The following is a 72089-nucleotide window of genomic DNA, read 5'->3' as shown; positions in this document are numbered from 1 at the left end:
ATAATTATATTGTAGCTATTTTAGGATTTATATTTATTTTACAGGTAACTTTGTATTTATTTTAACCAGGTACAATAGCTATTAAATAGTTAAGAACTATTTAATAGCTAAAATAGTTAAAATAATTACAAAATTACCTGTAAAATAAATCCTAACCTAAGTTACAATTAAACCTAACACTACACTATCAATAAATTAATTAAATAAAATACCTGCAATTATCTACAATTAAACCTAACACTACACTATCAAGAAATAAATTAAATACAATTCCTACAAATAAATACAATGAAATAAACTAACTAAAGTACAAAAAATAAAAAAGAACTAAGTTACAAAAAATAAAAAAATATTTACAAACATTAGAAAAATATTACAACAATTTTAAACTAATTACACCTACTCTAAGCCCCCTAATAAAATAACAAAGCCCCCCAAAATAAAAAAATGCCCTACCCTATTCTAAATTAAAAAAGTTCAAAGCTCTTTTACCTTACCAGCCCTGAGCATGCCCCAAAGAATTCAGCTCTTTTGCCTGTAAAAAAAACATACAATCCCCCCCCAACATTACAACCCACCACCCACATACCCCTAATCTAACCCAAACCCCCCTTAAATAAACCTAACACTAAGCCCCTGAAGATCTTCCTACCTTATCTTCACCCTGCCAGGTTCACCGATTCATCCTCGGAAGTCTTGATCCAAGCCTCGGAAGTGTTGATCCAAGCCCAAGCGGGGGGCTGAAGAGTGACGTCCATTCTCGGGCTGAAGTCTGGATCCAAGCGGCGGCTGAAGAACTCCATCATCGGGCTAAAGTCGGAAGTCCATCATCGGGATGTGTTCTTCTATCAAGCCGCATCTTCAATCTTCTTTCTTCTGGAGCGGAGCGGAGCCATCTTCTTTCCAACCGACACGGATCCATCCTCTTCTAACGACGCCTACTAGTCGAATGACGGTTCCTTTAAATGACGTCATCCAAGATATTCTATCAGCCAATCGGAATTAAGGTAGGAAAATTCTGATTGGCTGATGGAATCAGCCAATCAGATTGAGCTTGCATTCTATTGGCTGATCGGAACAGCCAATAGAATGCGAGCTCAATCTGATTGGCTGATCGGATCAGCCAATCGGATTGAACTTGAATCTGATTGGCTGATTCCATCAGCCAATCAGAATTTTCCTACCTTAATTCCGATTGGCTGATAGAATCCTAGAAGCACTAAACCTTCAATCCTCAAACATGAGGAAGAATACTCTAGGTCCCGAGAGACTCGGAAGCAAAATGATTGACAGAGTGAAACGCCGCTGACCCAGTCAACCAACTTTAAGGCTCAATAAGGACTGAAACAATCCTTCCAGCCTCACGGAACCACGAGTCCTTGTTAGAATTCTTAGCTGAAACTTGTAACATAAAAACAAGAAACACAAATAGTAAAGTAAGCACTCAGCACCTCGACCGGAGTAACCAGGCCGAACAGGTGCCACGTGTCTGAACAGGCCATGAAACAGAAGATATGAACCCAAACAGGACCAGCCTGCAACAGGGCCATAACTGTCAAGCTGCCTAAAGCCTCCCTCAGAGGGGAAGAGAATAACAGACAAACATAGGACTAACATGTCCCTATAAAAACTTCCGCAGAAGTAACAGTGAGAATCGATCCCAGAGATAGTTCCCGAAGGAAACTTATAATCAAACTAAAAGTCATCCTAACCGAATAAAAGAAAATATAAGGCTGCCCGTAGGCAAACGTCGAAGAAGAAACAGGCATACCCGCAGGACCAGCCAGAACCCTGATCTTCCAACAAAAACTGGGAACGATCTCAACAACCAACAATCAGCAGTTTACGCTATCCCCACATGTCTAATGAGGTGAACCATTCAAAGTAGAATACTGCGGATTCCATATCCGTTAAGGATAGGTTCCTCCAATAACTCAAAAAACAAAGGCGCACTATTCTGTAACAAATGGCACAACACTCAGGGACAGCTACACCCACAGGGAACTGTTTAGGCCCACCCAAGGCTGGGAGACCCGGGACAATTGGGCACAAGCACAAACGCAAATAAACATCTGGGCTCTGCAGACACATAATCACCAAAAATATGTGAAAGCGAAAACGAGCTGCAACCTCCTGGGGAAGCAAGCCACCCTGAAAGGAGGGATAAACATAATCTGGGTTGCCCGCATGTGTAGTAGTAGGGAGCGGTAGGGAACTCGCCTCTCAGAGGACAGAACCCCCAGAGGCGGATGGCTCAGAGGACCCTTGATTCCCCGAGCCCGAGGAACAAGGCGCTCTAATACGGCATATCGAACAGAACTGATTGACCTGTATCAACGGGGCCAATTTGCATTCTTCACAAGTCGAAGAATCTGAATCTGAAATGTGAACAGTCTGAGCATCAGAATCCTCCATAACTGGATAGAGAATATATTAATATGGACTAAAGAAAAATCTAAACAGCACCTGACACCCACAATGGCTGGGGCACTCACCACCTCCTAGAACCAGACACTAGCAGACCCGAATTTTGCAGTCGCAACATGGTCAGGAATGCGGAAATGTAAGACCAGAACGTAAACTCGTCCAGTCAAGGTGAACCGTACAATCCAAAAGAAGCGCGCCCAACCAAAAGGTCACGTCACTTCCAAAGGCCCCTATGTTCTAAGCCAAGAGCCCAGTTTTACACTACACATAAGCAGATTGACTCACATAACAAACATGATTACCCCCCCCCCCCCCCTGTTCAATAACCCCCTCGGGAGATATTAACCCTCAATTCCAAGAACCAAAGAAGCCTCACCGAGGCCCTATACTTTATAATTAATAAGTCCCGCAGGATCGTACCTTACAGGAAACATTAATAAGATACAGTACATTCAGATGAAGTAACATGGAACGATCTTACCGGAATCTACGACATGGAACAGGAACACAGCCCTTCAAGTGTGACGAATAGTAGCAGCGCCTCCGCCATGGACTTGAGAGAAGAAAGCAGACGGCGAAGCGAAGTTCGACAACGCCGATTGCTTGTGGAGCTGTGAGTCGGGATGGTTTCACAGAAAGACTCTCCCTGCATCTCCAGACTCTAACTTTCATTCAGGCTCTCACTGAGAGGCTGACAGGGTTACTTAAAACTCCCATCCCATGTCAAAGAGTACTACCCTCCATAAGAGACAAAACCAACTTCTGACATTTCTCTGCCAACCTCCTGGGACAAAAGGCAAATAATGACTGGGGGATAAGGGGAGTGGGAGGAGTATTTAAGCCTTTGGCTGGGGTGTCTTTGCCTCCTCCTGGTGACCACGTTCTTATTTCCCAAAAGTAATGAATGCAGCTGTGGACTCTTTCCATTTATGAAGAAAATAATAATTATGTTCTAAATTTGTTTTATCCTATTCAGACATCTATCAGACGTTCAACATTACTAGTGTACAAGTAGGCACAGCAGCTGTTAATATGTGTTTATAATAACGGATTGGTATTTATGTCTAGAAGACAATAGGTTATAAATAAACGCTGTGTTTCCCTCTGTCTCTTTATTATGCAGTTAGAAGTACATTGAATGACACCTGTAAGGTAGTTCACTCAAACTCTGCTACCACCTAGTGTTGATTGCTAAGAATGATTGCCAATTGACAGAATCTAAAGTAAAGATTGTTTTGGTTTTTTGTTTATTTATATTTTTGTTGAGGACACAAAGGTGCATACACATACAATATAAAATACAAACACAAATATTCACATCATATTTGATAATATGAAGTATACTTGAAAGAACAGTCCTCATCATTTTCTCCCCCTAACTTATCAATGTAGGTCTCTCTTGGACCCTTAAAGGGACAGTCAACACCAGAATTTTTGTTGTTTAAAAAAATAGATAATCCCTTTATTACCCATTCCCCAGTTTTGCATAACCAACACAGTTATATTAATATACTTTCTCTTGTTAAGTGTATTCAGTCCACGGGTCATCCATTACTTATGGGATATATTCCCTTCCCAACAGGAAGTTGCAAGAGGATCACCCAAGCAGAGCTGCTATATAGCTCCTCCCCTCACATGTCATATCCAGTCATTCTCTTGCAACTGAAATAGTAGGAAGGTGTGAGAGGAGTGTGGAATTTTTATACTTAATTATTTCTTCAATCAAAAGTTTGTTATTTTAAATGGCACCGGAGTGTGCTGTTTTTTTCTCTCAGGCAGTATTTAGAAGAAGAATCTGCCTGCGTTTTCTATGATCTTAGCAGAAGTAACTAAGATCCACTGGCTGTTCTCGCACATTCTGAGGAGTGGGGTAACTTCAGAAAGGGAATAGCATGCGGGGTCCCCTGCAGATGAGGTATGTGCAGTAGAATATTTTTCTAAGGAATGGAATTGACTAAGAAAATACTGCTGATACCGATGTAATGTAAGTACAGCCTTAAATGCAGTAGCGACTGGTATCAGGCTGATGAATGTATGTACAATATGTAATTTTCTAAGGAATGGAATTAAATACTGTTAATACTGAAGTAATGTATGAGCCTTAACTGCAGTAGAAGCGACTGGTAGCAGGCTTATTAATAACACTATCTAACTTTTAAAGTGCATGTTTAAAACGTTTACTGGCATGTTATTCGTTTTTTGTGAGGTACTTTGGTGATAAATCTTTTGGGGCATGATTTTCCACATGGCTGTCGTTTATTTCTGCATAGAAACGGTTAACTGAGGTTTCCCACTGTTGTAATATGAGTGGGAGGGGCCTATTTTAGCGCTTTTTTGCGCAGTAAAAATTCAGTTACAGTCTTCCTGCTTCTTCCTCCTTGATCCAGGACGTCTCTAGAGAGCTCAGGGGTCTTCAAAATTCATTTTGAGGGAGGTAATCAGTCACAGCAGACCTGTGACAGTGTGTTTGACTGTGATAAAAACGTTAATTGTTAAATTGATTATCCGTTTTTGGGTATTAAGGGGTTAATCATCCATTTGCTAGTGGGTGCAATGCTTTGCTAACTTAATACATTTACTGTGAAAATTTGGTTGCTATAACTGATTTGGTTCATTGTTATTTCAACTGTGACGATTTTTTGTGCTTCTTAAAGGCGCAGTAGCATTTTTTATATTGCTTGTAAACTTATTTGAAAGGATTTTCCAAGCTTGCTAGTCTCATTGCTAGTCTGTTTAAACATATCTGACACAGATGAATCTGTTTGTTCACTATGTTTGAAGGCCAATGTGGAGCCCCATAGAAATATGTGTACTAAATGTATTGATGTCACTTTGAATAAAAGTCAATTTTTATCTGTAAAGAAATTATCACCAGACAACGAGGGGGAAGTTATGCCGACTAACTCTCCTCACGTGTCAGTACCTTCGCCTCCCGCTCAGGAGGCGCGTGATATTGTGGCGCCAAGTACATCAGAGAGGCCCATACAAATCACTTTGCAAGACATGGCTGCTGTTATGACAGAGGTATTATCTAAATTGCCAGAATTAAGAGGCAAGCGCGATAGCTCTGGGTTAAGGACAGAGCGCGCTGATGATGTGAGAGCCATGTCCGATACTGCGTCACAATTTGCAGAACATGAGGACGTAGAGCTTCATTCTGTGGGTGACGGATCTGATCCAGGGAGACCGGATTCAGAGATTTCTAATTTTAAATTTAAGCTTGAGAACCTCCGTGTATTGCTAGGGGAGGTATTAGCGGCTCTGAATGATTGTAACACGGTTGCAATTCCAGAGAAAGTATGTAGGTTGGATAGATACTTTGCGGTACCGGTGTGTACTGACGTTTTTCCTATACCTAAAAGGCTTACAGATTATTAGCAAGGAGTGGGATAGACCCGGTGTGCCCTTTTCCCCTCCTCCGATATTTAGAAAAATGTTTCCAATAGACGCCACCACACGAGACTTATGGCAGACGGTCCCTAAGGTGGAGGGAGCAGTTTCTACTTTAGCTAAACGTACCACTATCCCGGTGGAGGATAGTTGTGCTTTTTCGGATCCAATGGATAAAAAAATTAGAAGGTTACCTTAAGAAAATGTTTGTTCAACAAGGTTTTATCTTACAGCCCCTTGCATGCATTGCGCCTGTCACTGCTGCTGCGGCATTCTGGTTTGAGTCTCTGGAAGAGGCCATTCGCACAGCTCCATTAGATGAGATTATGGTCAAGCTTAAAGCACTTAAGCTAGCTAATGCATTTGTTTCTGATGCCGTTGTACATTTAACCAAACTAACGGCTAAGAACTCCGGATTCGCCATCCAGGCACGCAGAGCGCTATGGCTTAAATCCTGGTCAGCTGACGTGACTTCTAAATCTAAATTGCTTAATATTCCTTTCAAGGGGCAGACCTTATTCGGGCCCGGCTTGAAAGAAATTATTGCTGACATTACTGGAGGTAAGGGTCATACTCTTCCTCAGGACAGGGCCAAATCAAAGGCCAAACAGTCTAATTTTCATGCCTTTCGTAACTTCAAGGCAGGAGCAGCATCAACTTCCTCCGCTCCAAAACAGGAAGGAACTGTTGCTCGTTACAGACAGGGCTGGAAAGCTAACCAGCCCTGGAACAAGGGCAAGCAGGCCAGAAAGCCTACTTCTGCCCCTAAGACAGCATGAAGAGAGGGCCCCCTATCCGGAAATGGATCTAGTGGGGGGCAGACTTTCTCTCTTCGCCCAGGCTTGGGCAAGAGATGTCCAGGATCCCTGGGCGTTGGAGATCATATCTCAGGGATATCTTCTGGACTTCAAAGCTTCTGCTCCACAAGGGAGATTTCATCTTTCAAGGTTATCAGCAAACCAAATAAAGAAAGAGGCATTTCTACGCTGTGTACAAGACCTCTTAGTAATGGGGGTGATCCACCCAGTTCCGCAGACGGAACAAGGGCAAGGGTTTTACTCAAATCTGTTTGTGGTTCCCAAGAAAGAGGGAACCTTCAGACCAATCTTGGACCTAAAAATCTTAAACAAATTCCTAAGAGTTCCATCATTCAAAATGGAAACTATTCGAACCATCCTACCCATGATCCAAGAGGGTCAATACATGACCACAGTAGACTTAAAGGATGCCTACCTTCATATACCGATTCACAAAGATCATTATCGGTACCTAAGATTTGCCTTTCTAGACAGGCATTACCAGTTTGTAGCTCTTCCCTTCGGGTTAGCTACGGCCCCGAGAATTTTTACAAAGATTCTGGGCTCACTTCTAGCGGTGCTAAGACCGCGAGGCATAGCGGTGGCTCCGTACCTAGACGACATTCTGATACAAGCGTCAAGTTTTCAAATTGCCAAGTCTCATACAGAGATAGTTCTGGCATTTCTGAGGTCGCATGGGTGGAAGGTGAACGTGGAAAAGAGTTCTCTATCACCACTCACAAGAGTCTCCTTCCTAGGGACTCTGATAGATTCTGTAGAAATGAAAATTTACCTGACGGAGGCCAGGTTATCAAAACGTTTAAATGCTTGCTGTGCCCTTCATTCCATTCCACGCCCGTCAGTAGCTCAGTGCATGGAAGTAATCGGCTTAATGGTAGCGGCAATGGACATAGTACCATTTGCGCGCCTGCATCTCAGACCTCTGCAATTATGCATGCTAAGTCAGTGGAATGGGGATTACTCAGATTTGTCCCCTCTACTAAATCTGGATCAAGAGACCAGAGATTCTCTTCTCTGGTGGCTTTCTCGGGTCCATCTGTCCAAGGGGATGACCTTTCGCAGGCCAGATTGGACAATTGTAACAACAGATGCCAGCCTTCTAGGTTGGGGCGCAGTCTGGAACTCCCTGAAGGCTCAGGGACTATGGACTCAGGAGGAGAAACTCCTCCCAATAAATATTCTGGAGTTGAGAGCAATATTCAATGCTCTTCTAGCTTGGCCTCAGTTAGCAACACTGAGGTTCATCAGATTTCAGTCGGACAACATCACAACTGTGGCCTACATCAACCATCAAGGGGGAACCAGGAGTTCCCTAGCGATGTTGGAAGTCTCAAAGATAATTCGCTGGGCAGAGTCTCACTCTTGCCACCTGTCAGCGATCTACATCCCAGGCGTGGAGAACTGGGAGGCGGATTTTCTAAGTCGCCAGACTTTTCATCCGGGGGAGTGGGAACTTCATCCGGAGGTCTTCGCTCAACTGATTCATCGTTGGGGCAAACCAGAACTGGATCTCATGGCGTCTCGCCAGAACGCCAAGCTTCCTTGTTACGGATCCAGGTCCAGGGACCCAGGAGCGGCGCTTATAGATGCTCTGGCAGCCCCTTGGGTCTTCAACATGGCTTATGTGTTTCCACCATTTCCGATGCTACCTCGACTGATTGCCAAGATCAAACAGGAGAGAGCATCAGTGATTCTGATAGCGCCTGCGTGGCCACGCAGGACCTGGTATGCAGACCTAGTGGACATGTCGTCCTGTCCACCATGGTCTCTACCTCTGAGGCAGGACCTTCTAATACAAGGTCCTTTCAACCATCCAAATCTAATTTCTCTGAGGCTGACTGCATGGAGATTGAACGCTTGATCCTATCAAAGCGTGGCTTCTCGGAGTCAGTTATTGATACCTTAATACAGGCACGGAAGCCTGTTAACAGAAAGATTTACCATAAGATATGGCGTAAATATTTATATTGGTGCGAATCCAAGGTTTACTCATGGAGTAAGGTTAGGATTCCTAGGATATTGTCCTTTCTACAAGAGGGTTTAGAAAAGGGCTTATCTGCTAGTTCGTTAAAGGGACAGATTTCTGCTCTGTCTATTCTCTTACACAAACGTCTGGCAGAAGTTCCAGACGTCCAGGCTTTTTGTCAGGCTTTGGCTAGGATTAAGCCTGTGTTTAAGACGGTTGCTCCTCCGTGGAGCTTAAACTTGGTTCTTAAAGTTCTTCAAGGGGTTCCGTTTGAACCCCTTCATTCCATTGATATTAAGCTTTTATCTTGGAAAGTTCTGTTTTTGATGGCTATTTCCTCGGCTCGAAGAGTCTCTGAGTTATCGGCCTTACATTGTGATTCTCCTTATCTGATTTTCCATTCAGACAAGGTAGTTCTGCGTACTAAACCTGGGTTTTTACCTAAGGTAGTTTCTAACAGGAATATCAATCAGGAGATTGTTGTTCCATCATTATGTCCTAATCCTTCGTCAAAGAAGGAACGACTTTTGCATAATCTGGACGTAGTCCGTGCCCTGAAGTTCTATTTACAGGCAACTAAAGATTTTCGTCAAACTTCTTCCCTGTTTGTCGTGTACTCTGGACAGAGGAGAGGTCAAAAAGCTTCGGCAACCTCTCTCTCCTTTTGGCTTCGTAGCATAATACGTTTAGCCTATGAGACTGCTGGACAGCAGCCCCCTGAAAGAATTACAGCTCATTCCACTAGAGCTGTGGCTTCCACCTGGGCCTTTAAGAATGAGGCCTCTGTTGAACAGATTTGCAAGGCTGCAACTTGGTCTTCGCTTCACACTTTTTCAAAATTTTACAAATTTGACACTTTTGCTTCTTCGGAGGCTGTTTTTGGGAGAAAGGTTCTACAGGCAGTGGTTCCTTCCGTTTAAGTTCCTGCCTTGTCCCTCCCATCATCCGTGTACTTTGGCTTTGGTATTGGTATCCCATAAGTAATGGATGACCCGTGGACTGAATACACTTAACAAGAGAAAACATAATTTATGCTTACCTGATAAATTTATTTCTCTTGTAGTGTATTCTGTCCACGGCCCGCCCTGTCTTTTTAAGGCAGATCTAAATTTTAATTAAAACTCCAGTCACCACTGCACCCTATGGTTTCTCCTTCTTGTCTTGTTTCGGTCGAATGACTAGATATGACATGTGAGGGGAGGAGCTATATAGCAGCTCTACTTGGGTGATCCTCTTGCAACTTCCTGTTGGGAAGGGAATATATCCCATAAGTAATGGATGACCCGTGGACTGAATACACTACAAGAGAAATAAATTTATCAGGTAAGCATAAATTATGTTTTTTACCTCCGTGATTACCTTGTATCAAAGCCTCTGCAAACTGCCCCTTTATTTCAGTTCTTTTGACAGACTTGCATTTTAGCCAATCAGTTCTCACTCCTAGGTAACTTCACATGCGTGAGCTCAATGTTATCTATATGAAACAAATGAACTAACACCCTCTAGTAGTGAAAAACTGTCAAAATGCATTCAGATTAGAGGCGGCCTTCAAGGTCTAAGACAGTGTGACAGTGACAGTGTTGGGGGGCCTCCTCCCCCAACAATCCTGGTTTTCATTATAGCTGAACTAGAGCACAGGTGAAAAAATCAGCTGATGGATGAAAGCAGGTAGGTTACTGATCAGTTGATTACTTCACCTGTGCACTGATTCAGCTATTATGAAAACCAGGCCTATTGGGTTTACTTGAGGACCGCGGTTGGGAAACACTAGTCTAAGATATTAGCATATGAACCTCCTAGGTTTAGCTTTCAACTAAGAATACCAAGAGAAAAAAGCAAAAATGGTGATAAAAGTAAATTGGATAGTTGTTTAAAATGACATGCCCTATTTGAATCATGAAAGTTTATTTTGGACTTGACTGTCCCTTTAATGCTAAAATATTCAGTGAACCAGGGCTTAACATTAAAGAGAAAAGGGTAAACATTTACACATTGCATCTTAAGGAAATATCATGCTATGCTAGTTAGATTGCTTGTTTGAAAAATGTAGATGCGAAAGCCAAAACGGGGTGCTCAAGTAGCATATAGATCAGCATCATGTAACTAGGAGAATAAAAGATATGCTATCAATAGTAACAATTGCGACCCTAGTAGTTCCGCCACTGATAAGTAGGATCACAAGAAAGGGCAGACAATTCAAAGACTCTTCTAGCTGAACATATTGCCAAACAAAACCTTCCAAGTTTGATATCCACCGTATGCATGAGAGAATAAACCTTTGTTGTACTTAAAAGCACATTAAACACTTCTTGTTTTTCTGTAAAAAAAAATATGCTTATCCCACGGTCCCTAGAGAGGCCAAAATATAAATTCTGTAATCTGCAAATGTTGGTTTAGGCAAATTTCAACATTTTGAAAACTTAAGCTCCAGATTTAGCTTTTTGGCCTCTCATAAATTTGGGACAAAGCACAATTTTTACCTAAAAAAAACAAAAAAACAAGAATTGTTTAATGTCTCTTTAAGTTACAGTTGTGGTGTCTGGACCTTTACAGTCCATAGATATAATTATGATCTGTTGGTGCTTGTGTTATCTGGCGTACCCTTGTGGCCTTCTGGGTAAACCCTGATCATGAGGTTGGTCTGAAACAGACAGACATGTGAGATTAGGGGACCGATTTATCCAAGTGCTGCGGATATGATCATCGATAAATGCCGACACAAGGGTGAAATGCTTGTGCAATGCCGCCCCCTGCAGATTTGCAGCCAATCAGCCGCTAGCAGGGGGTGTCAATCAACCCGATCGTATACGATCGGGCTGATTGCTGTCCGCTGCCTCAGAGGTGGCGGAAGAGTTAAGGAGCTGCTGCTTCTTAACTCCTGTTTCCGGCGAGCCTGAAGGCTCGCGCAGAAGTAAGTGTATACAGCCCCATTTGGGCCGTGATAAATTGTCCCCTAGGTCTTGGAAGGTATCACAATTCGGAACTAACTTTTATATGAGTTCTTGAAAGGCATAATGTTATATAGAACATAAAGAGAAAAAAAAACTGCTAGACAATATCTGGATCATAAAAAAATAAATATCTTTATTAAAATTTGTGTGAGTGTTTAAATATTAACATAAATTAAACATGATTACTGAACATGGCTATTGGAAGGCTAATAAAAGAATAAATATCACAACACTTATAAAACATGACTCAAATTAAACACAATCATGATGATAAGACAAAGAAGTTATTGGAGAGCAAATCAACATAAGAATTAAATTGTCACTATTTCAGAGTCACATTAAAGCCAGGGACAATCTACATCTTAGTTATCTTAAACTCTTACCTTAAACGGCAAATAGTTTCTTGCACCCCTTTCTATATCATACAGCAGGAACGATAAAAAAGTTGTTTTAAAAATAATATTGTTTCTGGTCACTTTGAAATGGCTGCCAAGCTCCGCCCACTGATGACATCACAGTCAGGGCTGCATATGGCATCCAATCACAAAAGGCTTACTAGCTGGATTCAACAGACTGTTAAATAATATTCAGCAGAGTGCCTAGATGCAGCCCAGATCATGATGTCATCAGTGGGCAGAGCTTGGCAGCCATATCAAAGTCGCCAGAAACAATATTAATTTTAACCGTTCCTGCTGCATGATATAGAAAGAGGTGCAGGAGGCTATTTGCAGCTTAATCTATTGTAAGACTTTAAGATGACTAAGGTGTAGACTGTCCCTTTAACTGAATACAATCAGTATTGCATGTGTATCATATACAGTACATTTACAACATAAAGTGTGTTATTCTAATCTATTTCCATACACTCCAACATTTGCATAAAAAGCACACAAAGACATTAAGATAGGATTGTAGAGCGCATAACAACCTAGTTTACAAAACACACAAATTGATCACATTAATTACATATATTCAGATCAACTCTTTAAGAAAGAGGAAGCTACTGTCTGCATTTAGTTAACAGTATTATTTGTCATGAGTACATTTTCATGTCATAAGTACAAAATGCAATCAGTACAGTTGTTCAAAATATTGCTGTGGTTTACAAATAAAATATAATAATATTGCATATCTTAACTATAAAAGTATACAATAAAGTTTTTTTCCCCCTCTAATCTATATATGTCCATACATTCCACCATGTGCAGAAAACCCCTAAATGATGACATGTGTGAAGAAAGAATGATTTATAGGGTACGTTCTATTTCAGAACTTTGAAAACATAAATGGGTGACATTTTATATAACGAAAGAAACCTTAAACCTATATTTTCTTTGTGCATCAGAAATTAATCACTGAAAAAAGCAAAAGCTTTCCATACAAAAAATAGGAATTATCGACCAAATATATAATCAATTTCTATGTCCTAGCCCACATCCCTGGGTAATACAGTGAGAAACCCTGATCCTAGGATCAGTCAGATGGAACCCCTACAAGATCACATCCTGTGACATTACGGAACATGGCGGCCCCCACAGGAGTCTCTCTGAAGCAGAGAAAACTCACTACTGCCTGCAATAACAGACAGTGACTGAAGTCAAAGAAACACTGGTAAGTGAATCCAGGTACCAAGAGTTTGTCCAAACTGCATACAAATAACCAGAGACATCAGCAAAGGAAACTAGAGACGGTCTCCTAGCCCTGTCCACCTAATTGTTGGAAAGAACTAAGAGGAGGAAGGGGGGATGTCTGTCAGTTTCCTTTATTCAGGTAACCATCAGAGTGGTGGGTTCTGCCCATACCCCTTTAGAGGGATTTTCCAATGGTAAGTATTACCAGGGAGGGACAAGATATAAACATTTTAAAAGCATTCAGAACTGTAAGTTTGTTACAAAATGTTCACTGATTTGCAGTCCAGAATCACACCCCTTGCAAAGCTTATTTATTTTGTGTATTGTGTCCAAATAGGGATATATAAAAATGGACTAATCACATAATTCCCATGTTACTACCTCTCCCTGTCTCATTCCATCTCACTCCCTTTCTTCTCCTCCTCTCTGCCATCTGTGGGCTGTGGAACGATATTTCACGCACTAGCTACGCTCGACTTTTTGAGCGTGTCAGATACCTGCGTTTTACAAGTAAAAAGTTTTCCCTCGCGTGCTATTCCGACACATACAAAAAGCTGAAGATACAATATCGCGGTCGGTTTTACTGTATTTCCCCATAGAAGTCAATGAGCCCGAAAACTGGAAAAAAAGTCTAACACCCTACTCCCACGCAAACCCAATAGCATTTTCTCAAGTGCGCTAACCTGACATATATATAAATGTCTGCCCTTATAACTTTTTAATGAAATTTTTAATTTTTTATTAGATGGTATTATTATGAGTGTAACTGTACCTTTTAATGCATTTTTTTATGTGTTTTGTGCAACTTTTTATTCAAGCGCAACAGATAACTAGAGCTAACCTGATGCACGTCAAATTAACTTGCACTTTTACTTTCAACGGCTAATATGCGCACTACCTCCGACTCGCGCAAACACTCGCGATAAACCTGATAACACTTGCGCGCCAAAGTTAGTGCTCCACAGTTACGGCGCCACTCGTAATCTGCCCCTTTGTGTGAAAAATCATTGTATCGATTTCATGATTATGTAGTGTTTTCACATTCGTTGGCTATAACTTCCTTCCTTGATAGTCTAAGGTCAAAATAAAGTATGCAAAACACCTTTTACACATAGGTATATTTGCACTTACCAACTAAGAAGCAAAAAAGTTGCAATCCTGGAAAAATTGTGTATATTAATTAAGTGTTTTTAAATTTAATTCAAAGGCTTTTCTTATTTTGGTGCTGCACAGTATTTTTGTGAACCAATTTAAACAAACTGGAATCCAGGCCTATATAATTATTTGGTTTTGTCCTACTAGACTTTATCTAATCTGAAAGTCACATTGTAATATAGTAGATTACGTTAATAAAAGACATAGAAATCAACCTTTTTTTTTTTTTTTAGATTATCCGAAATCCATGACTTTATAGTAAAGGTTTTAGTAGACAAAATAAACAAGTTGCTTTTGAAATTGTGTTTGCCTTTGGCTCACTTTTGCCATCAGAAGATGAAAGATGACTAACAATATATTCTGGCCTCTTCGAGTTCCTTGCTCTTTGACATTGTGATGGTAGTGCGTGACATTATCTTCTATCTTTCGCCACTGTGAAATAGAAAGGTGCATTAGATGTGTTGAGATTTTATTTTGATATTTTTTTTCCTTAATTTTTTTTCTCAAGGCAAATTTAGCCTGTCATGTGACCAGCACTGCCCAGGATAAGAGGTTCATTTTCTTGTAACCTTAAAAGTACAGTATACACCACTTTTAATGTAACTGCATGTAATAGACACTACCATAAAGAACAATATGCACAGATACTTATATAAAAATCCAGTATAAAACCTTTTTAAAAAGTTCTTAGAAGCTCCCAGTTTAGCACTGTTAATGAGGTTAGTCTGGAACACCCACTGAAAGGGGCTGAGAGCATTCCCTCCCCTGCATATGAATAGACCCATTATACAAACAGAAGCAATGTAAAGTCTGTATACATCAGTATACATTTAAAACGTTGGGGCTTGGTATGAAAATCAGCACAATATTATTTAAAAGTAAGCAAAACTATACATTTTTACAAAAACACCCCCAGAGGGGCTATATAAATGGAAAATCTACAACACATTTATGCAAAGAAAAATCTAGTGTAGAATGTCACCTTAATCTAGGAAATTCTTAGAAAACACACAATATTTTTTTATAGCAATCCTTTTGAAGCTTGGAGATGCACCTCACTTACTCCGAAGTATTTTTCAGAGCACGATACCAGGCTTTAAAAGCAATAAAACTTATCATAATTAGTTAATAAAAGTGTGTCCTTAATATAAAGATCTGAGGTCATTAAGAGGATAACTGGTCTTGTAAAGAAATATATATTTAAAAGTAATAATACTTTGTAACAATAAAGAATTGAAAATGCATGGTGTATGATATCAAAAAGTTCTGTGTGGCCTAAAGACTTTGGGATAGATTACAAGTGGTGCGATATTTAGCACTCCCCCTCAAGCATTAACTTGGCTAGAAGTTAAATTTTTATTGTGTTGTTTAGAGCTCGTATTAGAAATTGAAAGTAAAAAGTTGTACTTCAGATATCGAAACAGCGTTAACGTATTCTTCCCATAGACTTCAATAGATCGTGCAAACTGAAAAAACATAATTTATGCTTACCTGATAAATTTATTTCTCTTGTAGTGTATCCAGTCCACGGATCATCCATTACTTATGGGATACATTCTCCTTCCCAACAGGAAGCTGCAAGAGTCCACCCACAGCAAAGCTGCTATATAGCTCCTCCCCTAACTGCCATTACCAGTCATTCGACCGAAAACATGCAGAGAAAGGAAAACCATAGCGTGCAGTGGTGACTGTAGTTTAATGGAAAAATTACCTGCCTTAAAGTGACAGGGCGGGCCGTGGACTGGATACACTACAAGAGAAATAAATTTATCAGGTAAGCATAAATTATGTTTTCTCTTGTTAAGTGTATCCAGTCCACGGATCATCCATTACTTATGGGATACCAATACCAAAGCTAAAGTACACGGATGATGGGAGGGACAAGGCAGGTACTTAAACGGAAGTTACCACTGCCTGTAAAAAACCCTTTCTCCCAAAAATAGCCTCCGAAGAAGCAAGGTATCAAATTTGTTAAATTTGAAAAAGTATGAAACGCAGACCAAGACTCCGTCTTGTAATCTGTTCAACAGAAGCCACATTTAAAAAAGGCCCAAGTGAAAACCACAGCTCTAGTAGAATGAGCTGTAATGCCTTCAGGAGGCTGCTGTCCAGCAGTCTCATAAGCTAAATGAATTATGCTTTTTAACCAAAAAGACAGAGAGGTTGCTGAAATCCTTTGACCTCTCCTCTGTCCAGAATAGACAACAAACAAGGTGAATGTTTGATGAAAATCTGTAGTAGCTTGTAAGTAAAACTTTAAAACACGAACCACGTCCAAATTGTGTAATAGACGTTCCTTCTTTGAAGAAGGATTAGGATACAAGAATGGAACAACAATCTCTTGAGTGATATTCTTGTTAGATACCACCTTAGGTAAAAACCCAGGTTGGTACACAGGACTACCTTATCCGTACGGAGAACCAGATAAGGAGAATCACATTGCAACGCAGATAACTCGGAGACTCTATGAGCCGAGGAAATAGCTACCAAAAAGGAACTTTCCAAGATAGAAGTTTGATATCTATGGAATGAAAAGGTTCAAATGGAACTCCTTGAAGAACCTTAAGAACCAGCTTTAAGCTCCATGGCGGAGCAACATTTTTAACCACAGGCTTGGTTCTAACCAAAGCCTGACCAAATGCCTGAACGTCTAGAATACCTGTGCAAAAGAATAGACAGAGTAGAAATCTGTCCTTTTAAAGAACTAGCTGACAACCCTTTTCTCAAAATCATCTTGGAGAAAAGATAATATCCTGGGAATCCAGACTTTACTCCATGAGTAACCCTTGGATTCATAACAATAAGATATTTACACCATATCTTATGTTAAATTTTCCTAGAGACAGGCTTTTATGCCTGTATTAAGGTATCAATTACTGACTCGGAGAAGCCATGCTTTGATAACATCAAGCGTTCTGTCTCCAGGCAGTCCATCTCAGATTAGTTATATTTAGATGGTTGAAAAGACCCTGAGGTAGAGGGTCCTGTCTCAGAAGCAGAGACCGTGGTGGAAAGGATGACATGTCCACCAGATCTGCATACCAGGCCCTGCGTGGCCACGCAGGCGCTGTCAAAAGCACCAAAGCACTCTCCTGCTTGATCTTGTGCAAACCCCTCCGGAGGGAATTCCCACTCCCCCGGATGAAAAGTCTGACGACTTAGAAAATCTGCCTCCCAGTTCTCAACACCTGGGATAGGGATAGCTTTTAGACAAGAGTGAGTCTCTGTCCAGTGAATTATTTTAAGACTTCTAACATTGCTAGGGAACTTCTGTTCCCCCTTGATGGTTGATGTAAGCCACAGTCGTGATATTGTCCGACTGAAATATGATGTACCTCAGAGTTGCTAACTGAGGCCAAGTCTGAAGAGCATGGAATATCGCTCCCAGTTCCAGAATATTCATTAGAAGGAGGGTCTCCTCCTGAGTCCACTATCCCTGAGCCTTCAGGGAGTTCCAGACTGTATCCCAACCTAAAAGGCTGGCATCTGTTGTAACAATTGTCCCATCTGACCTGCGGAAGGTCATACCCTTGGACAGATGGACCCGAGATAGTCACCAGAGAAGAGAATCTCTGGTTTCTTGGTCCGGATTTAACAGGAGAACAAATCTGTGTAATCCCCGTTCCTCTGGCTGAGCATGCATAGTTGCAGTGGTCTGAAATGTAGGCGTGCAAACGGTACTATGTCCCTTGCCGCTACCATTAAGCCGATTACATTCATGTACTGAGCCACCAAAGGGCGCGGATGGAATGAAGAACTCGGCAGAAATTTAGAAAATTTGACAACCTGGACTCCGTCAGGTAAATTTTAATTTCTACAAAATCTATCAGAATCCCTAGGAGGGAAACCCTTGATATTGGGGATAGAGAACTCTTTCCTTGTTCACTTTCCACCCATGCGATCTCAGAAATGCCAGTACTACGTCCGTATGAGACTTGGCAACTTGGATGTTTGACGCCTGTATCAGGATGTCGTCTAAATAAGGGGCCACTTCTATGCCCCGCGGCCTAAGGACCGCCAAAGTGACCCCAGAACCTCCATAAAGATTCTAGGGGCTGTAGTTAACCCAAAGGAAAGAGCTACAAACTGGTAATGCCTGTCTAGAAAGGCAAACCTGAAAAACCGATGGTGATCTTTATGCATCGTAATGTGAGGATAAGCATCCTTCAAATCCATTGTAGTCCTCTATTGACTCTCCTGGATCATAGTTAAGATGGTACGAATAGTTTCCATCTTAAATGATAGAATTCTAAAGAATTTGTTTAAGATCTTTTAGATCCAAAATAGGTCTGAAGGTTTCCTTTCCTTTGGAACCACAAACCGATTTGAGGAAAACTGTGTCCCTGTTCCTCTATTGGAATTGAATGGGTCACGTACACAATGCAAGAATGTCTCTTTCTTTATCTGGTTTGCAGATAAATGTGAAAGGCAAAAACTCCCCTTTTTTGGGGGGGAAAGCTTTGAAATCCAGAAGATATCTCTGGGGTATAATTTCCAATGCCCAGGGATCCTGGGCATCTCTTGCCCACGCCTGGGCGAAGAATGAAGTCTGCCCCCTATAGGATCCGTTACCAGATAGGGGTCCGTTCCTCATGCTGTTTTAGAGGCAGCAGCAGGCTCCTTGACCTGCTTATCTTTGTTCCAGGTCCGGTTGTCTCCAGACCGTCTTGGACTGAGCAAAAGTTCCCTCTTATTTTGCCTTAGAGGAAGTTGATGCCACACCTGCCTTGAATTTTCGAAAGGCACGAAAATTAGGCCTTTTTTGTCCCTTGATTTGGACCTGTCCTGAGGAAGGGCATGATCTTTTCCTCCAGTGATATAAGTAATAATCTCCTTCAAACTAGGCCTGAATAGGGTCTGCCCCTTGAAGGGAAGTTAAGTAGCTTATTTATTAAAGTCACGACAGCTGACCATGATATAAGCCATAGCGCTCTGCGCGCCAGTATAGTAAAAAACAGAATTCTTAGCCGTTAGTCTAGTCAAAGGAACAAAGGCATCAGAAAACAAAGGAATTGGCTAGCTTAAGTGCTCTAAGCTTGTCAAATATATTCATCCAATGGAGCCTGTAAAGCCTCATCAAGAGACTCAAACCAGAACGCCGCAGCAGCAGTGACAGGAGCAATGCGTGCAAGGGGCTGCAGGATAAAACCTTGTTGAATAAACATTTTTTATCCATTGGATCTAAAAAAGCACAACAGTCCTCGCCAGAGGTAGTGGTACGCTTAGCTAGAGTAGAAACTCTTCTCTCCACCTTAGGAACTGTCTGCCATAAGTCCCGTGTGGTGGCAACTATTAGAAAACATTCTTCTAAAAAATAGGAGGGGAAGAGAACGGCACACCTGGTCTATCCCATTCCTTATGAAAAATTTTAGTAAACCTCTTTAGGTATTGGAAAAACATAAGTACACACCGGCACTGCATATTATTTATCCAGTCTACACAATTTCTCTGGCACTGCGATTGTACACATTCATTCAGAGCAGCTAAAGCCTCCCTGAGCAACAAGTGGAGGTTCTCAAGCATAAATTTTAAATGTAGAAATATCAGAATCAGGTTAAATCATCTTCCCTGAGTCACAAATATCACCCACAGACTAAGCATATTGTGAGGTAGTATCAGACATGGTTCTTAAAGCGTCTGTATGCTCTGTATCTACCCCCAGAGCTGTTTTGCTTTCCTTTAATTTCAGGTAGTCTGACTAATACTGCTGCCAGTGTATTATACACAACCTTTGCCATGTCTTGTAAAATAAACGCTATGGGCGCCATTGATATACTTGGCGCCATTTGAGCGTGAGTCCCTGGAGCGGGAGTCAAAGGGTCTGACACGTGGGGAGAGTTAGTCGGCATAACTTTCCCCTCGACAGAATCCCCTGGTAAAAGAAACGCTATGGGTGCCCTTGATGTACTTGGCGCCATTTGAGCGTGAGTCCCTAAAGCGGGAGTCAAAAGGTCTGACACGTGGGGAGAGTTAGTCGGCATAACTACCCCCACGACAGAATCCTCTGGTGATAATGTTTTTAAAGACAAAAAATGATCTTTATTGTTTAACATGAAATCAGTACATCTGGTACACATTCTAAGATGGGGTTCCACCATGGCTTTAAAACATAATGAACACAGAGCTTCCTCTATGTTAGACATGTTAGAACAGACTAATAATGAGACTAGTAAGCTTGGAAGACACAACAAAACTGCCACAGCTGAGCTGTGGATTACCTTCCCTATAACTGTTTCTATGCAAAATTTAAGCCAGCCATGTGGAAAAATTAGGCCCCAATAGGTTTTATCACCAAAGATATGTTAAAAAACGATTAAACATGCCAGCAAACGTTTTAAAACACATTCTTATAAGAGTATGTATGTCTATTAATAAGCCTGATCCAGTCGCTATCACTGCATTTAAGGCTTTACTTATATTACTTCGGTATCAGCAGTATTTTCTTAGTCAATTCCATTCCTTAGAAAAATATATTACTGCACATACCTTAGCATATATCTCTATCAATCAGCCTGGTACCAGTCGCTTTCACTGCATTTAAAGGCTGTACTTACATTACTTCGGTATCAGCAGTATTTTCTTAGTCAATTCCATTCCTTAGAAAAATATTTTACTGCACATACCTTATTTGCAGGAAAACCTGCACGCCATTCCCCCTCTGAAGTACCTTACTCCTCAGAATGTGTGAGAACAGCAACTGGATCTTAGTTACGTCTGCTAAGATCATAGAAAAAACGCAGGCAGATTCTTCTTCCAAATACTGCCTGAGATAAACAGCACACTCCGGTGCCATTTAAAAATAACAAACTTTTGATTGAAGAAATAAACTAAGTATAAAAAACCACAGACTCTCACGACCTCCTATCTATGTTGAGACTTGCAAGAGAATGACTGGTAATGGCAGTTAGGGGAGGAGCTATATAGCAGCTTTGCTGTGGGTGGACTCTTGCAGCTTCCTGTTGGGAAGGAGAATGTATCCCATAAGTAATGGATGATCCGTGGACTGGATACACTTAACAAGAGAAAACACCTATACTCGTGCACTAACCCGAACTGAGCCATCATATTGTACATTCCAATGTTCTCACATTGAAATATATGTAATATATATATTTCATTATACATCTGTATATATACCTATACCTGTATATATATTTATATAGGTATAGATATATATTACATAAAATTATTCTTATATATATAGAAATATATATAGAAATAGAAATATTACATTTATTTTTATTTGAAGAACATTGGAATGTACAATATGCAAATCGTGATTCGGGTTTAGCGCTTTAGGTCTAAGGTGGTGTTGGGTTAGCGCACTTGAAGACAGTTATCTTAAGGAGCGTTATGCAGATATTACTTATAAAAATAATGTAAAAAATATTAATAATAATTGAGAATTATTAAAGAGGTTCTAAAAAATCATTAGAATACATATGTATTTTTTTAGAACCTCTATAATTATTATTTATTATTATATTTAATATCTACATAATGTGCCTTAAGATAACTGTCTTCAAGTGCTCTAGACCTACAGCACTAGACCTACAGCACTAAAACCGAATCGCAATTCACATATTTTACATTTAAATGTTCTTTATATAGAAGAACATTTTCTATTTATATATACATATAGATATAACCAAAATTCATTAAAATTATGGGGGGAGATAAAAAACTGAAATTAAAATCCTCCATGTCTCAAAATTGAATCAATGTAAATATTTGCATAGGAAATTAGCACATCTAGGCAAGAATCCCCGCTACTGATGAGTTCCAAATAGAACGAAACAGGCTGTCTAGGAGTGATTTCTGATTTGCTGCTATAATCCTGTTAAAAGGATAGCTGTGTTAAAACAGTATTTTTAAAGCAAAAAACCTGAGAATTTGCATATCTAATTTGCATATCTTACCCAGAATTCTCTTGTGCATTAGTAACATTGTATATGAGTTATTTCTGGGGAAAAAGCGAGCGGGGATTCTTGCCTAGATGTGCTAATTTCCTATGCAAATATTTACATTGATTCATATATATATATATATATATATATATATATATATATATATATAATTATTATTATACAGGTAAAGGTATATACATATATAGAAATATATATTTAAAAATACATAGAACATAAAGAACAATGGAATGTAAAATATGTATTTATTATTATTTGCTATGAGAGATACCAGTAAACTTAAAGTGACAAAAAATGGTATAGTTCATATTTCCTTTTTTGATTATTTTTTTTTGCATGGTTTTCTGATTTATTTATACTTTGCACTACAAAAGCCTGACAGATACTTTGCAAAGAGATCCCTTTGATTTTTAAATGATTTTTGGATGTATCAAATTAAATTAAATCCAGGAGGGGCTGATCTGTAAAGGAATTAAAAAATGGTTGGGACATGCATAAGGCTATCCTAAGAAAAAATAAACATATAATCGGTAGACTTGATGAGCCTTTTTGGTTCTCATCTACCATCACATTTTTTGTTTCTATGCCTTATGGTATATCTTGGCATTATTGCATGACTTTTTGAGCCATGCTTAGTTCACATGTTAAATGGGATTGGCTCCTAATTTAATAAAAAACATGACAAGCACAAATCACATTTTTAAACTATGAAACACGTACACAACTAAAATATGATCATCTAATGCTCCTTTATGATTTAAATTAAGTGGGTAGAGTTTTAAAGATAGCGTGTTAATAATAAGATTACGCAAAATAATAAAAATGAAGTGCACACATCTTGATTTGTTATTATCAAAGTGAAAAAGCCGGCATTCAGATACAAAATTGTATTTATTTGGCTGCATATATTTTGCTTCTGTGGTGTTGGTAGAAAATTCCTTTAAAAAGCCTGTTTCTTAGATATTTTTATATGTTTACCCAATCTGGATTTAATAAAAAATATATTTTCACTTGGATGGCTAAACTTATTCAGTCACATTTCTAATGGATAGGAATGATGTTGAGTTGATGCTGCACACAAGTGCTAGCAGATTGTAATTAGCTGACTTGAAACATGAAGTCACTGATTGGTCTCTTATTCACCCCAACATTGCAAACATAGGCCTAGATTTGGAGTTCGGCGGTAAAAGGGCTGTTAACGCTCCGCGGGCTTTTTTCTGGCCGCACCATAAATTTAACTCTGGTATCGAGAGTTAAAACAAATGCTGCGTTAGGCTCCAAAAAAGGAGCGTAGAGCATTTTTACCGCAAAAGCAACTCTCGATACCAGAGTTGCTTACGGACGCGGCCGGCCTCAAAAACGTGCTCGTGCACGATTCTCCCATAGGAAACAATGGGGCTGTTTGAGCTGAAAAAAAACCTAACACCTGCAAAAAAGCAGCGTTCAGCTCCTAACGCAGCCCCATTGATTCCTATGGGGAAACACTTCCTACGTCTGCACCTAACACCCTAACATGTACCCCGAGTCTAAACACCCCTAATCTTACACTTATTAACCCCTAATCTGCCGCCCCCGCTATCGCTGACCCCTGCATATTTTTTTTAACCCCTAATCTGCCGCTCCGTAAAACGCCGCCACCTACGTTATCCCTATGTACCCCTAATCTGCTGCCCTAACATCGCCGACCCCTATGTTATATTTATTAACCCCTAATCTGCCCCCCACAACGTCGCCTCCACCTGCCTACACTTATTAACCCCTAATCTGCCGAGCGGACCTGAGCGCTACTATAATAAAGTTATTAACCCCTAATCCGCCTCACTAACCCTATCATAAATAGTATTAACCCCTAATCTGCCCTCCCTAACATCGCCGACACCTACCTTCAATTATTAACCCCTAAACTTCCGATCGGAGCTCACCGCTATTCTAATAAATGTATTAACCCCTAAAGCTAAGTCTAACCCTAACACTAACACCCCCCTAAGTTAAATATAATTTTTATCTAACGAAATTAATTAACTCTTATTAAATAACTTATTCCTATTTAAAGCTAAATACTTACCTGTAAAATAAACCCTAATATAGCTACAATATAAATTATAATTATATTATAGCTATTTTAGGATTAATATTTATTTTACAGGCAACTTTGTAATTATTTTAACCAGGTACAATAGCTATTAAATAGTTAAGAACTATTTAATAGTTACCTAGTTAAAATAATAACAAATTTACCTGTAAAATAAATCCTAACCTAAGTTATAATTAAACCTAACACTACCCTATCAATAAAATAATTAAATAAACTACCTACAATTACCTACAATTAACCTAACACTACACTATCAATAAATAAATTAAACACAATTGCTACAAATAAATACAATTAAATAAACTAGCTAAAGTACAAAAAATAAAAAAGAACTAAGTTACAGAAAATAAAAAAATATTTACAAACATAAGAAAAATATTACAACAATTTTAAACTAATTACACCTACTCTAAGCCCCCTAATAAAATAACAAAGCCCCCCAAAATAAAAAATTCCCTACCCTATTCTAAATTAAAAAAGTTACAAGCTCTTTTACCTTACCAGCCCTGAACAGGGCCCTTTGCGGGGCATGCCCCAAGAATTTCAGCTCTTTTGCCTGTAAAAGAATAAATACAATACCCCCCCCCCCAACATTACAACCCACCACCCACATACCCCTAATCTAACCCAAACCCCCCTTAAATAAACCTAACACTAAGCCCCTGAAGATCTTCCTACCTTGTCTTCACCATCCAGGTATCACCGATCCGTCCTGGCTCCAAGATCTTCATCCAACCCAAGCGGGGGTTGGCGATCCATAATCCGGTCCAGAAGAGGCTCCAAAGTCTTCCTCCTATCCGGCAAGAAGAGGACATCCGGACCGGCAAACATCTTCTCCAAGCGGCATCTTCGATCTTCTTCCATCCGGTGCGGAGCGGGTCCATCTTGAAGCAGGCGACGCGGATCCATCCTCTTCTTCCGATGTCTCCCGACTAATGACGGTTCCTTTAAGGGACGTCATCCAAGATGGCGTCCCTCGAATTCCGATTGGCTGATAGGATTCTATCAGCCAATCGGAATTAAGGTAGGAATTTTCTGATTGGCTGATGGAATCAGCCAATCAGAATCAAGTTCAATCCGATTGGCTGATCCAATCAGATTGAGCTCGCATTCTATTGGCTGTTCCGATCAGCCAATAGAATGCGAGCTCAATCTGATTGGCTGATGGGATCGGCCAATCGGATTGAACTTGATTCTGATTGGCTGATTCCATCAGCCAATCAGAAAATTCCTACCTTAATTCCGATTGGCTGATAGAATCCTATCAGCCAATCGGAATTCGAGGGACGCCATCTTGGATGACGTCCCTTAAAGGAACCGTCATTAGTCGGGAGACATCGGAAGAAGAGGATGGATCCGCGTCGCCTGCTTCAAGATGGACCCGCTCCGCACCGGATGGAAGAAGATCGAAGATGCCGCTTGGAGAAGATGTTTGCCGGTCCGGATGTCCTCTTCTTGCCGGATAGGAGGAAGACTTTGGAGCCTCTTCTGGACCGGATTATGGATCGCCAACCCCCGCTTGGGTTGGATGAAGATCTTGGAGCCAGGACGGATCGGTGATACCTGGATGGTGAAGACAAGGTAGGAAGATCTTCAGGGGCTTAGTGTTAGGTTTATTTAAGGGGGGTTTGGGTTAGATTAGGGGTATGTGGGTGGTGGGTTGTAATGTTGGGGGGGGGGTATTGTATTTATTCTTTTACAGGCAAAAGAGCTGAAATTCTTGGGGCATGCCCCGCAAAGGGCCCTGTTCAGGGCTGGTAAGGTAAAAGAGCTTGTAACTTTTTTAATTTAGAATAGGGTAGGGAATTTTTTATTTTGGGGGGCTTTGTTATTTTATTAGGGGGCTTAGAGTAGGTGTAATTAGTTTAAAATTGTTGTAATATTTTTCTTATGTTTGTAAATATTTTTTTATTTTCTGTAACTTAGTTCTTTTTTATTTTTTGTACTTTAGCTAGTTTATTTAATTGTATTTATTTGTAGCAATTGTGTTTAATTTATTTATTGATAGTGTAGTGTTAGGTTAATTGTAGGTAATTGTAGGTAGTTTATTTAATTATTTTATTGATAGGGTAGTGTTAGGTTTAATTATAACTTAGGTTAGGATTTATTTTACAGGTAAATTTGTTATTATTTTAACTAGGTAACTATTAAATAGTTCTTAACTATTTAATAGCTATTGTACCTGGTTAAAATAATTACAAAGTTGCCTGTAAAATAAATATTAATCCTAAAATAGCTATAATATAATTATAATTTATATTGTAGCTATATTAGGATTTATTTTACAGGTAAGTATTTAGCTTTAAATAGGAATAAGTTATTTAATAAGAGTTAATTTATTTCGTTAGATAAAAATTATATTTAACTTAGGGGGGTGTTAGTGTTAGGGTTAGACTTAGCTTTAGGGGTTAATCCATTTATTAGAATAGCGGTGAGCTCCGATCGGAAGTTTAGGGGTTAATAATTGAAGGTAGGTGTCGGCGATGTTAGGGAGGGCAGATTAGGGGTTAATACTATTTATGATAGGGTTAGTGAGGCGGATTAGGGGTTAATAACTTTATTATAGTAGCGCTCAGGTCCGCTCGGCAGATTAGGGGTTAATAAGTGTAGGCAGGTGTCGGCGACGTTGAGGGGGGCAGATTAGGGGTTAATAAATATAATATAGGGGTCGGCGGTGTTAGGGGCAGCAGATTAGGGGTACATAGGGATAACGTAGGTGGCGGCGATTTGCGGTCGGAAGATTAGGGGTTAATTATTGTAAGTAGCTGGCGGCGACGTTGTGGGGGGCAGGTTAGGGGTGAATAAATATAATACAGGGGTCGGCGGGGTTAGGGGCAGCAGATTAGGGGTACATAAGTATAACGTAGGTGGCGGTCGGCAGATTAGGGGTTAAAAATTTTAATCGAGTGGCGGCGGTGTGGGGGGAGCTCGGTTTAGGGGTACATAGGTAGTTTATGGGTGTTAGTGTACTTTAGGGTACAGTAGTTAAGAGCTTTATAAACCGGCGTTAGCCAGAAAGCTCTTAACTCCTGCTATTTTCAGGCGGCTGGAATCTTGTCGTTAGAGCTCTAACGCTCACTGCAGAAACAACTCTAAATACCGGCGTTAGAAAGATCCCATTGAAAAGATAGGCTACGCAAATGGCGTAGGGGGATCTGCGGTATGGAAAAGTCGCGGCTGAAAAGTGAGCGTTAGACCCTTTAATCACTGACTCCAAATACCAGCGGGCGCCCAAAACCAGCGTTAGGAGCCTCTAACGCTGGTTTTGACGGCTACCGCCGAACTCTAAATCTAGGCCATATACTTTAAGGCCATGCTACAAATAAAGGGGACTTTCAGTCATGAAGTGCAAAATACTTTATGCTGAAAGTTCTTTTATTTGCCTGCAGCGTATGCAAAGATATGTATTCTAAATAGTAAAACCCAGCCCTCTTCTTTCCCCTTTTAAAGAAAATCACTACATCTTTTCCCCTAGATAGTATGGCAAAATATTGATGCCAACATCAGATTGTATTGCAACTTTATTGCCGGCACAAATTGCCCCAGTTGACATTGCCTTCTGAAGGGAAAACTCACGTTAAATCCCTTGGACGACTAAGAGTGTTCCATTGTATTGCTTTTACTAAAACCCTAGATGTAACTCAAATGCAAAGCCCTAACCCTCAACCCAATCCAAACTTTATCCCCAAACTCTAAGTCTAACCTGCAACTCCTAACCCTTAATCCTAACCCATACTGTAACCATAATTTCTAACCTAAAAACGATATTGCTGACACTAGCCCTGACCACAGTCTCTTAAAGGACCATGAAATATGGTAGAATAGGGGGGCGTGTCCGGACAGCAGCCATAACAGACGGAAAAAAATGGAGCTTTGAGAAGTGCCAAATTAATTTGACAAATATCGCAGAGACACTATTACAATCAGCACAGAAATCTGTTCTATTTAGTTCTCTGAAGCTAATCTCAACCAGGATAAACTATCCTTTCATAGCAATACAACCTTGCTGATATGTTTCGGCCTGTAAGATCTGAGGCGGAGGCCTAACACACAGATTCTGGCATCCACCCCCCCCCCCCCCCGGCTTCCCGGGTAAAACAGAAGAAACTAACTTGCTCAGCTATACTACCCTAAACAATACTGGAGTGACTACCTTCTACTCCCATAAAATCTTCCACATATATCCATATCTTATAAGATTGAGGGAAGGGAATCATGAAGGAAGATCTAACCCTGGTGATTGCCCTTTTAAAAGGACTTGAAAAAGCGAAGACAGCTGAATATAACCAACTTACTAACGACATACGTTCATCAGTCACGGAGGAAGACAGCATCATTCCCCTTAATTTAAGTGAGGAGACAGTACGGAGGCAGCTGCAGAGTGCACAAAATGCCGGAACTCCTGCATCTACTGAAAGTGCCCTTAATCGAGCAGAGTGAATCTACTAGCTTCCCAATGGTCCTTGCTTACATTAAACCGACTCTCAAGAAGAAAAACAACAATCACATTTTTCATCAGGACATGCAGCACACGTTGGACACTGGGCAGGTATCTCCATCACAATACAGCCCTGTTGTTTGTTGGGTGGGTTAATACAGAACTATCCAACTATACTAGGGGAAAGTTTTAGGGGTACAGATCTTAAATAGTTTGGGGCGAGAAGGATTCTAAAGAGACTGCCTTTGAAGACATGAATCAATTCCTGCCTCTATTTTCAGAGCTATTCCTAAATTGTATCCTTAATCCCTATGTTAAAAGTTACTAAATGTTCTTTGGTATTTATCATCCCTCCATATTGTGTAACTATCAGTGTTTAGTTTTGAGTGCTGGCTGTATATAACCACTAATCGTTAATTTAGGGGATAAGTTGTTTTAAAATGCATAGGTTTCCATATGTTGTATGATATAACGTCCAATATACTGACGGTGGAGCCTGTTACTTTTTGCTATACTTATATTTGCTAGGTAGTTGGTAGACACACATAGAGATCCTATAGATTTACATCCACATAGTAACTATAGTAATGCGAAAGACACCATTTATAATTTAGCTACTATATAATACTATCCCCAGCTGCCTATATTATAACCGGAGATATTGTGATAAGTGAGATGGGACACGATTCCCCTGATATGATCTAATGTAGTTCCAGACAGCCCTTATGTCCATAAACTTATACATATTAGTAGCATACCTTAACACCCACAATTCAGCCACACCTACCCCATATTGTTTGAAGGTTTATGGAAAAGGACTTAAATACTATCGGCTAGATTACGAGTCTTGCGTTAGCCTTAAAAAGCAGCGTTGAGGGGTCCCAACGCTGCTTTTTAACGCCCGCTGGTATTACGAGTCAGGCAGGAGAGGGTCTACTGCTCACTTTTTTTCCTCGATTTTAGCATACCGCAAATCCCCTTACGTCAATTGCGTATCCTATCTTTTTAATGGGATTTGCCTAACGCCGGTATTGCAATCGCCTGAAAAAGTGAGCGGTAGACCCTCTCCTGGCAAGACTCCTACCGCATTTAAAAGTCAGTAATTAAGAGTTTTATGGGCTAACGCCGGAACATAAAGCTCTTAACTAAAGTGATAAAAAGTACACTAACACCCATAAACTACCTATTAACCCCTAAACCGAGGCCCCCCCCACATCGGAAAAACTTAACTAAAATGTTTAACCCCTAATCTGCCGACCGGACATCGCCGCCACTTTAATAAATTTAATAACCCCTAAACTGCCGCACTCCCGCCTCGCAAACACTAGTTAAATTTTATTAACCCCTAATCTGCCGTCCCTAACATCGCCGACACCAAACTACATTTATTAACCCCTAATCTGCCACCCCCAACTTTGCCAATACTATATTACATTTATTAACCCCTAAACCTAAGTCTAATCCTAACACCCCCTAACTTAAATATTATTTAAATAAAACAAAATAAATTTACTACTATTACATTTTCTTGTAAAATAATTCCTAAACTAAATTACAATTACACCTAACACTACACTATCATTAAATTAATTAAATAAATTACCTACAATTAACTACAATTAAATTAAATAAACTAAAGTATAAAAAAAACAAAACGCTAAATTACAGAAAATAAAAAAAGAATTACATTTTTTTAAAACTATACATACAAAAATAAATCTCAGCGCTCCCTTCAACCCAGAAAATATATGTTTGTGCACAATATTCTAGTAGCTCCCTCAAAGTAAGACTCTTCTTGTTAATAACACTTAAAATCACACTACAATAAATACTCCTAAAACATTCACTAGAAATAATTTAAATTACTATTTAAAATCCCATAAAAAGTGTCATAAAATTGATTGGAACAGCCAATAGGATTTTTCCTACCTTAATTCCGATTGTCTGATAGGATTCTATCAGCCAATCGGAATTGAAGGGACACCATCTTGGATGACCTCACTTAAAGGAACCTTCATTCTTCAGTTGCCGTCGGATGGAAGAGAATGCTCTGCGTCGGATGTCTTCAAGATGGACCCGCTCCGTTCCGGATGGAAGAAGATAGAAGATGCCGTCTGGATGAAGACTTCTGCCGGTCTGGAGGTCCTCTTCTGGCCGGATCGGATGAAGACTTCTGCCCCTCTGGACGTCCACTTGTGCCCGGCTGGGTGAAGACGGCTCAAAGTAGGGTGATCTTCAAGGGTGTAGTGTTAGTTTTTTTTAAGGGGGGATTGAGTGGGTTTTAGAGTAGGGTTGGGTGTGTGGGTGGTGGGTTGTAATGTTGGGGGGGGTATTGTATTTTTTTTTACAGGTAAAAGAGCTGATTACTTTGGGGCAATGCCCCGCAAAAGGCCCTTTTAAGGGCTATTTGTAATTTAGTATAGGGTAGGGAATTTTATTATTTTTAATTTAATTGTAGTTAATTGTAGGTAATTGTAGGTAATTTATTTAATTAATTTAATGATAGTGTAGTGTTAGGTGTAATTGTAATTTAGGTTAGGATTTATTTTACAGGTAAATTTGTACTTATTTTAACTAGGAAGTTATTAAATAGTTAATAACTATTTAATAACTATTGTACCTAGTTAAAATAAATACAAAGTTGCCTGTAAAATAAAAATAAATCCTAAGCTAGCTACAATGTAACTATTAGTTATATTGTAGCTATCTTAGGGTTTATTTTATAGGTAAGTATTTAGTTTTAAATAGGATTAATTTATTTAATTGTAGTAAATTTATTTAGATTTATTTAAATTATATTTAAGTTAGGGGGGTGTTAGGGTTAAGGTTAGATTTAGGGGTTAATAAATTTATTATAGTGGCAGCGACGTTGGCTGCGGCAGATTAGGGGTTAATAAATTTAATTTAGTTGCGGCGACATTGGGGGGGCAGATTAGGGGTTAATAAATATAATATAGGGTTCGTCGATGTTGGGGGCATCAGATTAGGGGTTCATAAGTATAATGTAGGTGGCGGCGGTGTCCGGAGCGGCAGATTAGGGGTTAATAATATAATGTAGGTGGCGATGATGTCGGGGTGGCAAATTAGGGGTTAATAAGTGTAAGATTAGGGGTGTTTAGACTCGGGGTTCATGTTAGGGTGTTAGGTGCAGACATAAAATTAATTTCCCCATAGGAAACAATGGGGCTGCGTTAGGAGCTGAACGCTGCTTTTTTGCAGGTGTTAGGTTTTTTTTCAGCCAGCTCAGCCCCATTGTTTCCTATGGGGAAATCGTGCACGAGCACGTTTGGCCAGCTTACTGCTGACTTAAGCAGCGCTGGTATTACAGTGAGATGTGGAGCTAAATTTTGCTCAACGCTCACTTTTGTGAGGCTAACGCCGGCTTGAAGAAAACTTGTAATACCAGCGTTGGCTTAAGTGTGCGGTAAGAAAAAAAGGTTCATTAGCACCGCACAGCCTTACTGACAAAACTCGTAATCTAGCCGTATGTCTCTCTACCCCAGACATATTATTTTGTTCCTCTTTTTATTATTCTAATCTGTATAGCTGAAGCAATTCCGATATGTAACAGAACTCTAAAATAAGTTCTCCAGATATTCTAGTTTATTCAAGTTAATATACTATATATTTATTCCAAGCGGTGTTTACCCGCTGTTACATTCTACAAGACTAACATTCCTCACCAGTGTTTTCTATTTCAATAGGTCCGCAAGAGACCAGCCAATTAGTCGCTCAAGAGAGCTATTTATAATTAAAAAATAGAGGTTTCAGTTGTCTATATTTTAGAAATTGTCCTGCTTTTGTTCTACATCATTTGTCTGTGATACATGAATCTGTTTCCATATTTGTTATAACATTTATTTTATGGTTTTTCCTTTCTTATGCATAACCTCAATAAAAGATTATTAAAATTGAAAAATATGGTAGAATAGCATAATCAACAAATGCATAATAAAAAGAAAATGCAAAGCGGAGCCGAGCAGCGATCCAAGATGGCCGCTTGACGCGGAACTCCTCTATATAGCCAGCTACCCTCCCTGACCACCATAAAAGTAGCGTTGAAGCTCCGCAACACTAACAGATACTTTTGAAGGTATCAGCGACCCTTACAGACAGCCTACAATGGATACAAAGATCTGCTTCCCATGCGGCCCATCTGAGACTTCTAGAGATATATGGCGCAGTAAAATTAGACCGATGAGTCTCCAAACACTGCACGCTGCCAATAATCTCCTAAAGAGATAAATACCACACATATCCATCATGATAAGATAAACAATGGTGTTTATATATATATATATATATGTTTATATGCTCAAACTGAAACAATCAATCACATCTTAAAAGACCATGCTTGTTTTTTCACTTACAGCTCACAGCACAATATAAAAGATTGAATGTGTTATCAGTACACGATACATAAGGAGCTCAAGCACTTTGTTCTACTGAATAATCTGCGTTATATGATTTATTAAAGGTGCAGAATCTGACTCTTAACATTTATACTGGACATATTGCAGTAAAAGCTGCATTATAGCAATATAAAATCCTGCTGACAGACTATCAATATTATAAAGCTGTGTACTCCCACATACAACCACTAGAGACCACCAAATCTCTACATAAGAAGATATCTCTATATTATTGCTGCTGAAAAACATCACATTTCCTGTTTATCTGTACAACAGCAATATATATATATATTAGGGATGCACCGAAATTTCGGCCGCAGAAACGTTTCAGCTGAAAATTGCATTTTTGGCTATTTCGGTTTCCGGTTATTTTGCCTGTTATTTTCGGTAAAATTATTGTGTAGCATGTTTCAAATCTGATGCTAGCCTAGAGCTGCTGTTTAAGTTCATTACTTGACTTACTGTTTTGCATATAATGAGTTTTCTATGACTATACTTTATTTGGATAATTGTTAAAAAAAAAAACCCTGTTAAATCTGATTCTGTTACATAGAACTAAATAAAGAATAATACAGTATATTGATATTTAATATTGTTTTAAGTAGGGATGCACCAAAATTTTGGTTGCAGAAACATTTTGGCCAAAAATAGCAATATCATTTTTTGCCTGTTTTTTTTTCTTGGTAAAATTGTGTAGCATATTATTGTTTTAAGATATTTTTTGTCCAATGTTAGTGTGTTACTTTCAATAAGTGTGGGCTTTTTTTTTTTTTTTTTAATTGTCTTGAAAGTTTTCAATTTAGATTCATTCATTAAATAGTCTAATTATGCAAAAAAAAACTAAATAAAAAAAAAGTATTTGAAAAAAGACATTTTCGGTTTCGGTTTCCTGCGCTGGAAACAGTAGTTATGAAGCAGCAGTCTAAAGATCGATGCTCAATAACTTGTCCGCTGCCTCTAAGGCTGCAATCTTCAATCCACCCGATCCTATATGATCAGGCTGATTGACACCCCCTGCTAGCCGCCGATTGGCCGCAAATCTGCAGGGGGCGGCATTGCACAAGCAGTTCACCAGTACTGCTTGTGCAATGATAAATCGCTGTTGGCATTTATCGATGTGCGGCGGACATGATACGCTACATCGTCATGTCCGCTCACACTTTGGTAAATTGGCCCCCTAGAGTTGTCACTAGCCTTAAAGAGGAATTTGCCAATCTTAAATAAGTTATTAATTAACTAGGCTTTTGAGTGGAGGCTCTAAAAGATGAAAGAGACCTATTTTCTACAGATATTGATTCCACTGTCCTACTAGTAGCACAACAGGATCAACAGATTGCAGAACTTAAAGACAAGATCGATGACCTCGAAAACCGAGGCCAAACAAACAACTTAAGGTTCCGTGGGATCCCAGAAACCATTCCTTCAGACTCACTCCAGCTATATGTCATGTACTTGATTAAAGCCCTTACAGGTGAAGATTCCTCCGACATAGACAACATCTGTATAGAAAGAATCCATAACATAAGACAGATCAACCACCTCGTGATGTCATAGTATACTTTCTAAGCTACACAAAGAGCTTATCTTATCCTCAGCAAGAAAAAAATCAAACTTTCAATTTCAGAACAACCGGTTACAAATCTTCTCAGACCTCTCAACCTACACACTCCAACGCCAAAAATAACTCTCTCCACTGACCACTATTTTGACGGGGGGGGGGGGAAATCCCATACCATACTTTCCATTTGCACTAACCATAATCCACATGGGAAAAAGATTGTCCTGCAAAACCACCAAAGAAATACCGACCATCTGTACTTCATTAGGGCTCTCTATACAAGATCTCCAGCAAAAAAACTTCTTCTGTGACACGCAAAGACTCATCAACAGAACACAGTGCTCCCAATCAACCTGCAGCTGATGAAGCTCCCAAACCAAGGAGAGCAATGTGGAGTGATGTCACAAAAACAAGACCCAGAACCAGTCAGAACCAAGGACTATCTCAATCAAACACTGTTGTAACTTGAGTATATGACCTCTTTTTTACTCTCAGAAATGTCTAATCTTACATAGTTAGATTCTTTACTCACGCGTAAAATGATTACTCCTTAGGGTAACTACCTTTAAAATATCCCCCTACCACCCTACTCCTAACCTCCCATCCAATCCCCTACCTCCCCACCCCTCACTACGCAGCTGAGGGGTATTGGTCCTCAACCTGGATACCCTCTCTACTCTTTTTTTTCTTTTCAATGTTTTTTTTCTCCCCATTTTCTTAATATTTTTTAGAACCCTCTGCATTTCTAAATGCATTTTTGTCTACCATTTTTGCACTTGTTTTTGTTCTTACGTTTGTAAGTTTGATATGTTATACCCCTGAATTGCTGGATCAATGCGCTGCTGCTGAACTCTGCCTGTCTGACTACTCTACCTGTTTAACCCCTAAATTTCTGGACTGATATATTGCTACTGAACCCTGCCTGTCTGACTACTCTGCTTCTTAACCCCTGTTATTCTGGATTGCCTCTTTGTTGCCAAACCCTGCCTGCCTGACCATTCTAGTGGTGTGCCCTTGGACTGCTTTACCGTTGCCAAACCCTGCCTGCCTGAACATTCTAGTGGTTTGTCCTTGGACTGCTTTACTGTTGCCGAATCCTGCCTGTCTGACCATTCCAGTGATTTGCCTTGCCCTGTTCTGCCGTTGCCACTGGGGACTATCCTGCCTGTGGTGAGTGCCGCTCTCCTCATCTTACTAACTTTCTCTGCTCTGGGATATTCCCTATCATTCCGGCTCCACTCTGGGATAACAAGACTACTAGCCGAGTTCGGTCTCATAGAGGGGTATTCCACGAGCATTACAATACTAAAATGGGAAACCCAGACTTCTTCCTCAATGTTGAATTCTATTGAAAGGAAACTCCCTAAAACATCACGGTCTCAGAGATAGCATTCTCACCTGGACATCTCTGACCACAAATCAATTCTCTCTGACTCTAGATTTACATCTAGATGAAATAAAATTGAACTCTCAACTGTGAACACTTGTATTATTATTCATATTTCAAAGGGAAAACTTTATTCTGTAACGTTGGTTTGATTAACGCAAATAACAAGTAATCATGAACTAAAATGTAACAGTTTGTCACATTTACTATCAAAGCTAATTTTGTAAATGCTTTATTATATTACTTAATGTACATCATAAGTTTGTAATGTTTATTTTTTATGGAAAAAATCAATAAAAAGATAAAACTTAAAAAATAAATAAATGCAAAAAGCACTTCGGGCCTGATGATCAAAAACTTGCCAGCATGGAGAGAAATTACTCAAAATCATTGGGGGCTTTTTTATCATTATATTGCAATGTATGTGTCTCTCCTTTACATCTGTAACCTTATATAGCTAAATAAACATCTCTCAAGAGTGGAGAGCTTTAGTTCATCGGGCCCTTAGTCTGAATTTCAAATGAGCAGATTTTTTTCTGACGAATTGTATAGTTAGTTTAATTTTCCTTCCCCTACATCATGTGACAGCCATCAGCCAATCACAAAACTCTTGCACATGCTCAGTAGGAGTTTGTGCCCTTTATAAATTGTGCATATAAAAAGACTGTAGAACTGGCTGTGGCTCAACACGCAAGCAAACAGGAGTAGTAAACATAGAGCCACGGGTTCAAATCCCTGCACAGCCCTGTCGAGCAGAAAGCATCCAAGACTTTTTAAAGAGGCAATAGGACATATTGAGAAGGTCAGAATTACCGTTTATCTTCTTATAGATCTATTAGATGGGAGACTTAGAGAGGTTTCACACTTATGAGGCTCACCTGTAACCATTTGAACACTATAACTACTTTAAAGTGTTCAAATGGCCCAAGAGTGTCCTCTATTGTAGCTACCATAAGCTTACATATTAACTTTTCAGAGGGTCCATGAGTGGCCACAGCACTAGCTACCCCAATGCTAAAGTTTATACAAAAAATAGAGGTTTCTGAAGTAGGTGTCTTTTCTTCTAATGACTAACTTTTCACATAATGTTTGTATTGTTTTGAAATGTCTAATTATGACTGTTGCGGCATGACCATATTCACTGTTTGTCTCTAAAAACCTCAATAAAAGATTTTTAAAACAAAAAAAGATTGTGTAAGATCCAACAATGACCTACTTCTTGCGTCCTCTACCATCACCTCCTCTCATGCTAGACTACAGGACTTCTCTCGTGCGGCACCAACCCTCTGGAATGCACTTCCTCGAGCTGTCAGACTTTCCCCGAACCTCACCACCTTTAAACGTTCCCTAAAGACCTTTTTGTTCAGGGAAGCTTATCACCCGACTCATTAACAAACTAACTTCACTTACCCAACAAGATACCCTCATCTATCTCCTCATTAATATCATTCTCACCTTTGCAGTCCCCACCTCCTGTTTCCCATCCTCCCACCCATCTAGATTGTAAGTTCCCACGGGAATAGGGCACTCAATTCCCCCTATATTTCTTTGTAAAATGTTGTCTCTTATTGTATTTTTTCTCCTTTGTACTTTTATCCTTGTACCCATGGGCAGCGCTGCGGAATCTGTTGGCGCTTTATAAATAAAGAATAATAATAATAAAATAATGGGAGTGAATTGGAAATTTCATGCTCTACCTGAATCATGAAAGTTTAATTTGTACATTAGCGTTCCTTAAAGTTAACCTTTCCAGAGATCATGATAACTGGCTCCCAAAGGTTTGTTGCATGTGGGCAGTATGTACAAGATATGTAAACAAGAGATCCTAGTCTTCAGACTGTCCAGAAGACTCCTGTGATTTAAATCGACCTACTATTAGTTATACCTGGGCTTTTACATGACCGTTCCTATCAGAGATTGAATTACGGTTAGAAGACCTTTGGAGTTGTGTACATACCTGTATGAGACCGCTCAGCTCGAGAACCTTCTGGAACATGAGATTTTCTTCTCCATGCTGGTCTTGTATTTTTAGCTGATTTATTATGGTCTACAATAAATTTAGAAAAAATCTTTATGTAAAACACATGCAATATTTAGTACTAGTCACCTCCATTTTTCCAGTTTATATTAAAGAAAAATTCAGTTCAAGTCCAGTTAATAACCTGAAATGTTACAAAGGTAAGATGTAACCTGCCAGAGGTTTTAGAAACAAGTTTAGGTTACCAAAAACTGAAAAATAACATATATTTCACAGTTATAAACAAAGGCTTTTTTTCAGGGAATAAGTAATGATCTAGCAACTTGCAGCTGTTCTAACTCGGGTTGCCACCTCAGCCATGTTATGTTTTCCTTGGACACTTATAAGTTACACATGCTGCAGGGTGTGCAGGGAGTAACATGTATTGTGTTTCTAGACAGCACTACGTATATGCACTATTCATATTCCTCCCTGCAGTATGTGTAACTTATAAGTGTCCAGGAAAACATGGCTAAGGTGGCCCAATGAACAAGACCTTAAAAGTTAAAACTAACAATTCCTACAGCTGTCCCAACTTTTGTTGATTAATTACAAACCCTCTGTCTATAAAATCAGTATTGTAACAGAGTGTGTTACCACATCCGCAAAATGTTTACATTATTGCACTGCATGAAGCAGCATATTGGTACCAAAATGGTGAGAAAAAGGCAATTAAACAGACATGAAACCCATTTTATTCCATTAATGTAGAACAAATTATTTTTAACAACTTCCAGTTTACTTCTGTTATAAAATTAGCTTAATTCTTTTGATATCCTCTGCTGAAGGAACAGCAGTACACTACTGAGCACAAGCTGAACCCGTCTAATAAGATTTTGACAAGAATGTCTATTGGTAAGTATCATTTATTAACATTTAGACACTATGGGGCCTATTTAACAAAGGTCTGTCGGACCTGATACGACAGTGCGGATCAGGTCCGACAGATCTCGCTGAATGCGGAGAGCAATACGCTCTCCGTATTCAGCATTGCACCAGCAGCTCTTATGAGCTGCTGGTGCAACGCCACCCTCTGCAGATTCGAGGCCAATCGGCCGCCAGCAGGGGGGGTGTCAACCCGATCGTACTCTATCGGGTTGAATTGCGGCAATGTCTGTCCGCCTGCTCAGAGCAGGCGGACAGGTTATGGAGCAGCAGTCTTTAGACCGCTGCTTCATAACTGGTGTTTCTGGCAAGCCTGCAGGCTCGCCAGAAACACGGGCCCTCAAGTTCTATCCGGAGCTTGATAAATGGGCCCCTATATAGCTACGTTAAGGGCATTTTTTAAGTTAATATATATATTTATTTATTTTTATAAAATATATATAGCCCTGGTAAAGAATCCTTTACATTAATCCCATTGCTGTTTTGCATGTGTAAGCTTTTTTTTGCAATTTTGCGCATCGGGTCCCTTCTCCCTTTAGTTTAATTATAGTTACTTTCACGCTTCGGCTGGTTTACGCACGTCGGGTTAGCGCATGTTTGTCATTGGCTATGCACACAACGGTTTTAAGTGCAATTAATACTTTATAGCTTTATAGGATTTTTTGTGTGTGCATTTGGATCTATTGGATCATCAGTTTATTATTTAGGGGGCTTTTTTGCTCGTCCTATCTGGTCTGTGATTACGATGCAAGTCTCTCAAGTTGGGGAGCTGTTTGGGGTCCTTGAGGGCACAGGGAGTGTGGGATCCTCAGGAGGTGAGGTTACCTATGAATGTTCTAGAACTCCATGCAATTTTCAGTGCTCTTCCAGCTTGGCCTCTGTTTAAAAGAGAATAGTGTGCGTCGGCCTTAGGGTTTAAGCACGTCGGGTTAGCGCACGTCCCTTTAGTTTTATTATAGTTACTTTCACGCTTCGGCTGGTTTACGCATGTCGGGTTATCGCACGTTTATCATCGGCTATGCAATTCTCAGTGCTCTTCAAGCTTGGCGTCTGTTGAAAAGAGAATCTCATCTCCTTTTCCGACAGACAATGTCACAGCGTTAGCTTATGTCAACCATCAGGGAGGAGCTCACAGTTCCCTAGCCATGAGGGAGGTGTCTCAAATTCTCTCATTGGCAGAAATAAATTCTTGTCTAGTTTCTGTGATTCATATTCCAGGGGTTAACAACTGGGAAGCGGACTTTCTCAGTTGTCAATCTCTACATCCAGGGGAGTGGTCTCTTCACCAAGATGTGTTCAATCGGATTGTGGATCTTTGGGGTCTCCCAGAAAAAGATCTGATGGCCCCTCGTTTAAACAAAAAACTTCCAAGGTACTTTGTAAGGTCCAGGGATCCTCAAGCAGAGTTTATGTATGCACTAATAGTTCATTGGTCATTTCAGCTTGCTTATTTGTTTTCTCCTCTGGTTCTTCTACCCAGAGTGATTTCCAAGATAAGCCTTGAGAAATTTCCAGTAATCCTGATTACCCCAGCTTGGCCTTGCAGGGTTTGGTATGCAGATCTGGTTAAAATATCCAGCTGTCGTCCTTGGCCTCGGCCTATGCGGTCAGACCTGTCTCAAGGTCTGTTTTTCCATCTGGATCTTAAGTCTCTGAACTTGATGGCATGGAAATTGAAAGTTTAGTCCTTAGACATAGGGGTTTCTCTGATTCTGTGATTGAAACCTTAATTCAGGCTCGCAAGCCTGTAACTAGGAGAATCTATCATAACATCTGGAATGCCTTTATTTCTTGGTGTGTAAATCATGTTTTTTCCATTCTTTCAGAATGTCTAGGATTTTAAAGTTCTAACAAAATGGTCTGGATAAAGGTATATCTGCCAGTTCTCTGAAGGGGCAAATTTATGCTCTTTCAGTTTTGTTCCATAGGAAGATTGCAAATCCTCCTTATATTCATGGTTTTGTTCAGACTCAGGTCCTTATTAAACCTGTAATCAAGTAATTTTCTCCTCCATGGAATTTTAACTTGATGTTAACGGTTTTGCAAGCTCCTCCTTTGGAACCTATGCATTCATTTGGTGATCTCTTCTGCTACAAAAGTTTTTGAATTATCTGCTCTTTCTTGTGATCCTCTTTATCTGATTTTTAATAAAGATAAGGCAGTTTTATGGACTTATTTTGACTTTTTGCCTAAGATTGTTTTTTCAGGCAACTATAGCAGAGAGCTTGTGGTTCTTTCTTAGGCCTAGATTTGGAGTTTGGCGGTAGAAGGGCTGTTAACGCTCCGCAGGTTTTTTTCTGGCCGCACCATAAATTTAACTCTGGTATCGAGAGTTCAAACAAATGCTGCGTTAGGCTCCAAAAAAGGAGCGTAGAGCATTTTTAGCGCAAATGCAACTCTCGATACCAGAGTTGCTTACGGACGCGGCCAGCCTCAAAAACGTGCTCGTGCACGATTCTCCCATAGGAAACAATGGGGCTGTTTGAGCTGAAAAAAAACCTAACACCTGCAAAAAAGCAGCGTTCAGCTCCTAACGCAGCCCCATTGTTTCCTATGGGGAAACACTTCCTACGTCTGCACCTAACACTCTAACATGTACCCCAAGTCTAAACACCCCTAACCTTACACTTATTAACCCCTAATATGCCGCTCCCGCTATCGCTGACCCCTGCATATTTTTTTAACCCCTAATCTGCCGCTCCGTAAACCGCCGCAACCTACGTTATCCCTATGTACCCCTAATCTGCTGCCCCTAACACCGCCGACCCCTAGATTATATTTATTAACCCCTAATCTGCCCCCCACAACGTCGCCGACACCTGCCTACACTTATTAACCCCTAATCTGCCGAGCGGACCTGAGCGCTACTATAATAAAGTTATTAACCCCTAATCCGCCTCACTAACCCTATCATAAATAGTATTAACCCCTAATCTGCCCTCCCTAACATCGCCGACACCTAACTTCAATTATTAACCCCTAATCTGCCGACCGGAGCTCACCGCTATTCTAATAAATGGATTAACCCCTAAAGCTAAGTCTAACACTAACACTAACACCCCCCTAAATTAAATATAATTTACATCTAACGAAATAAATTAACTCTTATTAAATAAATGATTCCTATTTAAAGCTAAATACTTACCTGTAAAATAAATCCTAATATAGCTACAATATAAATTATAATTATATTATAGCTATTTTAGGATTAATATTTATTTTACAGGCAACTTTGTAATTATTTTAACCAGGTACAATAGCTATTAAATAGTTAAGAACTATTTAATAGTTACCTAGTTAAAATAATAACAAATTTACCTGTAAAATAAATCCTAACCTAAGATATAATTAAACCTAACACTACCCTATCAATAAATTAATTAAATAAACTACCTACAATTACCTACAATTAACCTAACACTACACTATCAATAAATTAATTAAACACAATTCCTACAAATAAATACAATTAAATAAACTAGCTAAAGTACAAAAAATAAAAAAGAACTAAGTTACAAAAAATAAAAAAATATTTACAAACATAAGAAAAATATTACAACAATTTTAAACTAATTACACCTACTCTAAGCCCCTTAATAAAATAACAAAGCCCCCCAAAATAAAAAATTCCCTACCCTATTCTAAATTAAAAAAGGTAAAAGCTCTTTTACCTTACCAGCCCTGAACAGGGCCCTTTGCGGGGCATGCCCCAAGAATTTCAGCTCTTTTGCCTGTAAAAGAATGAATACAATACCCCCCCCCCAACATTACAACCCACCACCCACATACCCCTAATCTAACCCAAACCCCCCTTAAATAAACCTAACACTAAGCCCCTGAAGATCTTCCTACCTTTTCTTCACCATCCAGGTTCACCGATCCGTCCTGAAGAGCTCCTCCGATGTCCTGATCCAAGCCCAAGCGGGGGGCTGAAGAGGTCCATGATCCGGTCAAAGTCTTCATCCAAGCGGGGCAGAAGAGGATCTTCCATCCGATTGAAGTCATCATCCAGGCGGCATCTTCTATGGTCTTCCATCCGGAGCGAAGCGGCAGGATCCTGAAGACCTCCAGCGCGGAACATCCATCCGGACCGACGACTGAACGACGAATGACTGTTCCTTTAAGGGACGTCATCCAAGATGGCGTCCCTCGAATTCCGATTGGCTGATAGGATTCTATCAGCCAATCGGAATTAAGGTAGGAATTTTCTGATTGGCTGATGGAATCAGCCAATCAGAATCAAGTTCAATCCGATTGGCTGATCCAATCAGCCAATCAGATTGAGCTCGCATTCTATTGGCTGTTCCGATCAGCCAATAGAATGCGAGCTCAATCTGATTGGCTGATTGGATCAGCCAATAGGATTGAACTAGATTCTGATTGGCTGATTCCATCAGCCAATCAGAAAATTCCTACCTTAATTCCGATTGGCTGATAGAATCCTATCAGCCAATCGGAATTCGAGGGACGCCATCTTGGATGACGTCCCTTAAAGGAACAGTCATTCGTCGTTCAGTCGTCGGTCCGGATGGATGTTCCGCGCTGGAGGTCTTCAGGATCCTGCCGCTTCGCTCCGGATGGAAGACCATAGAAGATGCCGCCTGGATGATGACTTCAATCGGATGGAAGATCCTCTTCTGCCCCGCTTGGATGAAGACTTTGACCGGATCATGGACCTCTTCAGCCCCCCGCTTGGGCTTGGATCAGGACATCGGAGGAGCTCTTCAGGACGGATCGGTGAACCTGGATGGTGAAGACAAGGTAGGAAGATCTTCAGGGGCTTAGTGTTAGGTTTATTTAAGGGGGGTTTGGGTTAGATTAGGGGTATGTGGGTGGTGGGTTGTAATGTTGGGGGGGGGTATTGTATTTATTCTTTTACAGGCAAAAGAGCTGAAATTCTTGGGGCATGCCCCGCAAAGGGCCCTGTTCAGGGCTGGTAAGGTAAAAGAGCTTTTAACTTTTTTAATTTAGAATAGGGTAGGGAATTTTTTATTTTGGGGGGCTTTGTTATTTTATTAGGGGGCTTAGAGTAGGTGTAATTAGTTTAAAATTGTTGTAATATTTTTCTTATGTTTGTAAATATTTTTTTATTTTTTGTAACTTAGTTCTTTTTTATTTTTTGTACTTTAGCTAGTTTATTTAATTGTATTTATTTGTAGGAATTGTGTTTAATTAATTTATTGATAGTGTAGTGTTAGGTTAATTGTAGGTAATTGTAGGTAGTTTATTTAATTAATTTATTGATAGGGTAGTGTTAGGTTTAATTATATCTTAGGTTAGGATTTATTTTACAGGTAAATTTGTTATTATTTTAACTAGGTAACTATTAAATAGTTCTTAACTATTTAATAGCTATTGTACCTGGTTAAAATAATTACAAAGTTGCCTGTAAAATAAATATTAATCCTAAAATAGCTATAATATAATTATAATTTATATTGTAGCTATATTAGGATTTATTTTACAGGTAAGTATTTAGCTTTAAATAGGAATCATTTATTTAATAAGAGTTAATTTATTTCGTTAGATGTAAATTATATTTAAGTTAGGGGGGTGTTAGTGTTAGGGTTAGACTTAGCTTTAGGGGTTAATCCATTTATTAGAATAGCGGTGAGCTCCGGTCGGCAGATTAGGGGTTAATAATTGAAGTTAGGTGTCGGCGATGTTAGGGAGGGCAGATTAGGGGTTAATACTATTTATGATAGGGTTAGTGAAGCGGGTTAGGGGTTAATAACTTTATTATAGTAGCGCTCAGGTCCGCTCGGCAGATTAGGGGTTAATAAGTGTAGGCAGGTGTCGGCGACGTTGAGGGGGGCAGATTAGGGGTTAATAAATATAATATAGGGGTCGGCGGTGTTAGGGGCAGCAGATTAGGGGTACATAGGGATAACGTAGGTGGCGGCGCTTTGCGGTCGGAAGATTAGGGGTTAATTATTTTAAGTAGCTGGCGGCGACGTTGTGGGGGGCAGGTTAGGGGTTAATAAATGTAATACAGGGGTCGGCGGGGTTAGGGGCAGCAGATTAGGGGTACATAAGTATAACGTAGGTGGCGGTCGGCAGATTAGGGGTTAAAAAATTTAATCGAGTGTCGGCGATGTGGGGGGACCTCGGTTTAGGGGTACATAGGTAGTTTATGGGTGTTAGTGTACTTTAGGGTACAGTAGTTAAGAGCTTTATGAACCGGCGTTAGCCCAGAAAGCTCTTAACTCCTGCAATTTTCAGGCGGCTGGAGTTTTGTCGTTAGAGCTCTAACGCTCACTTCAGAAACGACTCTAAATACCGGCGTTAGGAAGATCCCATTGAAAAGATAGGATACGCAAATGGCGTAGGGGGATCTGCGGTATGGAAAAGTCGCGGCTGAAAAGTGAGCGTTAGACCCTTTAATCACTGACTCCAAATACCAGCGGGCGGCCAAAACCAGCGTTAGGAGCCTCTAACGCTGGTTTTGACGGCTACCGCCAAACTCCAAATCTAGGCCTTTGTGTCTTAAGCCAAAGAATACTTCAGAGAGATCTTTGCATATTCTTGAAATTGTTAAAGCATTGAAATATTACACTGATGCCACAACGGACGACTTTAGACAAACTTCTAGTTTGTTCTTTCACTTTTATGGTCCTATGAAAGATCAGAAAGTTTCTGCTGTTTAACTGTATTGCGAAACAAAAAAGTGTCAAAGTACAGTTAAGCTCATAATAACAGCATCTAATAAAAATTACTAAAATAAAAATTGCACAAAAAAGTTATAAGGGCTCAAAGGTATGAGGTCTCAGGTGTTAAAGGGAGGCAAGATGCTTTAACATATATATATATATATATATATATATATATATATATATATATATATATATATATATATATATATATATTTATATACAGTATATATATATGTGTGTGTGTGTGTATGTGTATACATATGTATTTATATGTGTATATTTGTATTTACAGACATATATACAATTATAAACACATAAATACATGTACACACACACACATATATATATATATATATATATATATATATATATATATATATATATATACCTGTATATAATGTTATAAATATTTTTAAATAGATATTCCTGTATATATCTATACCTATATATAATTATATTTTTATTACGTATATATACATATATATATTCTTTGACCCTGGATTTCTTTCTACTTATTACTATATATATATATACATATATAGATGTATATTTGTGCAAAAATGACATCAGTTATATATAGAAATATGTATTTATGAATAAACAGAACATATTCTGCTATGTGTAGAACATTGGAATGTGAAATATTCATATTTTCGGGCTAGCACACTTGAGAATATGCAATCATGCTTGCGCGCGAACAGGGTGTTTTTTCCACTTTTTTTGCTCCATTGACTTCTAGAGGGAATAGGTTATTGAGCACTTCATATTCTAATTTCTGCTTTTTATGTGTGTCAGGTTAGTACTTGAGCAAAAACAGTTTACTTTTAACTTGTAATACGAGCCCAACCAGGCGCGCGCAAAAAGCTTACTTCTAATGCAGGGCTCCACTTGTAATCTGGTCCCATGTCGGTAAAATATTGCCTGGGTGGCAACCCTAGTCACAATGACTCCACCTCCACCTTCCAAATAGGCCAATAGATTACTGATACCAGACAAACATTTAAAAACACTAGCTGTGCAGGTGTCAATGCTATGTACAACTCATTCACATACGTTATCTTCTGCTATGAAGCAAAATAACTCCTGAACTACTGGAAATATGTCCTTTTTAAGCCCATGTTTCTGTGTAAATTTCACATAGGAAAAATATTTGGTTTTATTTTCTTTTCATGTTATGGACAATCCAACCTACTAGTTGATAAATTTATTACAAAATCCACTGAATATCTGTATAATTAGATAAAGACGCCAATAAAAATGAAAACATACCTGCACGCTTTTGTGCTATTTGAGAACTTTGTAAAGCAGGTTCTTCCCTTCTTAGTGCTGGTATAGTATTTTTAAATAAAGTTTTATTGCCTATAGAGGAAAAAAAAACCATGTTGTTTCATTTCTCCCTGTCACGGGTAACGGCTGCAAGGGTTACCCGACCCCCTACTACCTCACCCCCCCTCTTGTTCTTGGCGGTTTTGGGTTCCTCAGAGCAACCACGATTTCCCAGACCTTCCCTTTAGTAAGAATGTGTGTGTGAATCTGATCTTGAACTGGTCTCTGACCGACCTATATCTCTCCGGCCAGGCTCCTGGATCTACTGGCAGGTCTCAGGAAGAAGTGCAGCTGTAGTGAAGCTCAACTCAGCCTCAGCTAAACAAATAGACTTATTGGGGAAACGCGTTGAGCTATACCGGTCAAGTCTGCTGTCAGAGAAGGTGCCCTGCTGCTGGAGGCTGAATTCGGGAGGAGAACATCCCCTGTCAGAACTATCGGCTAGCTGTGGTGATCTGGATTGGCGGACTGAGATCTCATATGTTCACAACATAATTTGTGAAATGTCTGATTGCACTTATTGTTTGTAAGTAGTACTTGTATTGTACTGTTTTACTTATTAATAAAACTGCCTTGAATCGTGTCCTTTTGCGCTGCTCTCTTCTACTCAGATCGATTGGCAGGTCTCCGCACCCAACATCCTCCGGAGAACTTCACCTGCAGCCGCTTCGGAGGCGCCTTGCCCCAGAGCTCAGATCTTTTGGGGATTGGTACCCCGTGGGGAGGGTAAGATGTGGGTCAATTGCCGGAGGTGAGCTCCATAAGGAACCGGGGTTTCCGAGCCCTATCCAGCAGTCGGCCAGCCCCATGGAATTGCCGACCGGCCACAGCAGCTTGGACTCCCAGTCCTCTTTAACCCAGGTCGCTCCAGCGGCCTCTCATCCTAGAGCTCTGCTCTCTTGGAGACTTGAACCCGTCAGGGAGGACTAGGGAAGGGGTGACTCTCAGGGGGGAGCTCTCTCAGGAACCGGGGGTTTTGGACCCCCCTCTTTAACCCCTTCCACAACAGCCTTCCCGATGTACGTTGGATAGCCCATAACTCCTACCCCCAGCCATGGATCAAGGCCCTTTTTGGACTGAAGCAGCTGGGGGGCAAGGGCTTTCCAGTGACACCCTGGAAGGGCCGCCGCTCCCCCGGGATCACCCGAAACCACCATCCCTATGCCGCTGGACATGGGAACAATGGACTAAATGGAGGCGCCAGCCTGTCTGGAGGGGCGGGAATGGTGGGAGATGTGAAGGTCAGATAAGTCTCGTTATCAAGATCAGTTTGTGTATAAATGTTGTGTGGTTTTCTCAATAAAGGTTCTTCTTGTTTCACCTGAATGCTAGTCTGTCTAGTTATTTGGGTGGGCTCCTGCTAGAATTACTCTTCTCTGCTACATAGCAGTAGGTTCCAGGTGTTGGAAAGATCCTTTGGCGGAGCTACCCAGTCGGGGTAGCCGGGTTCCATCACACTCCCCTCAGAACACAATAGTAAAGATTTAACATGTTTCATGCAAAAAAATACTTTAAAGCAGTATTTCTCAACCATGGTCCTGATGTACCCCCAAGAGGCCAGGCTTTCATTATAGCTGAACCAATGCACAGGTGAAGTAATCAGCTGATCAGTAACACCATAGTTACTAACCTGCTGATTATTTCACCTGTGCACTGGTTCAGCTATAATGAAATCCTGGCCTATTGGGGGTTCTTGAGGACTGTGGTTGAGAAACAATGCTTTAAAGGACATGAAAGCCAAAATTAAACTTTTAAGATTCAGATAGAGCATATCAGTTTAAACACTGAATAAAGAGAAGAGTGGAATTGGCACTAGGACCTAATTATTAAGTAAAAAGGACTGATTAGGAAAAACAGCCCGGTGCTACCCCTAATATGATATACAGTTAACATATAGAAAAAGAAATGGGGTTCATACTAGCACTCTTTTCTAACAAAGAGTAATATAAGTTAAAACAATATAACTTTAATGGGTATACGTTAAGAAAAAGAGAGGACAAATCCTCTATACTTTGATAATAGTACCACCAACCAAACCAAAAATGAAAAGCTAAAATCAAATCATGTGATCACCCCCCTGTTTCCTGGCCAATATCAGCATTCGTCGGCATCAGGTGTCAGGGGTGAAAAACATTAAAAATAGCTCAAAATTAGCACACAAACGCGTTTCGGCCTTAATATAGGCCTTTTTAAATGTGAGTGTTAACAAGCCGAAGCCCTAGTGCCACCCTCTTAAATACTGTTCACTTGTGTCCGGATCCTCCAATAATCGTTTAGTAATGGAAAACGCCTTCTTTTTGAAGCAATGTTAGTTCACACCCTCCACCTCTGATCCCAGGTTTAACCTTTTCCAATCCCCAACATCTGAAAGCCCCAGTATTTCCGCCATGGTGATATAGAAAATGTTTAGCCACACTTGTTATCTGTTTGACATTCTCAAGATCTTTGCATGCATTGTGAATATTGCTAAAGTGTTCTGTCATACGTTTGCCTAGCTTTCTAGTGGTCATACCAATATAGAAGAAGTCACACAAGCATGATACATTAGTGCTTTGGCAATTGATATGTGTGTTAATCCTCCAATTTTTATTAAATCTATCAACCATGACTTCTTTTTTGACCATATGTTGGCACACTTTACAGTCTCCACATGGGATGGAGCCCCTATATAGTGGTGTTTTTTGGCATTTCTATTGAAATGACTATTGGTAAGGTTTTGTGCTCTTCTGAATATAAATGAGGGTCTTTCTGGTAGTAGTGATCTTAATTGTTCATCTCCCCTTAAAATATGCCAATGCTTGTTGACTATATTTAAATGTTGTTCACTTTGATGATTATAGGTGGAGATGAATCTAAGTGAGTCAGTTGTGTTACGCTCTTTGGGTTTCAGAAAATCATTCCTGTCCCTTGCAAGGGCCTTCTGATATGCCCTAGCGAGTTACTTTTTGGAATATCCACAAAGCAGAAGTCTATCTCTTAATTCTAAAACTGCCTTTTAAATAGATTCTAATGTAGTGCTGTTTCTCTTAAAGGGACACTTAGGTTATATTAAATTTTCATGATTCAGATACAGCATGTCATTTTAAACAACTTTCCAATTTACTTCCATTAAAAAAAGTGCACAGTCTTTTATATTTACACTTTTTGAGTCACCAGCTCCTACTGAGCATGTGCAAGAACTCAGACTATACGTATATGCATTTGTGATTGGCTGATTAGTATTACATGGTACAGGGGGAGTGGAAATATACATAACTTTGAAATTTGTTAGAAAAAAATCTACTACTCATTTGAAATTCAGAGTAAATGCTATTGTATTGTCTTGTTATTTTGCATTTGTTGATTATGTAAATCTACTGTGTTTACTGGTCCTTTAATTCTTAGATATTCACCATATGGAAGACCTCTAACTGTGAAGGGATGATGGTGACTTGATGCATGTAAGATGTTATTGGTTGCGGTCGGTTTTCTGTAAACATCAGTTTCTAGTTAATTATCAACCTTTTTGATAACCAAATCTAAGAATTCCACCTTGTCTACATTAGCTGTAAAAGTTAAAAAAGGCCAAAGGGATTAACATTTAGAATATTAATAAATTCCTCCAAGGTTTCCATTGGTCTGTTCCATATAAATAAAACCCCATCTATATATCTGGACCAGTGGGATATGTGTTGTGTATAGCTCTTTAAAGAATCATGGAATACTACCATTTCCTCCCACCAGCCCAGATAAATGTTCGCATTGGTGGGGGCACATGAAGTGCCCATGGCACTGCCACATATTTGTAGATAAAACTTATTGTCGAATACAAAGTAATTGTGGGTAAATACATATTGTCATGAATCGGATCCGCTCACTGCCGTGTCGCCGCGGCTCACGGATCTCCTCTGTATCACGTTACGTTGCCTAGCAACGTGACGTGGTATCTGGCCTCCTCCTGACGTCAGAGTCTCCCTGCCTTCAAATCTCGGCGGGAGATTTGAATCGGCGCCCGTTTGTTTCTCTTCCCCTACATTCTGACCGGACCTGTGTGAGTATCTCCGGATGTCTCCTTCCTTGCCTGGATCTCCTTGCCAGAATGTCTCTCGGTATGTTTGCTAAACCTGCTTATGGGGATAGTTGCTTTAACAAACCTGCTAAAAGGAATCTGTTTGTTTGCTAACCTGCTTAAAGGGACATTTGCTTTATCCAGACCTGCTAAAGGAATCACTGTTTATTTGCTAACCTGCTTAAAGGGACATTTGCTTTACCCAGACCTGCTAAAGGAATCACTGTTTATTTGCTAACCTGCTTAAAGGGACATTTGCTTTACCCAGACCTGCTAAAGGAATCACTGTTTATTTGCTAACCTGCTTAAAGGGACATTTGCTTTATCCAGACCTGCTAAAAGGAATCTCTGTTAGTTTGCTAACCTGCTTTAAGGGACATTTGCTTTATTCAAATCAGCTAAAAGGAATCTCTGTTTGTTTGCTAACCTGCTTAAAGGGACTTTTGCTTTATCCAGACCTGCTAAAAGGAATCGCTGTTTCTTTGCTAACCTGCTTAAAGGGACATTTGTTTATCCAGATCTGCTAAAAGGATTATCTGTTTGTTTGCTATCCTGCTCAAAAGGACATTTATTATTCACTTGCTAAAAGGAATATCACTTGGTTTTATTTATCTTCTTAAAAGGACATTTGCTTTCCTCAATCCTGAGTGGGTCACGTCCTGGATATTTCTCAGTGTGCTAGCGTGTGTTTTTTACTTTTCACGCTAGCAGTTGGGTTGAATCCTGGGCTGGTCCTTTACGGCTGACATTACAAATGGGCCATAAAATGGATCCCACTGAATTATCCATGGCCGTGACCCACCAGGGACAGTTATTGGGATCTCATGCTACTCACTTGCAATCCTTGGACGCAAAGTTGGATCAGATAACTACTTTACTTCAGAACATGGCTGCTCCTATACCTCCTAATCCTATTCCTTTGGATCCCTCTCCCCCTACGAATCCTACTGTAAGGATTCCAGTCCTGCTTTTACCTTTTGCCTCAACTCACCTTCCTCACCTGTACTTAAGGCATTACCCCGCCCCAAACAAGTGCTTAGTTGTTGAGTATTGTTTGCTAAAGCCAGTGCTCTGTTTCTTATAAGCTACATTCTTATCAAGAGAAGATTTACTTCTACTACTTTATCATTTGGATTACAAATACCAGCTGCAGTTTGGTCTCATAAAGGGACTGATAACAACTAGTCTCATTCATCCTGAAGTTTACTATTCCAAGAAGTATTAATTTATTTCAACTCTACATCTCTACAGGAATTGCTACTTAATTTCCAACAGGAGGATTCTACCTACTACCGCTACGGTATTTGTATCAAATCTAATTTACCTTGGATGCCTAAAGTAACGGCTAATTTCAAATGTCATGTTTTCTCTTGAACTTTTCTAAATTGACTTTGTCTCTCAGTTATTACTGTCATTTGCAACGTATGTTTCATGTTAATGATATAAACTTTGATTCATTTTCATACCGGACAGTAACGGACTTTCTGTGACGTCACACAGCTTCACTCATCTCAGCGTGCCATACAGCTCCTTACAACTCAGCGTGTCTCACAGCTCCTATTACACTCACTGGTCTGTGTTCAGATATCCACGCTGCAAGTATTATTCTGTGTTCTGTGTCTCACAGCAGGTCACGCCCCTGTCAGCACCTGCAGTCTGTGTGTCTCATATCTCTCACGCTTCAGTGCTTATTACAATGAACACTATCTCTCTCATTTGGGCTTGAGCTATACCAATGTCAAAAGTTGTTATTAATACTAATACTTATTTTCAGACTGTTAATACTTATATGGTATAACAATAATATATAACCATATAAAGACTTACTGTCTTCCTTTATAAAAATCACTCTGAGTAAAACAGTCTATGCTGATATAATAGCCTGTACTTCAGTTGTGAAACAAATACAATTTATTTAGACTCTGCAGTTGTGATTCAAATAACCAAGGAACCTGATATAACAACTAAGCCATAAATAATGCATCCAGCAGAGCTTCCTCAAATTGTTTATAATTAAACACAAAGAGTTGACCAACTTAGTCAAGCCTTTAGAGAGTTACAATTAGAAAATGAAACTTTAAGAAAAGTAATAAAAGACACTGTCTCTACTAAACAGAGCCTTCCTGACAATCTGTCAGAACCATTTATTGCACCTCCAGATTTTTTCAATGGAGATAGGAATTTATACCGTCAATTTAAAAATGCTTGTCTGCTTAATTTCACCCTTAAACCTAGAACATACCCAAATGATAGGGTTAAAGTCCTTACAATGATAAGCTATTTAAGAGGTGAACCTCGCATTTGGGCAGACACTCTCTTTGAGACAAATAATCCTGTTCTCTCATCTTTTTCATCTTTTCTGGATATCATGGATGAATTATACTATGATTCTAACCTACAGTATACTGCTGAGAAAAAGATGAGGAACCTAAAACAAGGTATCAAACCTGTTGAATGTTACATAACAGAATTCAAGCAATATTCTATTGACTCTCAATGGAACGCCATTGCTTTAAAAAACCAGTTCAGGCTTGGACTCTCTGACGCAGTAAAAGATGAATTAGCCCGAACTGAGTTGCTTGAAACATTGGAAGGCCTTATGAAGCTCAGCAGGCAAATTGATAGGAGATTACGTGAAAGAAGATTTGAACGTCAATACCCTGAAATTGTTTACAAGAAGGATAAGGTTCTAAACCATCCCACTTCTAACAGTTCTCATACTGGTTCAACTGGTGCTGAAGCAATGGATATAAGTTTTATTAGAGGACCTCTAACTCCTGAAGAACGCATCAGAAGGAAGACTAGAGGCCTCTGCATGTATTGTGCATCCTCATCTCATACTTTAAAGGATTGCCCCTCTTTGCCACAGAACAAGAAGAGTAAGTACCATTCCAATCTTTCTCTCCAGTTAAAGCATAACAACCCTCTTCATTGTTCTTTACTTCTTTCTCTACAGTGGGCAAATAAGCAAGTGACCATTCCAGCCATCTTGGATACAGGAGCACAAGGAAACTACATTGACAGTTCTCTGGTTTCAAAAAATAAAATACCATTGATAAAAAAGTTGTCTCCTATTTTCCTTTGTGTGGTTGATGGCTCTGAGATATCATCAGGGCCCATTACACATCACACCATCCCGCTCTCTGTCACCACATTAAAAACACATCATGAACATCTCACCTTTGATGTAATCACTTCTCCATTATTCCCAATAGTACTTGGGCTAGCTTGGTTACAGCTACACGAACCTGATATTAATTGGAAATCCTTAAATGTTCAATTAAATTCTGATTTCTGTCAACAGACTTGTCATAGAACCTTTTTTCACAGTTTATCCTCCACTTCAGAAACTCTGATACCAGAAATGTACAAGCAGTTCTCTGAAGTCTTCAGTAAGAAGGAAGCAGACACCCTTCCCCCACACAGAATCTATGACTGCCCTATTGAATTGAAACCTGGAACCACACCACCTATCGGACATTTATACCCACTTTGTCAACCAGAACTAGATCATCTAAAGACTTACCTAGATGAAAATCTAAAGAAAGGGTTTATCCGTCCTTCGGTTTCTCCTGCTGGTGCTGGAATGTTTTTTGTACGGAACAAAGACCAATCTCTTCGGCCTATCATTGACTTCAGACAATTGAACAAAATAACCATAAAAAAAACGATACCCTCTCCCCCTCATTCCTGAACTCATAGAAAGACTCAGGCATGCTCAGATTTTTACTAAATTAGATTTGAGAGGGGCGTACAATTTAGTGCGTATCCGAGAGGGGGATGAGTGGCTTACCGCTTTTAGAACTAGGTATGGGTTGTTTGAATATCTAGTTATGCCCTTTGGCTTAACCAACGGCACCCGCAACTTTCCAGTTTTTTATTAATGACATTTTCCATGATCTCCTTGACACATGTGTTGTTGTCTACCTAGATGACATTCTAATCTATTCCACAAATCTAGAAGAACATATCAAACATGTTAGTTGGGTTTTAGCAAGACTCCAAGTCCATCGGCTCTACGCCAAATTGGAAAAATGTATTTTTCACACCAACAAAATAGAGTTCCTGGGTTACTCCATCAGCCCAAATGGGATTCAAATGCAAGATAACAAAGTAGAAGCAGTAAAATCCTGGCCCCCACCGACAACACGGAAAGAACTACAAAAGTTTCTTGGCTTCAGTAACTATTACAGAAAGTTCATTCGCAATTTCTCAAAAATTGCGAAACCTCTGACTAAATTAACTAGTGCTAATTGCTCTTTCCAGTGGACCAAAGAACAGGATGATGCGTTCAGCTTCCTGAAGAATTCCTTTTCATCTGCTCCCATTCTGAAATATCCTGATCCAAACCTTCAATATACCCTAGAGGTGGATTCTTCAGATTATGCTCTTGGCGCTGTCCTCTCCCAAAGACAGTCTCCTAAAGAATCACTACACCCAGTTGGGTTCTATTCAAAAATTATGACTTCAGCAGAGATCAACTATTCCATTGGGGACAAGGAACTTCTAGCCATTAAAAGAGCCTTTGAATTCTGGAGACATCTTCTAGAAGGTACCTCACTACCTATAGTGATTTACACTGATCACCGGAATTTGGAATATCTACAAAATAACAAAACTTTATCTGGACGTCAAGTGAGATGGAGTCTCTACTTTAGTCGTTTCAATTTTCAAATCATGTACAGGCCGGGATCAAAAAATGGGAAGGCAGATGCACTCTCTCGACGAGATTCAAGACCTGTACAAGAAGACTCTCCTACTAGCATTCTTCCCCCTACTCATTTCCTTGCTATCCTATCTCAACAGGATAAGGAATACCAATCTGATCTATCTTCAGAAGACCAAACCCTACTAGATAGCCTAAGCCTCCAGAATGGTTTTTACTTCCATGGTTCTAAACTATATATTCCAGAACGTTTCAGACAGAAAATAATCAAAGATCATCATGACCCTCCACTAATTGGTTATCCAGGTATTAAACGTACTCATGAGCTCATCGCCAGAAGTTACTGGTGGCCATCGATGAAAACCAGTATAAAGGAATATATACAACGTTGTGCAACCTGTACAGTATCAAAACCAGAAAGGAGATCTCCCTATGGCTATTTGATTCCTCTGGAAGTACCAGAATCTCCTTGGTCTCATTTGTGAATGGATTTTATAGTTGATTTACCACCTAGTTCCGGACAAACTACCATTTTAGTTGTTACAGATCATTTTACTAAAATGGCACATTTTATTCCTTATCACAAGTTACCCACTTCCATTGAAACAGCATACTTATTTCTAAACCACATTGTACGATACCACGGGTTACCCTCCATTTTAACTACTGATAGAGGAACCCAATTCACTTCACGCTTCTGGAAAGCACTCACTAAAGCACTCCAAATCGATCAAAGGTTAAGCACAGCCTTCCACCCTTAGACTAACGGCCAAACTGAGAGACTCAATCAGTGGCTTGAGCAATATTTACGTTGCTATTGCTCATATCATCAAAATAAATGGACTTCTTTTCTCTCTATGGCTGAATTTGCCTATAATAATACCATTAACAGCACTACAAATTACTCTCCCTTCTTCGCCAATTATGGTTTTAACCCAAGATTCACTATCCAATCGACCTCTACACATGATTCACCATCTGTTGATGTGTTGACACAAAACATAGCTGAAAATTTCCTACACTTACGTGATAACATCAAACAAGCTCAGGCTTCTCAGAAGAAATTCTATGATTTACGACGTAGAGCTTCTCCAAAATATTCCATAGGGGACTATGTTTGGTTATCTTCCAAAAACATTAAAATGCACTTACCAAGTAAAAAATTGGCTGGGTTGTTCCTTGGCCCATTCAAAATTCTACACATCATCAATGAAAATGCTGTTCGGCTTGACCTACCCGATTCTTTACCCATCCACCCAACTTTCCATGTTTCATTATTGAAACCCTACTTAGGAGATAAGCCTGATGCACCTCTTTTACCCCCTTCTCCTATTCAATTGGGCACTGATGTCTATGAAGTTTATGATCTCTTGGACTCAAGACATTATAATGGAGAATTACAGTATCTGGTCCGATGGAAAGGGTTCGCCCCAGAGGATGACACTTGGGAACCTCATGCACACATTAATGCTCCGAAGCTTATTGCTCGTTTCCATAGACGCTATCCAAGTAGACCTAAATTTCAACCCGTGGTCGGCTTGCTTGAGGGGGGGGATCTGTAAGGATTCCAGTCCTGCTTTTACCTTTTGCCTCAACTCACCTTCCTCACCTCTACTTAAGGCATTACCCCGCCCCAAACAAGTGCTTAGTTGTTGAGTATTGTTTGCTAAAGCCAGTGCTCTGTTTCTTATACGCTACATTCTTATCAAGAGAAGATTTACTTCTACTACTTTATCATTTGGATTACAAATACTAGCTGCAGTTTGGTCTCATAAAGGGACTAATAACAACTAGTCTCATTCATCCTGAAGTTTACTATTCCAAGAAGTATTAATTTATTTCAACTCTACATCTCTACAGGAATTGCTACTTAATTTCCAACAGGAGGATTCTACCTACTACCGCTACAGTATTTGTATCAAATCTAATTTACCTTGGATGCCTAAAGTAACGGCTAATTTCAAATATCATGTTTTCTCTTGAACTTTTCTAAATTGACTTTGTCTCTCAGTTATTACTGTCATTTGCAATGTATGTTTCATGTTAATGATATAAACTTTCTTTGATTCATTTTCATACCGAACAGTAACGGACTTTACGTGACGTCACACAGCTTCATTCATCTCAGCGTGCCATACAGCTCCTTACAACTCAGCGTGTCTCACAGCTCCTATTACACTCACTGGTCTGTGTTCAGATATCCACGCTGCAAGTATTATTCAGTGTGCTGTGTCTCGCAGCAGGTCACGCCCCTGTCAGCACCTGCAGTCTGTGTGTCTCATATCTCTCACGCTTCAGTGCTTATTACAATGAACACTATCTCTCTCATTTGGGCTTGAGCTATACCAATGTCAAAAGTTGTTATTAATACTAATACTTATTTTCAGACTGTTAATACTTATATGGTATAACAATAATATATAACCATATAAAGACTTACTGCCTTCCTTTATAAAAATCACTCTGAGTAAAACAGTCTATGCTGATATAATAGCCTGTACTTCAGTTGTGAAACAAATATAATTTATTTAGACTCTGCAGTTGTGATTCAAATAACCAAGGACCCTGATACCTACAAATCAGTCACAAGGTCAGCTCAGTCCCAGGATACCTCTTCCGGACAAATATGATGGGAATCCTGAGGATTGTAGGGGTTTTCTGAATCAGTGTCGCCTTCATTTTCGGAATAGTCCTGTTCTCTTTGCAACACCCTCCTCTAGGATCACTTTCCTTATTTCCTTAATGAAAGGTAGAGCCTTAGCCTGGGTATCACCTTTGCTTGAAAAGAATGATCCAATACTCCAGGATGTGAATACATTTCTCTCTGTCTTTTCAAATGTCTTCGATAAACCTGGGAGGTCTGCCGCTGCTGAAGCTTCTCTTCTAGACTTACGACAAGGTGGTCAACCTGTATCTCAATATGCCATTGAATTTCGCACTCTAGCTTCTGAGACTACTTGGAATCAGGGAGCTCTTAGAGCAGCTTTTCGCAAAGGACTCTCTGAACGTCTCAAAGATGAGTTGGTCTATCGTGAACTTCCAGAATCTCTAGAAGCTCTGATAAATCTTTGTATTTGCCTCGATTCCAGATACCGCGAACGCCAACAAGAAAGAGAGAGAAGTCAGAAAGCTTCTAATCGACCTTTTCGTCTGGTACCTCGCCTCTCTAACCCTTTAACTCCCACCTCTCCACCTTCCGATCAGGCTGAACCAATGGAAATAGGCACCATTAAATTAACTGAAACTGAACGTCTGAGGAGACGCTCTCTTGGATTGTGTTTATACTGTGGCCTTAAAGGACATTTATTAAAAGATTGTCCTACCAGACCGGTAAAAGCCAGGGCTTAACTTCTGTCCAGGGAGCTAAGTTAAGCCAAATAGGATCTCACTCCCTCAATAATAAACTTTTTGTTCCGGTTACTCTTCAAGTTGGAGGAGACAAGATTCATACTCAAGCCCTTGTGGACTCTGGAGCTGGAGGAGTCTTCATCGATTCCACATTTGTAACTACTCACTCAATTCCATTATGCAAAAAGGAGTATTCGATTCCTGTCTCCACTGTTAGTGGAGATCCTTTGGGTCCCAGACTTATCCAGTTTGCTACTAGACCCATTCTCTTTTCTGTAGGAATTCTTCATTCAGAGACAATATGTTTTGACGTAATCTCGACTCCTTAATTTCCCATAATTTTGGGTCTTCCCTGGCTCCAGTTACATAACCCTGTATTCTCTTGGACTCAAGGCGAACTCATTTCCTGGGGATATACATGTCAAAATAGGTGTCTTCAAATACCCACTAAAGTGCCTCTCACTATTGCTCTCACAATTAATACCTCTGGGTCGTTACCCGCACCTTTTAAAGATTATGTTGATGTTTTTTCCAAGAAAGAAGCTGAACGGCTTCCCCCACATCGTCCTTTTGATTGCTCCATTGATCTACTTCCTGGGGCAACCTACCCTCGTGGCAAGACGTATCCACTCTCAAGGCCTGAGAATGCTGCCTTAGAGGAATATATCCAAGGTAGTTTGGCTAGAGGTTTTATTCGACCTTCCTCTTCTCCTCTAGGGGCAGGATTCTTTTTTGTGGGAAAAAAGGATGGAGGTCTACGACCTTGTATTGATTACCAGGGTTTGAATCAAATCACAGTCAAGAATAGTTACCCTCTGCCTCGTATTCCTGAACTATTTACTTATCTTCAAGGAGCTACAATTTTTACCAAACTGGACCTTCGTGGTGCTTATAACCTTATTCGCATGCGCAAAGGTGACGAATGGAAGACAGCCTTCAACACTCGATTTGGGCATTATGAATATCTGGTCATGCCCTTTGGGCTGTGTAATGCCCCTGCTGTTTTTCAACACTTTGTGAATGAGATTTTTCGGGATTTTTTGAACTCCTTCGTCATTATCTATCTTGACGATATTTTAATTTTTTCCCACGATTATCAAGATCATGTACACCACGTCAGGAAGGTTTTGCAACGATTACGAGACAATCATCTATTCGCCAAGTTGGAGAAATGTTCATTTCATCAAAAATCCATATCTTTCTTGGGTTATGTAATATCTGAATCTGGATTTGAAATGGATCCGAACAAACTTTCTTCCATTTTGGACTGGCCTAGACCTGATTCTCTTAAGGCCCTACAACGGTTTCTTGGCTTCGCCAATTATTACAGGAAATTTATCAAAGGATTTGCTACTATTTCTACTCCCCTTACGTCACTCACTAGAAAGGGGCAAGATTGTAAAGAATGGTCCCCAGAGGCTATTAAGGCCTTTGAGTCCCTCAAAAAGGCCTTTTCTTCTGCACCCATACTCCGTCATCCAAATCCGGATTTTCAATTTATCCTAGAAGTGGATGCTTCTTCTGTTGCTGCTGGGGCTGTTCTTTCTCAACGAATACCTGACACGGGTAAGATTCATCCTGTAGGTTTCTTTTCCAAGAAATTTACTTCTTCTGAATTAAATTATGATGTTGGCAATAAAGAGTTATTAGCCATCAAGATGGCTTTGGACGAATGGAGGCATTGGTTGGAGGGTACTACCGTTCCATTTTCCATACTCACGGATCATAAAAATCTTCTTTATCTCCAAACTGCCAAACGATTGAATTCCAGACAAGCTCATTGGTCTTTATTCTTTTCACGTTTTAACTACAATCTTTCCTATATACCTGGTTCTAAGAATATAAAGGCAGATGCCTTATCCAGACAGTTTCAATCTACCTCTACTCCAGAATCTGGTACCATACTTCAACCACAAGAAGTCATAGCTCAATTATCAACCTCTTGTTTACAAGACTTAGTCTTCTCAAAAGGATTTTCCTTCATCCCTCAAACCTCCTGACGGTTTATTATTTGTTCCTGAACGTCTCCGTCCAAAGATTCTACATTTGGCTCATGATAGTCCTCTCTCTGGACATCCTGGCGTCAGTGACACGACTCGGAATCTCAAACAGTATGTCTGGTGGCCTACTCTCACTCAAGATGTTAAAGATTATGTCTCAGTTTGCACACAATGTGCTACAAATAAAACTCCCTTCTGGTTTACTTCAACCTTTACCCATTCCTCACCAGCCTTGGACCCATTTATCTATGGATTTTATTACAGACCTTCCTCTTTCTGCTGGAAACAACACGATTTTAGTGGTGGTCGACAGGTTTACGAAGTCTGCTCATTTCATTCCTTTGCCTGGTCTTCCATCTGCCAAGAGACTTTCTGAGCTTTTCCTTTTGCATATCGTGAAATTACATGGTTTTCCTATTGACATTGTCTCTGATAGAGGGGTACAATTTGTTTCTCGGTTCTGGAGATGGCTTTGCAAACATTTTGGCACTACAGTCTCTTTATCAACTTCTCATCATCCACAGTCTAACGGCCAAACCGAGAGAGTAAACCAGTGTCTGGAGACTTACCTTAGACATTATGTGGACCATCATCATTCTAATTGGACTCGTTATCTTCCTTTGGCGGAGTTGGCTCATAATGCTCGTTACAATTCATCTCTTCGGTCTTCTCCCTTTTTTGCAGCTTACGGATTTCAACCCAGAACATTTCCTCTGTATTCTTCCTCTTCTGAAAATCCTGCTTCTGATCAAACTGCTCGGAGATTAACTCGACATTGGCGTAAGATACGTGTTCTTCTTTCCAAAGCCTCTAATCGATACAAGTTTTTTGCTGATCGCAGACGGAAGAAGGCTCCTAATTTTCGTCCTGGAGACAAGGTTTGGCTTTCTACTCGTCACCTTCATCTCAAACAACCTTCTATCAAATTGGGGCCACGATATGTGGGTCCTTTCCGAATACTGGGTCAAGTTTGTTCTACTGCATACCGTGTTGCTCTTCCCAAGACTCTCAAAGCTCACCCTGTTTTCCATGTTTCTCTCCTGAAACCGGTGAGATCTAATAGATTTTCTAAATCTCTGCCCAAACCATCTCCTCTCTTGGTACAGGGACAGCCTGAGTTTGAGGTTGCTCACGTTCTGGATTCCAGACTTCGTGGCAGGAAACTATACTATCTCATCCATTGGAAGGGTTATCCAGTCACGGAGCGAACTTGGGAACCAGCCCAGCATGTACACGCCCCTGCTTTGATTAAGGCCTTTCACAAAGCTTATCCGGCTAGGCCTGGTCCTGTCCCCCGGAGGGGTCCTTGGGGGGGGGGGGTGCTGTCATGAATCGGATCCGCTCACTGCCGTGTCGCCGCGGCTCACGGATCTCCTCTGTATCACGTTACGTTGCCTATCAACGTGACGTGGTATCTGGCCTCCTCCTGACGTCAGAGTCTCCCTGTCTTCAAATCTCGGTGGGAGATTTGAATCGGCGCCCGTTTGTTTCTCTTCCCCTACATTCTGACCGGACCTGTGTGAGTATCTCCGGATGTCTCCTTCCTTGCCTGGATCTCCTTGCCAGAATGTCTCTCGGTATGTTTGCTAAACCTGCTTATGGGGATAGTTGCTTTAACAAACCTGCTAAAAGGAATCTGTTTGTTTGCTAACCTGCTTAAAGGGACATTTGCTTTATCCAGACCTGCTAAAGGAATCACTGTTTATTTGCTAACCTGCTTAAAGGGACATTTGCTTTACCCAGACCTGCTAAAGGAATCACTGTTTATTTGCTAACCTGCTTAAAGGGACATTTGCTTTACCCAGACCTGCTAAAGGAATCACTGTTTATTTGCTAACCTGCTTAAAGGGACATTTGCTTTATCCAGACCTGCTAAAAGGAATCCTGTTTGTTTGTTAACCTGCTTAAAGGGACATTTGCTTTATTCAAACCTGTTAAAAGGAATCTCTGTTAGTTTGCTAACCTGCTTTAAGGGACATTTGCTTTATTCAAATCAGCTAAAAGGAATCTCTGTTTGTTTGCTAACCTGCTTAAAGGGACTTTTGCTTTATCCAGACCTGCTAAAAGGAATCGCTGTTTCTTTGCTAACCTGCTTAAAGGGACATTTGCTTTATCCAGAGCTGCTAAAAGGAATCTCTGTTTATTTGCTAACCTGCTTAAAGGGACATTTGCTTTATCCAGATCTGCTAAAAGGATTATCTGTTTGTTTGCTATCCTGCTCAAAAGGACATTTATTATTCACTTGCTAAAAGGAATTTCACTTGGTTTTATTTATCTTCTTAAAAGGACATTTGCTTTCCTCAATCCTGAGTGGGTCACGTCCTGGATATTTCTCAGTGTGCTAGCGTGTGTTTTTTACTTTTCACGCTAGCAGTTGGGTTGAATCCTGGGCTGGTCCTTTACGGCTGACACATATTTAAGCAGTTTTATGATGAAATCTTTAGTTTCTTTGCTTATTTCCGTATTTTTCTCCAGGAAATATGTCACTGCTTTGCATGCCCACTCTGTTTGAATACTTGTGTATAGCGATTCAACATTGCAAGCAACTAATAAAGAATTTGACGTTACATTGATATTCTGTATCTTGTTTAATATGTGCATGGTATTTCTCGTATATGAGGGAAGAGCTTCAACCATATACCTTAGTCTAGCGTCCAAGAATCTGCTAGCCCCCTCCGTAAGGGAGCCGATCTCGGACACAATCGGTCTCCCCTGCGGACAAAAAAATGTCCTTATGTATTTTGGGTAGCAGATATAAGGTGGCAACCTTAGGATTTTTAACTACAAGGAATTTGTGATCTTTTGTATAAATTGATCCTTCTGCCAGAGCTTTATTAATCAACTTGTTATATTACTCTGTCCATTCAGATAGTTCTCTTAAAGCATCCATTTCTTGTTTAGGTAAATTCACTCCAAAAGTATTCTTAGATTCTTTAATGGATAAGATGTCATTACAGACTAAATTTAAGAATGTTACAGTATTGGGTGAAATATTATTGGGAGAAACAAAGTGGGATCTTGTCTGCAATATTTTACGCCAACTATTGTCTGTTGGTTCATTGTTTGTTGGTTCGGAATCTCCAAGCAGAGTAATAAGATCCCTTAGTGCTAATAAGTCTGCACTATTAGAAAAATATTTTTGAGCAAAATCTTTCTTGCAAATAAATGAGTGTCCTTAATAGCTTCAACCTTGTCAATTTGGCTGGTGGGTACGAATGACAAGCCCTTTTGGAGTACTAATATGTGCGTTTGTGTGTTTTGTCTGATAAATTGATAATATTCAAACCAGAATCACCTATTTCTTTCTATTGAACTGGGTTTTCTGACTGAAATGAACTTGACGTCTCGTGCAAAGTTTGTTTGCTTTCTCTCCGAGTTCTCCTCCTAAAGGGACCCTTTCTTTACTTATATGTGGCTTTATTCTAATGCTCAGTATGGGTTTGGGTGTTCTTTCCCCATCTGAGTTTTCTGTATCGGTAGTATCACATTCTTTATTAGAGATATCTGGATTAGTCATTTTACCATGACTCCATGAGTATACTGTCCCTTTAGCGTAATTGTTTAAGTCCCTATCAATTTTCTTCTCTTTTTTGTCAGAGATAAATTTGGCAAATTTTTCAACCTCGCCCTTTATTTTATTAATTCAAATTCTTTCAGTTCATCACTTATTTTGGTTATTTCCCCAGTGATATCAGTCAGTTTATCTTTTTCATGTTCCACTAAATAGCCTATTAGTTTGAAAAAACATTCTGTGAGAGCACTGTCCCATTTAGTTTTAAGTTCTGGTTTGAAATCGCTGAAGGATGGGAATAATTTAAGGCGTAACCCCCTGGGAACTACGTTATTGTCTTGGTAGAAATTGTACATTCCAATGTTCCATTGTCTTTTGATTTGTTTCTTTCTAAATCTTTTCAAATCTTTTAGTGATGTCAACCATTCCCCATTGTTTTCCCCATCACTGACACTTTTATTTTTAAGATTTTATTTTTAAGATTTATAGTAAGATTTTTAATATCATCAGACCATTTTAAGACACTTTTAAAATTCACTTCTATCAAATTTACTTTGCTCTTTTGGTATCCTTTGTTAAATAGCATGTCTCTTCAGCAGCTACAATGCACTAATGGGAGCTAGCTGGCGATTAGTGGCTATACACATACGGATCTTTTTCATTGGCTCCCAGTAGTGCATTGCTGCTGTGGAGCTGACTTTTATATGCAAGCAATAGTGCAATTATAAAATGGTCTAAGATCTTTCAAGATAATTTCATTTTTGCAATTTTATGTCCCTTTAACCCTTTAAGGACACAGCTTTCAGTTTGCTCAATTGTTTTATGACGGAAAAATTCCGTCATATGTCCTTAAGAGGTTAATATGACTACTGTGTTTTTTTAGATGTAGTATAAAAATATTTGGAGTTAAAGCGGCCATTAGAGTGATAAATTAGCATGCTCTAAGGAGTTAAACAGTTAAAGTACTACTCGGGACACAGCTGTGCAACTAGCTCTGCTGATTGGATCAGCACCATTTTCCGCCTGGCTCTGCAGGTGCCAAGCAGTACTTTATATATGTGTTTAACCCATTTGTGGGGGTTAAACACATAGATTTACAGTGTTGCTAGTGATAAAATGATGTGATTTAACAAATTAGAGCATGCAATTATATTACTTTAATGTCTCTTTAAAAGGCAGATATACTGTATGCAACCTACCTCTGATAAGGCTGTAAGCCTACAGTTTCCCAGCAGTGCCATGTCATGTGATGTGCAAGAGAAGGGTAATCATTGTTTGCATGTGAAAGTACTAAAGCGATAGTCTATTCAAAATTAAACTTTCATGATTCAGGTAAAACATGCCATTTTAAACAACTTTCTAATTTACTCCTATTATCAAATTTTCTTCAGTCTCTTTGTATCTTTATTTGAAAAAGCAAGAATGTAAGCTTAGGAGCCAGCCCATTGTTGGTTCAGAACCTGGGTAGCGCTTGCTGATTGGTGTTTAAATGCAGCCATCAATCAGCAAGCTCTACCCATTTGCTTTTTCAAATAAATATACCAAGAGAATGAAGTAAAATTGATAATAGGAGTAAATTAGAAATTTGCTTAAAATTGCATGCTCTATCTGAATCATGCAAGTTTAATGTTGACTAGACTATTCCCTTTAAGAAAAAAAGTATTTTAATCAAATACACATACAATATATACATACAAATACACACACACATATTTCTGATTACTCCCTAAGAATAATAATAACAAATACCTGTATGTTTATGTTCAGCTCGAAAACCTTCTGATACAGAGTTCCTCCTCCCCATATTGTTAGTATTTTTAACTGAGCATTTATAGCCTAAAAGCAAAAAACATGTTCATTTTGTTTTACTTTTTCCATTACAAAACATTAAAGCATTAACATATTTGTGTATTGCTATAGGAAAACCTGCACTTGCTCTTTCCAAAACAGAAGCAGTAGTATTTTCGTAGGCTGTCCAGTAAAAACTTCACAAAAATACCGGACTCTTAAATCTTAAAGGGACACTGAACCCAATTTTTTTCTTTCATGATTCAGATAGAGCATGCAATTTTAAGCAACTTTCTAATTTACTCCTATTATCAATTTTTTTTCGTTCTCTTGCTATCATTATTTGAAAAAGAAGGCATCTAAGCTTTTTTTTTGTTTAGCACTCTGGACAGCACTTTTTTATTGGTGGATGAATTTATCCACCAATCAGCAAGGACAACCCAGGTTGTTCACCAAAAATGGGCGGCATCTAAACTTACATTCTTGCATTTCAAATAAAGATACCAAGAGAATGAAGAAAATTTGATAGGAGTAAATTAGAAAGTTGCTTAAAATTACATGCTCAATCTGAATCACAAAATAAAATTTTTGGGTACAGTGTCCCTTTAAATCTCCAGTTTTTTTTAAAGTCCCTGTGTGCTCAATGGTACAGGGTTCCTAAGCTTAAATGTACTACAAACATGGAGCAGAAAGAAGTAAGGAGCAGTCAAGGGGGTCAAATCTCTACTGCTGGCATGTGTTACAGGCATCCAAAGAGGTACAATTATTGATTTCCATGTAACGGACAGCCAAGGGGTAAAATGACTACTTAGTTGTGAAACATATACATGATAGGATCATGAGTGGGGTCTAAGGTAGAGCTTTGTTAGGTGGGAATTGTATGACCCCACAGACCATCATGCCCTACAGATTGTCCAGTATTTTTATTGGGGACACCTGGTAGCCCTATTAAGCAGTTATAAATGATGGTCACAAACTCGCCAGCATGTAGAGAAATTATGCAACATTTTGTTGGCTTTTTTGAGCATTAACATTAAAGAAGGTGATAAGATGTACTGATAAAAATATTATTTATCTACTACAATGCTCATGCAATCTACAGTATATTGGTCAGACGAGTAGGACCTCGCAAACATTTGTGGAATATAGAACATAAGAACATCCAATTCTATTTCATATAAACATTTTAAGGATGTGCACATGGAAAACACTATACATTTCCAATATTGGGGAATTAGAAAAGTTTATCTTGATAGAAGAGGAGGGAATATGTTATGTTTATAATTTAAAACGCTACATCCCCAATATTTAAACATGGACTTTGATTTAAACTTTTTATTTTAGATTATTTTTATTTTAGATTAATTTTAAAATATCTGTTTTAAAATACTGGCTTTGAAATACTTATTCTTAAATAACTTACAGTTTGATTTATTGTTTGATATTTGTATTCAAAATATATTATTTTTGTGGTTTTATTTATATATATGATTGTAGTTCTTAATTATTTATATATGCTTTACTTATGAATTTTTGGGGTTTTATAAATATTTTTTTTTTATTTGAATCATAATAATTCATTCATAGATCGTTTTAGATTTGATAATTTTTGTGATTACTTTAGTATGAAATATGTTTAGCTTATTTGAATTGAAGACTTGCAGGTGTTTTTTTTTTATAGTTCACTTTTTTAATTGTCTATAGTTAACTTGATGAAGTAACAATTTAAATGTTAACCGCTTAACAACCAGCGTCGTACCCTGTACGATGCTGCTGTCCTGGGCTTCTATCTGCCGCAATCTCGCTAAAAGTAGCAAGATTGCGCTATTTTTGCATGTCCCAAGAGTGGGGCAGTGCAGTAATTGAGTTACCAATGCAGAAAGGGACACTCTGTGTCCCTCTCTGCATCGGGTAGCGGTGGTACCGATCATTGGTGGTGTGATAGGGTTAGGAGGGAAGCAGGTGGGTGGCCCATCACTAGAGGGGGGGAGGGAACGGGTGGGACCGCTAAACTACAGAAAACATAAATGCAGAGAGCGGGAGGGGGATGGAGGGAGGGGGAACAGAGGCTAGGGGGGTTGCTAGAGAGGGGGGAATAGAGGGTAGTGGAAAAGATCATGGAGAGCAGGTGGGGTAAATGAGGGGGGGCAGCTACACTACAGATTTTTTTTATTATGCAATTAGAAAACGGCTGCCAGTACCTAAGATGGCGGAAACTAGTTACAGGGGTGAGGGTTAGAGAGCTTTTTGGGAGGATTAGGAAAGTTGGAAGGAAAGGGGGCAATCATACATTGAAAAAAATAGAAATAAAAACATATTTTTTTAAATATAAAAAAAAGTTTAAAGCTGCATACTGGCAGACAGTCTGCCAGTACTTAAAAGGACAGTCTACTCAAGAATTTTTATTGTTTAAAAAGATAGATAATCTCTTTATTATCCATTTGCCTGTTTTTATTAATATATTTTTTACCTCTGTGATTACCTTGTATCTAAGTCTTTGCAGACTGTCCCCTTATTTCAGTTCTTTTGACAGACTTGCATTTAGCCAATCAGTGTCCTCTCACTTGTAAATCCACAGGCGTAGTCACAATGTTATCTGTATGGCTCACATGAACTTACGCCCTCTAGCTGTGAAAAACTGCCAAATGCATTGAAATACGGGGTGGTCTTCAAGGTTTTAGAAAGTAGCATATGAGCCTACCTACGTTTAGCTTTCAACAAAGAATACCAAGAGAACAAAGCAAATTTGATGATAAAAGTGAATTGGCAAGTTGTTACACAATAAATTACATTAGTGCTTTTATACCTTATGTGACTATTGATAGTCCATTTATTCTGGAACCTGTCAGCTATGGTTTTTTTCTTAACCGTATGTTGGCATACTTTGCAATTCTACAGGTGATTGACCCTCTGTATAGAGGTTAATTCTTCGCGTTCCTGTCTAAATGGACTATCAATAGTCACATAAAGTGTAAAAGCACTCATGTAATTTATTGTGTATCATGCAATTACAATCTACTTTATGTAGGTATGACTACCAGATGTTTGGGAAGGAGAATGACTGAACACCTAAGCAATATTAGGACAGCAGGCAAAGATGTAAAAAAGGGCAAAAAATAACTAGTGTTGCCAGGCACTTTTTACAACACCATGATGGCAACACCAAACCCTTTTAATGTTGGGGACTGGAAACTTTAAGGACCAGGCATTAGAGGGGGAGATACTGAAAAGGCGTTATTAAAAAAAGAAGCCAGATATATTTTTAGATTGAACACGGTCATGCCTAAAGGCATGAATGAAAACAATAACTTTTAGATTTTCTTATGAGACATTTGTGGTTGAGAAGTTAACTTGTACACACATTTGGTTTAGCTCTCTTAATGGCTGTTATATTTAAATTTTGTACAAGAATTAACTTACAGCACAGACAGTCTGGGTGCTTTGGCCTACTCTTAACCCCTTAACGACACGAGTCGTACAGGGTACGTCGCACACAACCTGGTCTTTAAAGACCAGCGACGTACCCTGTACGACTTTGGGGATTAAAGCGGCTGGAAGCGATCCTGATCGCTTCCAGCCGCTTTACAGTTATTGCAGTGATGCCTCGATATCGAGGCATCCTGCAATAACATTTTCCCCCCATCCGATGCAGAGAGAGCCACTCTGTGGCCCTCTCTGCACCGGCATCGATGGCTGCAATCGTTGGTGGGTGGGAGCCGACGTCGGAGGCGGGTGGGCGGCCATCGATGGAAGATTAAAGAGAGAGGGGGGCGGGATCGGGGGCGAGGTTGTCGGGAGCGTGCACGGGCGCACGCGCGTTCACGGGGAGCGGCGGGAGGGCGTGTGCACGGGGAGGGAGCGGGTGGGAACCGCTATACTACAGAAAAAAGTTGATAAGTGGGAGATGGGGGGGGGGGGGGGGGAATCAGCAGACAATGTTAATTGTAAGGGATCTGGGAGGGGGTGGTGGTTTGTCTAGGGCGGGGGGAAGCTACACTACAGAAAAAAAATAAGAAAATATAAAAAAAAGTCATTTTTTTCTAAACTGGGTACTGGCAGACACCTGCCAGTACCCAAGATGGCTCCCAGTAAGGTAGAGGGGGAGGGTTAGAGAGCTGTTTGGGGGGGATCAGGGAGGTTGGGGGCTAAGGGGGGATCCTACACAGCAGCATATGTAAATATGCTATACATTTTTTTTTTTTTTTAAATATACCTTTTATTTTAGTACTGGCAGACTTTCTGCCAGTACTTAAGATGGCGGGGACAATTGTGGGATGGGGGAGGGAAGAGAGCTGTTTGGGAGGGATCCTGGGGTGTGATGTGTCAGGTGGGAGGCTGATCTCTATGCTAAAGCTAAAATTAACCTTGCAAGCTCCCTACAAGCTACCTAATTAACCCCTGCACTGCTGGGCATAATACATGTGTGGTGCGCAGCGGCATTTAGCGGCCTTATAATTACCAAAGCATTACCAAAGCATTTACAACCATTTATGCCATAATTGCCCAAGTTGTTTGTAAATAATTTCAGTGAGAAACCTAAAATTTTCAAATATTTTATGTTTTTTTTTTTATTTGATCGCATTTAGCGGTGAAATGGTTAAGGGAAAGAAATTGAAAAATGACCTTGGTCCTTAAGGGGTTAATAACATTCGTTATGACATAAGAGTTATATAAAATCTTCCTAATGGCATAAAATGTTGAACACTACAATATGCCCTAGTGGTAATAAATGTAGATTTTATCAATTTACATCTGAAAGATAATATTATAAGCACCTATTAATAGGTTTGTATTGGTATACACAAGGTCCATGAGAAACCCATATTTGGATGTGCACCCAGAGTGGGTGAAAAGGTTATGCGTCTATTTGTAAAATTCATTGCAGCGCAGAATAATAAAAGGTTAATAGTAAATGGAATATCAATATCAGACCCCTTAGTATCGATGTGCTTCTGCATTATAATTATGTACACATAGACTCTTTTCTCACCTAAAACTTTTACTGTGTGAAAGTACACATTATTTTTTTCCGGTGACAGAAATCCATAATAAAATGTAAGAAAACAGTAAAGAGTTCAATTTTGCTGGAGTGCACGTCCAAAATTACAGTTAATGGGGCCTATCTATCAAGCTGAGAACGGAGCTTGATGGCCCGTGTTTCCCATTGGCCGCGAGTCTGCAGGGGGCGGTGTTGCACCAGCAGCTCTTGTGAGCTGCTGGTGCAATGCTGAATAAGGTGTCAGGGTTTTTTCCCTGATCTGTATGCCATGTGCTGCTGGCAGCCATTTTACTCACCTCTCTTGTGTGATGCTGCTCATTTCCTGCACTTCCGTTTATGGCCAGACTGGTGTACATCATCCGTGTGATGACTCGGCTCGTCTGACTACTCGCTTTGGCTCCTGACTCGGCTCGTCTGACTAAAAGCTCTGGTTTTGACTCCTGGCTTGTTATTTGACTTGTGGACTTTTTATAATTTTTTTGCTATTAATAAAGGTGTGATTATTTTTGCACTTCTCGTCTCAGTCTGATTCCTGGCACCCTGACATTACGCGAGGGCCATGAATCCTGATGGTGCTAATAATCCACCTTTACCTACCATAATTTACAGGATGGATGAACAGGATCACCGCTTGGATCAATTTGCACTAGCCCTGCAAACCCTGCTGACTCGTACTGCACATTTGGACCAAAGTG

At 39.7% G+C, this 72089-nt stretch overlaps 1 long non-coding RNA gene across 1 annotated transcript; it reads right to left on the bottom strand.

The window, feature by feature from the left end:
* Positions 1-14698: 14698 nt before the first annotated feature.
* LOC128651736 (uncharacterized) lies at positions 14699-66400 on the bottom strand. The gene is made up of 3 exons (XR_008401176.1): positions 66357-66400; positions 38111-38200; positions 14699-14770 (listed from the first exon to the last, which is right to left on the bottom strand). It is a non-coding gene; the product is annotated as an uncharacterized LOC128651736 (long non-coding RNA).
* Positions 66401-72089: the final 5689 nt, after the last annotated feature.

The sequence above is a fragment of the Bombina bombina genome, chromosome 3 (genome assembly GCF_027579735.1).
Source record: "Bombina bombina isolate aBomBom1 chromosome 3, aBomBom1.pri, whole genome shotgun sequence".
Taxonomy (NCBI): domain Eukaryota; kingdom Metazoa; phylum Chordata; class Amphibia; order Anura; family Bombinatoridae; genus Bombina; species Bombina bombina.
This window is presented reverse-complemented; position numbering and strand designations above follow the sequence as displayed.